The sequence below is a fragment of the Melozone crissalis genome, unplaced genomic scaffold, assembly GCF_028551555.1.
Source record: "Melozone crissalis strain CALT ecotype California unplaced genomic scaffold, PUWL_Pcris_2 ptg000023l_1, whole genome shotgun sequence".
In the NCBI taxonomy this organism is placed as follows: Eukaryota; Metazoa; Chordata; class Aves; order Passeriformes; family Passerellidae; genus Melozone; species Melozone crissalis.
Genome location: NW_026535801.1, coordinates 19,649,142 through 19,702,905, shown reverse-complemented (window position 1 = coordinate 19,702,905; position 53,764 = coordinate 19,649,142). Strand labels below are relative to the sequence as shown.

Here is a 53,764-nt window from a genome sequence, read left to right as displayed (position 1 = left end):
GCCAGCCCCAGACACCAACAACTATTTGTCTTTGTTGGATGCTTGCTGGGTAAAATGAACACAGAGGGAAGATGAAGATGGATGTCTCAAGTCATAAAGCCTGCAACGAAGAAGATTCTTATTCTTTGTAATACTTTCCATCCCCTCAGGTGCCCTTCTGCTCAAGACTTTCTTCTGAAGATTCTGCTGAGGGACTGGGAAGCCACTGCTGATGGAAGCTTCAGCAGAGTGGTGGGAACCTTGGGAAACTGCTCCCCAAAGCTGGGCAGGCAAGTTATGATGATGTTGTGGCAACAAGTCCACGGCTAAACGGGGCCAGGAGCTTCCTTGGCAAGGAGATGGATGTTCCCCATAGTGAACATCCAAAGCAAGGGACTTCCCAAGGCAGAAGGGTTGTCACACATCACATCCTGACTGTACCAGCAAAGGACAACACTGCTAGAGGCTCACGGCTGTACATGCACACAGGCACAGTTTTGTTCTGCACATGGAGTTATGGTTCATGTCCCTTGGGCTGCTTCACTTCATGGCGTAGCCCTAAAAATTCCCAGGACTGAAGTACTCGTGTGAAAGTAGCTGCAACCAAAATGTGTGGTTTGCAGTTCTTCATTAAAGTAATGACACCAAACAAGTGTTTATACTGCAGGCTGATCATTCATTAAAAACCAGGAAATAATATTTCTGCCACCTTTTTTTTTTTTTTTGGAAGGTGTTACTTAAAGCAGAATAAAGCAAAATCTGGTAAAATTAATGAAAATTTGAATAAATCCAATTTGTTTTGCAAGTTGAATTTTAAAGGCAAGTACACCACTAACCAGCTCTTTTCTGCAGCTCTTTTAAAGGTCCATTTTTATGAACTACTCTGTTACTACTCTTTCATTTGTTTTTTTTTAATACTGCAAGTGAGCATAGACATACAGCTGGAATAACTCATTTTTCTCAGAACATGTTTCACATACAAACTTTAGAAAACAGCTGTATTTTCAGTTGCCTCCAAATTTGTCGCATGTCTATGGGGTTGCTTGTTTGTCAGCCTTTTATTTTCCTAATGATTTTGACATTTGTGCCAGGCACTTCAGGCCAGAGGAATGCTTTCTGTACTGCTGGCACACTCCTGCACTACCAGCATGGAAAGAAAGATTCTCATTGATTTCAGTGGTGCTGGATCAGACCATTAGAGCACACTAAGTCTTTTACAATGAATGTTTTTGTGACATATATTTTCCTGAATAAATAAATATGTGTCCTGGCCTTGTAGCAGTGCACAGTTCTGTATCCATCAAAATGACACAGACCAAATTCACAGAGATTTACTCTGAAATTAAGATGAAAGCTTATGACTCTCTTATGGCAGTCTGAATTTGGTGGTATGAACACAACTATATTCTGTCTTAAGAACCAGTACTTTGTATTAATTGTGATTTCTGCTCACATTACAGGGCCAGTTTAATAGGATCTTTCTCTTCACAAACAGTTCTAGCTGTATGAGGATTAGATATTGCTCCTTTGCACTATTCTGTCAGCAAGCTACCCAAAGGAAGGAGCTAATGCAAGTCACGTGCCAATTCTTAAATAATTAAATAAAAAATGCCTGTGATATCCGTGAGACAAATAAATGATAGATAAGGTCTAAGATTCACTCATTTAAACTTAATCCCAAGAGTTGTGTCTCACACATGCTCAATTCGATGCCTAGCAGTTGAAAACAAGTTTCAGATTTGGCAGCTAGTTGTAAAAGCACAAGCTGCAGTTTTCACTGCAGTCGGAACAAAATGTTCCAGACTGGACTCAATAGATACCCACCACCATATAATTTTTCACAGATTATGAAACTACTATTTCCTGGCCTTAGTTTTCCTCAGCCATCATCAGAAACCACAGAAAGACCATTCTCTCTCAGTCATATATTAATTTTTGCCTACTGACTGCTGCTCAAAGGGCCCCAGGCTACAAAGCGATATGAACAAAGTAATTTTTTATGTGTTCCCATTTTGCCTCAGAACAAAAATATTGATTTGGAAGGCTTCCAAGAGGAAAAAAAAAAATTGTAAAATTACTGTTCCTAAGTGGTATATGTGAATGTAGAGATTTAATATCTTTTGGATAGGTAAATGATAAGAGAAGAACGCACCTCTTTGAAAACCAAGTTTAGGCAAGAACCCAGGCTTGCCTGGGTATCTGTCTCCCCAAGAGGACCAGATTTAGTATGTTACTGCTTGGAATTACAGCACAGGGAGCACCTTGCTGAGGGTCAAACCAATGACTCTGTTTTATGCTATGAGCTGTATATCCAGGTTTATTTTGACCATGCAAGTAGCCAGCAGTAAGCTAGAAAAGAAAAAATGCAACCCAACCCCCACATTTTAATCTCCTTTTGAAAGTGTCCCTCTCCATTATTTATTGGTACAACCTGGAACTGTGGTTTATGCAAATAATGGTACAGATTGCTAGCAGAGGAGAACAGACTACAATTTCTTATAAGAAAAATCTTTGCAGACAAAATTACAAATTGCAAACACCTCCTTGGAGTTGCAAGAACTTGTATCTAGCAGCTAAGAAATCGTGATTTGTCCTGCACCACTCTGCTAGCCTAAGTGCCAGGGAGCCCCCAAGAACACTTGCAAATCCCTGACAAGTGAAGAGAAATAGGTATGGGGAGAAACCCCAGATGAACATGGCTGTTACCAGTTTGTCATTAAGAGGTGACTGAAGTTTAGGGGACACACATTCTGTTCTATTTGCAATATATGGCTACGTACAGCTATGTGTTTATGTGATTCACTCAATCTCAATCATGGTTTTTTATAATTTTTCCTAATGTCAGTGAACTAAGGAGTCTTTGGCAAAGGAAAGTCACCCTGATAAAGAAAGATGAACCAAATGACAAATCATTCTTCTCCCTATCATAACAATATCTGTTATTCACATGTCTACTTAACCACATCTCTAAAATGCCCCCATATAATTCTGGGAAATATATAGAGAAAAGATGCTTCACAGAGCCAATGCCTTACTGTAGTTCAGCTTTATCTGGAAGTCTTTTGCTGTTCTTGATCATCAGCCAAGTGAACAAAGTAACCCTCAGCTGTAAATCTTCCTTGGTTGTTTAAGCCCATTTACTCTTACATAGAGTGTTAAAATCTCTGCTGGAGATACAGTCCTGAGAACTTTTTGTAAAGTGGACAAGGCTTCCTTTATACTGAAAAAATTTAGACCACTGGTCCACAAAAAAGCTTTTCATAAACAATTTTGATACTCTTGTGTTTTGTTTCTTTAAAAGACAACAGCCACTGGTGATTAGCAGATTGAAAACCACTAGTTTAAGCAAACAAACAAACACAGGAACAAATCCAGTCACTTTCTTTTCCACTAGCCTAGCAGACTTCCCACCACCTGGAAAATAGATCTTTTTTACTACGCTTCACCAGAAAGCACAGTATTGCAAATAATAGCTCAAAAAATTTCATTTTGTTCTGAAAAATGTGGCATTTTAAACCAGGATGGTGTACATGCCTTATGGAAGTGTTTAACAGGTCTAACTCAATCAGTCTGGCCTATGGCCCTGACCTTAGAGCGAGAACCCTACACTGCCAGCACGGGGGACACACTAACCTGGGTGCTTGAGCCCTTACACAGGGAACAAAGACCTCAGCAATGCATCAATCCATGCTGCTGTGGGTGAGCATAAAATGCCACCCATGTGTGAATTCAGAGGATCAGGAGACCTGCTTCTGTGGGGCAAAAAGAACCATTCTTTCTGCCCATACAGGCAATGGAAAACACCTGTAACCCAGTAATATGATTTTGGTGACATTAGCATAGCAGGAGGATCTGAGAGCTAAGGCTTTCCTGCCATTACTCTTCAACTTAATGGCTGTGCTACACTAAATCTACATTCCTAATGCCTCTTTTTATGTTCCTTTAACAAGTAAGCTAGATGAAACACTATAAAGTTTAGAGTGGTATTTGAAAACAGATAAAAATATCGCTAAATTTTTTAATGACTACTCAGATCCGATTTTGCCCAGTTACTGTTCAGATAATGGAGACAGTTTCTAATCCTAGCAACCTCTAGTATTTGATCCACATCTTAAGCATAGATATTGGAATAATTATTTTTAATACACAGACATTTATAGATTTATAAATTACCCAATTTATGTGGAGTGACATTTTCTTCAACATCCAAGCGTATCAGATCCAATGATAATTATCAAACAGTGTTAAAAGCCTATCAATAAAATAATCTATCTTTCCCTTTAGAAATCCAACTGAGTAAATGTGTAGTAGGCATATGACATCAATGAGCTATCAACTCCATTTTCTCAGGCTGGAGAGACCAGCCCCCAACAGTGCATGTAACAGGGTGACTTCTTCTAATAGGTCCAAGATTTTGTAAAATTTTGTAATTGTAACCAGCACTGTGAGAAATGTGACTAATTTCAATGTGACCAGGAAGAAAGTTCAAAAAAATAGGACAGGACTGGCTGAACACTCTTAATGTCACGTCTCACTTAAGAAATGGACCACCTGGTGCTTCTGGTTGCTTTTCAAATGTAGCACTAAATCAAATAGATTTGTTAATCTGATTTGGGACTTTACATGTGCCAATTGTTACAGCAAGAGTTATACAAGAAAATGGCTCTCACAAATCTGGTGTAAGGATAAATTTGAAAGAAAAAAATAAAGATGCACCCAAACAAGAATAAAACCTTTACATCCTGTCTGCAGGTGGTCAGTGCCATTCATCTGTGATGCTGTTGCGTCCATCACCAGTGATCTAAGGCCTGCAACAGAGCTCACCCATCCCAGAGGCAGATGGCCATGCATTGGAAGAACCAAGAATTGGAAGAACATGGCTTTGGCCTGTTTTTCTGAAGAAAAATGTCCTAAATTTGAATTTCATTGTATTCAATAAAAAGATGATGGTGTGATGGCATACCTAGATGTTGTTGGCATCAGTCACATCCAGACAGAGACACCCAGATCTGTGGTCACTGCCAACCTGCAGTTTGTGTCCTGAAGTCTTCATCAGCTGCAGCCTGAGCCTCACCAGTGGCCATATGATGTACCAGCAGTGTCACCAATTGCTCACATTTGCTGCATTTGTCACTTTCAGGGCTTGTTCTGCATCGGTCCTCTTTGCATCCAGCTCTGCTGAAAGTTCAGGCAGACCAGCCATCTGACTCATCACTGCAAGTCTTCTACACCAGCATTAATTTAACTAAACACATTTAGTTCCAAACATCTGACTAAGAGGGTTTCAGATCCTGGCAACATTACTCTTGTAACTTTTGCCAGCCTCCAGGGAGCTGAGAGGAAGTAAGGGATTTGGAACATCATGCATACACATGGCTGTTAGCTGGACTAGGCTGGAATTTAGCTGGATTAAGTTGAAATTTAGCTTGCCTGTGCTCCCTGCACACTTATATAAACTGAATATGGCTCATATGGCTCAAAATATTTCTCAGCCAGGCATTCCTTTTCCATGTCCCAGTGCTCAAAGAGATAAAAAGTGCATCTTATTTGCAAAATGTTCTGAAATCATTGGTGCACAACTTTTTATTTCTGCTTGCTCTGTCTCTACAAAGACCAAAGAAAACACCTGGTGCTTTTCTCACATCCTTCTCCTGGTGCCAGGAAATCTGATCTGCCACATCTCCTCACAAATCTCAGGAGGTGCCCAGCCACACCAACTCATACCTACAACCAGAAAGACCGTGTGTTTTTAATGTATATACATCCAAGTTATTTCAGTCAGCATATTTTTTTTTTCCTTACCACAGTTGTACCCTGGGGAGAAACTATGTCAAGTATGAACTTCTACAGCTGTAATGAAGATATGGCAAAGCTTTTCTTGTTCCTTTTATGGAACAAGACAATGATTTTAGATGGAATAGACTCAACTTCTGAAGTTTCTGCTATGTTGAATCTACTGAATCAGTTCTCAGCCTCCCTTAAAAATATAGAATGGCACTCTGATGATGAGGCTATGTGTCTAAACTGGAGGTGTTGGAAAAAACCCCCAACAAACCCCACTAGAGAAAACTTCTTATTTATGAGATACATGGGGGAAATGATTCAGAAAATAAATTCACTTCCCTCTAAGCTTTTTAAAAGAGGAGATTTCACACCTAGAGGTAAAGTTTTACAAAAGATCATTCAGCTCTGCAGCATTTAGCTGTAAAAATGGAAAAGCCCCTATAAACAATGGGTTGGTTCTACAAGGACTAAGTAATCAGGCAGAAGCAGTCACAACTCTTTTGCTGAAGTGAAATGAACAGCATGAAAAGCCAAGTCCTAAGCCCCATCCTGGCTCAGCAAAGACAGCATTCACGCAAGGTCAGCAAGGCTCATGTCCCTGCTCCTGCATGTTGGTCTCCCTAAGGCACTCCCCAGGGCTGTGGAGGTTCAATGGGATGGCTTGGATCTGATGAATTCTCTACCAAACTTTCTTCTCAGGTGTTCTAAGAGCTCCACACATAGGACTGATGAAGGGTTTTGTAGGTGGGTCTTGCTCCCTCTCCCTTTCTTAGATCATTCAAAGGGTTTTGGTTTTATTCTGGTGTGGAATAGCAACACATTTTTAATCTCAAAAATCTTTTGGGACAACGCAACCATTTAGTGCCCAGCTCTACAATAATTCACAGCACATCCCTCTTACAGTGTGTTGCAGATAACCATTTCACTACAGCTGTCTCTTCCCTCCATGCAGGGTAGGCAGTTTTGATCATTTCTACAGGAAGAAGAAGAAAGTACTTTCTTTCTATGCTGGCCTCTAGAAGAGGATTTAGACCCTCTCACAAGGAGCTTTGATGAATTAATAAAACTCCTCAGTATTTACCATGCTTGTCCAGAAACTGAATTCAATTGCAGCTCCTTAATTTTCCAGATAACATCTATAGAGTTTGAGAAGACTTGCCTAACCAGTGCCTACAGTCAAACTGTGAATCATTATTCTTATTTTCATTAACAAGATGGATTTGGATTTTGCTACAGTATGAGCTACACAAATATCAGGATGAACCTTTACAGACATTGCTACTGCAAGCTGGAATCATGACTGCTGCTTTGACATTTTTACCATTTTGACAATGCAGTCCAGATCCACGCTTTAAAAAAAAAAGACTTCTTGGTGTCTGGTCAACTAGGGATTAAAGAAAAGATAGCCAAGTATGGAAGCAGCCTGTTAACAGAGGTTGGATCCAAAGAAACCAAAGGCAGAGTTTGGCAGGAGGAGTAGTGGACTGTGCAGTAGCACACGTAGGGAAACCAGGACAAATCTGTTGTCTCCCTTCTGGAAGCTCCTGCTTGCAGATCTCTGTAAGATCTGCAGATCTCAGATGTCTGATCTGAGATTTTATTTAAAAGTCAAATCCTGATCCCATAAAGCATAAGCTGTGTGAAACCTGTTGCTCTAAATGCACCACTGGCATGTGGAAATAAGCTCCATGGGCAGCTGAGACACTGCCATGGTCCTGAGCCCCAGCTGGGACAGCTCCCCTCCAGGGACCCAGTGGATCTGTTCAAAGCTCAGTCCAGGCCATCGCCCTCTTTGCCTAGCCGTGGCTCCTCCTTGTTTAGACTCTGACCTGTGAGCTGGTGTCCCTGTCCCTGTGGAAGTGCCTGATGCCCTGGGCTGAGAGCACTGGGGTGGGCTGTAGAGGCTGTGCCCTGCCCACCTGCAGAGCTTCTCTGGGAAGCTCAGGTAAAGCCGGGAACATCAAGGTCTGACTTCAAGATCTTAACTATTTCAGAGCACAGATTCCTCAGCAGCTGCTGGGAATGACAGGGATATGCAAGAGCCTGGGGGCTGGTAACACCTTCAGTGAATAAAATAGGGAAGTTTGGGGTTTCTGCACAGCTGCTTTGATGTCCGCTCAGTGCAGCTAGAGGGATGACAGATGTGCTAAAGTAGGCCTGGCACCCCTGAAAATCTCATCCTGCGGAATAAAAGAATGCAGAAAAGGAGGTGAGAAAAGGTGAAGAAAATTATTAAACAAATGGCATTCATACAGTTTGTGATTCCCTGTTTGCTTTCAGAAATGCTATTCTTGCATCCCTTAAAACTCTAATAAATCCTTTCTATCTTCATGTAGGTTGCTGGAAAAGGCATCAGCATTATTTTGTTTGTCAATTAAGAATGCAGTATCTTCCTTAAGTGTGAAGTGATTAATGTTAGTACTCTGACTATTGCATTTTTATAGACACATGTTCCTAGAAGTCATATCTTATCTTGTTTACGCAACAATTAAACTCTTCTGAGCCTATCTGATTATGAAAATAAGAGAACACTGTCAGCAGCATGCAATTAATTTTATTAGTATGAAAATCAATTGTAAGGTACACCTGAACTTTCACAAACCCAACTTTATTTCTTACCCCATCAGGGACACTGCCACAAAACATTTACACCAACTTCCCAAGGAAGTGCATTGGAGCTACAGAATTGAGTTTGGCCTCAATTTTGAATTCAGGTTGCATATAATGGTATCTCCTTAGTAAACTCACAGGACTGTGTGTGTAACTGAAAAATTTGCAACTTGGCTCATGCTTGAGTAGTTTTGGCACCATTCCTCATATGGAACAGTGGATTGCATTAAATGGCTGAGAGGCAAACACTTGCCTTAATGGTACACCAAATGCCCTGTTAGATCCATTTGATCATGCCAGTCCACCTTCATCTGTTTCTGTTGGTCTGTGTACCTTGCCAGACTGTTTAGTGTACAGAGAACCTCTGGCATGGAGTCATGCTACAAACACCCTCCTGCTGCTGCCTGGCACTGGATGTGTTGGCAGGGAAGGACTCACTCAAGTCTTCCTTCATTGTAGAGATTTCCAGCAGCCATAATAGCTCTTTAAAGGCACTGACAGGCACCATAATGCTGAGCAGCCCCCAGGATGCCCTAAGCTACACCAGAGGGGCTGCCTGACTGTGGGCCAGGCAAGGCGAAGGCATTTCAGTGCTGTTTTTTTCCCCCCATGTCTCTCTACTTCTTGGCCTTTTCTCAAAACTCCAGCTGTACCACACAAGTAGTCTTCAGACACTTCACCCATGCAAAAAATTTCTGCACAGTTCTCTTTGACAGATCCATTGCTAATTGAATCTGTGACTGTCAGCATTCCTCCCGTGTCTTGGAAAGGCCTGGCTCGTTAGAGGCCTGCTCTGTGGAAATGCAGAGCAGTGTTTTGGGCACACATCCCCAGCTGTGCACTGAGAAAGTGCTCTGATGAGGCCTGCTGAGCAGCACGTGGCCCAGACTTGCTGTCTTGGGAAGAAGAAAGGTTATACTGCAACACAGATCAACTCTGCAGTGTCCTCTACCACCTCAACAGTTCTCTGAAGAGGAATATTTGCAATCAGTGTTGGGCTGATACAATACTCTTGTATCCACCTTAAACTGGACTTAGCCCATAATGTGCTTCATGAACTTGAGAACAGCATGTGACACCTAGCAGCATTCTCAGTTTGGGAGAAACTAATTTAAATGCCTTCATTTTCTGGTGATTTGTTTAATCTTATCTACTGTCATCCATATGGCTAGCTAGACTGTAATTTGAATGGCCAAAAATAGTGTTATAAAGCAAGCAGCTTGAGAAAATGCACAAAACCAAAAGTCTTTTGTTGTCATCTATGTCACAATTCCTTTTGTAAAATATTCCTAACAATCGTATCTGCAAAGGACTCATTCTGCAGATAAAGGTATTGTTATTGTTAGCCATACATTTTGTAAAATATTAACAGAGAAAAAGAGATGTGAAAAACTGCCAAAATAATATTAAGGGAACTAATAAGAACAGTTGCTTTTTCCTAGGCAGAATATTAATCCTATTCAAGTTCCACACTATTTAAAATGCCATGTATGTATGTATATATGTCCTAGACCTGTTTCACCTGCAGCTCAGTGGAGAGATGAGAAAATGGAACTCCATTTTTGGTGTGCCTGTGTAAGCATTTCTCATTGAGGGACTTTCTGAAATGTGAAGCACAGGGGACAGTGTGGTTCTGCTTTTAGGTTCCCTTGAAAACCCAGCTGGAAGCTCATCCTTCTCTGCACTGAAATCACAGGGACCAGCACCTTGAGATCTGCTGTGAAGCCTTTGAAATCCATGGAAACTAGGGAGCTTTCCATGGCGTGGAGCAAGAATTACCACAATGAAATTTGTTAATGGTGAGGCCATCTGAAGAAACAACTCACATGCAGATCCTGCAGGAAGCCAGGCTTCATCATGAGACTGATGCATTTCCCTGAAAAGCTGGAGGAGAGAGGCATGCTGAATAAAGTAGAAAGTGGGGATGCAGTCAGTTCCATTGCTCCCATCTGTTGTCCCTGGAGATCTCCCTGGAGGATTTCATACAAGGTGCTCTGCTGAAACAGTCCTTTCATTTGAGCAGGGAGGAGGACTGGGAATGCAGAAACAAAACTACTGCCCCAGTCTCCTGTCCCAGAGACAGAAGCCTGACCGTCTGTGTTCTTCTGCCACTTGTTGGAGGCATGGCCTCAGCACCACTCAGTTTTCCTCTGTTTTGGCTAATTGTTTGGATTTGGCAGCAGATTGCTGTTGATATTTATTTGTTCATACTTGCTAGATTATGTCCTGATTTTTGTACCCTGATTTATTTTGCAACATCTGCCTTCATTTCTGCAGATGGCATCTTTGTATCAAACGGAGCTCTTCAAAGAAACATTATTTTTTAAGTGGCTGCTAAGATATGGATTTGGCCTAGCCTATCCTTAGTTCAAGCTCGGCTTTTTGCCCCATGGCTTGTGTTTTTAGCCTTCTAAGTAGTTCTGATAATGAAAAGACTCAAACAGCACAAACCAGCTTAATTTAGACTCTTGCAATATCTTAATGCAAAGCCACTCAGCTTCTCAAGACTGCTTGGAGTTTCTGTAATTCCAATCCTATTCAACCTACAGCTGTAATTAGAAATGAAGCTTTCATCATCATTTAAAAATAATCAGTTCTCTTAAACTTCACTGTTCAAAGTCCTCAGTTCATTGTTCCAATGTATCTACTGGCTCTTCTGCTTTTACTGCTGCTCTAATAGCATGCTTCCACTATCATGTGAAGAATATATTAAACATATTCATGTGTAGAATGATTCAATTGTAAAATGTCACCAGGGGAGTTTCACATACTTTACAAACATTAATACATGCTTCTGTCTCATGTCCTTTATACATAAAATATTTAAAATTTTACAAGACTGTAATGTTGTGCTATCTGTCCTTCACAGTAGAGTAAGTCATACTTGATAAAATGAGATATTCTAATTCTTAATAAAGTGTGGCTAAAGGAATGAGGATCAAGAGGGACTGCAAGACAATGAAACAAGTAATTCACATATCCTTTATCTTCTCTGCAATCAACATACTGAGTATGTAATTTTATAGCATTTTCCAACACTTAGGTAGTCTTTATATTATAGAATTAAAACCAATAAATTTATGGTTGCTTAAAGGCAAGGTATACTTTCCAAAAAGCAGAGTTTGTCTTCTGCAATTAAGACTCCCAGCCTTAAGACGAAGAAAAGGGAGCTGTACCCTTTATTTCTAACCTACTGTCCCCGAGACGTTTCGGGAAGCATTTGGGGTTCCGTTCCCTTGTGCCCCATGTCCAAGCTAGGGGGGCAGAGGCTGAGCAGGCAGTGCCCCGCCGGGAGCGTCCGGACTTTGCCCTCGGGCAGGGATAACGGAGGGCAGTGACTGTGGCTGCCAGCCCGGGGTGCTCGGGAAACGGAGGGCAGTGACTGTGGCTGCCAGCCCAGGGTGCTCGGGAATTCCCCCGGGAGCATCCCCGGCGCTCCCGCCCTGCCGGCCGGGCCGGCGCTGCGCCCCGCGGGCGGGGGAGCCGCGGGCCCCGCCCCGGCCCCGGATGCAGTCGCTGCCCCGCCGGCGGCGCGGCGCCCAGTTCCTGTGCGTGCCCTCGGCCCGCCCGCGCAGCGCCCTCCCTCCGCGACATGTCGCTGGTGGCCGAGGCCTTCGTGACTCAGCTGGCCGGTGAGGGGCGGGGGCGGGCGGGACGCCGGGGCCGCGCTCCGAGCCGCGGGGTGAGGGCGGCGGCGGCGGCGGCACCGGGCTCCCGCGGCCTCGGTGCCGGGGTGACCCCTGGGATGGGGCCGCGGGGAGGGGGCTGTGGCGGGCGGGGGGCGGTCGTACCGAACGGTGCCGTACCGAGCGGTGCCGCAAGGAGCCCGGCCCGGAGCACGGGGCCAGGTCCCGCTGCACGGCTCCTCTGTGAGCACGGCCGTGCGCGGCCGCCAGATCCCCTCCTCTATGGGCTCCCTAACCTGGCTGTGCCGGCGCGCTTCGTCACTTTCATTTAATAACTTCTTTGAAACTGATTCATTTTCGTCAGTGGTCCAGCACACCATGTTTATAATTGCGGCAGCTGGCGCTGAGCCGCGCTGCGTGGGAGGGCTCGGTGCGGCGCCGTGCCCCGCGGTGCGGGCTGTGCCCCGGTGTCCCCGGTGTCCCAGTGCCCGGTGTCCCCTGTGCGGGGAGGCTCGGGCGTGTGGCGGGACCTTTGCTGCCTGTCGGTGCTCCCGGGAGCCGCTGCAGCTGCGCCGTCTGCGCCGGACGTGACCTTGAGCTAAAACCGAAAGTGTGTGTCACTGTGGAGCTGTTTAGCAAGAAATTATAATAATGTGCTCTCAAGGAAAAATCCAAAACCTGAACCGTAGATAATGCCTGGCTAGGAAGTTCAAAAGCCAGTTAGAGTGTTGCGTGCTTAAAATAAGTACCTTGATCAGTTTCTCCTTTCTTCTTATTCCCTGATTTGGAATTTTTGCTGCTGTGCAAACTGCCAGACAATAAATACTGCAAGGGAGCAGTGTGTTGATTAATACTGACCTGTTGAGGAGGATGCTGGAGTTTTGTCTCAGGAGCTGGGTCTTCTGCCACTTGCTAGAGGCCTCCACATAATAATCTGAGTTGGATTCCCTATTATGAGTGTACCCTGACTTGTAGGTCATGTGAGGGTGGTCTTCAGTCTGGGTCTGTAGAGGCGCCCATAGACAAGCCTGAAAGTTGTGCTGGCCTCTTGAGTTGGCACTTGCTAATACTCACATGTTAGCACAAGCCATGCTTATGTTGAGGGCCAGAGCTCTGGATTCTTGGGATGTGAAGAATAGGGTATTTACTTGCTTTTAGGATATTTTTTTTATATTGTGAAATACAGGGATAATGGCTTACATGACTGAATCTTGATTCTCCTGTCTCCTCAGTAACCTTTATGAGTATTCTAGAGTGAATACTCTAGAATATATGAATATATGAATACTCTAGTAAATGACAGCTTGCTAATACTTATTTCTTCTGGAATTATAAACACAAACTCAAGACTATACTGTATGTAGGCATCTTACTGTTCTGTTATTCAAAAAGCTGTTGTTTCACAGTTTCAAAAGCAGTTATCTGCCTTAAAAATAAAAGATACATTTGCCAGTGGGTTGTGACCTTTGCATCTTGTCTGTATTAGGCACCGGGTCCAGACTGAAAGTAAATAATGGCAACATTCCTCATATTTGCAATTCATTGCTCAATTTGTTCATATGAAAGAATTTTCAAATTTAAAGAGGGTTAACTAGGATCTTGGCCAATGCCCACCACACAGCTGGATTTCCTGAGATGTTAACAGAGACATAGGGAGTATTTAGTTCTGGTACTAAGAAGATATCCCCCAGATCTAGGAATATTTGTGAGGAATAAAAATGGTGTGCCTGCAAGGAAAGAATACTGCTTAACAATGACACTTATTTTAATGGCATCTTATCCCATATCTGTGGCTGTGAATGATTGAGAATTTTTTCCATATTCCTAAAAATGAGATTTCATTGGCGTTTCATTGGGTTCCTGTTCATGAAGATGTGCCTTTGTCACAGCAGGTGCAATGAGCTGCTGCTGCTCTTAACATATAACAGCTATAATGCATGGGTCCTTACGTACAAGTATTTTAGATAATCAGCTCAGCATAATTTGTGTTCTAGAAATGTTTAAAAGCTTAGGAGGAGGTTTTAGTGGAGAAGAGGATCATAACTTTCTTTTACACAGCAACTTTTTGTGTATGTATTTGGATTTTGGTTTTAAGTATTACCTGTCTTCACTTTGCGTGTGCCTTGTGCATTCACTTCACCATCTCATCACAACCTGAAATGCAGGAAACACCATCTGAATGTAAGAAAACCTTCTTTCAGTGTGAGGATGATTTAGCATTGGAGCAGATTGCTCAGTGCAGTTGTGGAGTCTCCATCCCTGGAGGAGAGTGGAGGTGGGCAGCCTGCTGTGGCTTCCCATGGGCATCCCAGAAGTGCCTTCCAGCCTCAGGGGTTCTGTGCCCATCAGTTCTCAGTGCTTGCAGTGCTGCAGTAATTCTGCATCCTCTCTGAGCAACAAGCATTCACCTGACCATGCTGGGCACAGCCTCCTGCTCTGGTGTGTTAATGATTAAACACAAGGCAATGGCTGAATCACCTGTGTGGAGTGTCATGCTTGCATTAGTGGCATTCAACATTTGCTCGTTCAGAAATACAAAGAGGTTGATATTATGTCTCAAGGAATAATAAACAAGTGTTTCCATAGCCTCATGAGTTGTAAGCATTCATGAAAAAGAGGCATCACAGTTTAAATCATCCATTTCTAAACGGTAGAAAATATTAATTGAATAATATGGTAGAGAATTTATTTAGAGTAGCTCAGCATCAATCACATATTAACAGGATAGGAAATGAATGTTTATGCTGTAAGAAGAATTAGAGTGCCAGCTTTCAAGTGGTCTACAACATTAATCTAACTCTAGTAGTTTTGAAAAGCTGACTGCTCAAATAATCTCTAAATGATTGTTGAGCATACATTTAATTGATCACTGAATTACTCAATATGCTATATTTTTTTCCCCCAAAATACATTAGTTTTAGGTCAGCGATCAAAAGAGAGAAAATAATAATTGTTGCTTGTCCTTTGATCTCTGGAAAATGACTTCTGTTTATTGCTGTTATGTCCAAGGGTCTTAGGCTGGTTTTAATACTAAGGGAAATGAATGCAGTGTGAAAAGCAGGTGCCCTTCTGCCTTAAGGTATTTTATGTTCATAGTGAGTCTGCCTCCAGTGTGGCCTGCCAGAGTACAAATAAATCTTTGACATGCATGTTTTATGTATTGAGACAAGCTTCAATCTGAGTGAGAAAAATTCATTGGGAGCAAAACCTGACCATCTGAATTGTTCCCATTCATGAATACATGATATTCAAACTGAGTATGCATTTTGTGCATCAAAATGTGCATGGGTAAGTGATAGCACTTCCTCCATGTGTGAGGTGAAAAAAATAGTTATTCTTGCTTAAAATAGGTTGTTGTCAGCAGAGATTGTTTAAGCCTGCTGCAGAGGATCTTGTAATGAAAAATTCGAGTTTATTTGAAAATACCAAATTTGTCAGGCTACATGATTTTATCTTCCTGAGTCTTTTACATGTGTGCTTTTCATTTGGTAATCAAGCTGAAAGAAATCCCTTTTAACTCCTGTTCAGTTTCAATAAGCAAGTTTCTTATGTCTCTCCTGCCAATTTATGCTCAGACATGTTTCATGTCTTGGTTTCCACCAATCCTTTGAGTGGATTGCTTATCCAATCTATTTTTTTAGGTCAGGGAAAACATTACTTTCACCATTATTGTAGTATAGTACATATTTCATTTTGAAATATTGTTATTTCTTGTTTTTAAGCAGCAGCATAATTACAGTTTATAATAGAGCATGCTTCTATAATTGTTTCTGTCTCCATTAAGACTAAGCAGTCTTTCTCTAATCAGCATTTTATTGTTACATGTTTTCTGTTAAAGCAATGTCTTCTTTTCTCATTCCAGAAATGAGATTGCTCTAGAAATAATGGTAACAAAATCAGTAAACCAAATTTAGCACCTATTTTGATATTGTCCAGTTTGAATTGGAAAGTTTCCTTGGCTGACGAAACCATGGCAAGTGGTTTGGATGGGAGTGCTGTTTTGGAGCCTCAGCTCAAGAGGTCATAGGGAAAAAAAAGCAAATAATGGGAGCAACTTTGGAGAGGAATCAGATTTTTCTTCTCTTTCTCACTCCTTTTTTCTCTCTGGTCCTTGAGTGCTCTGTTCTCTGACTGTCCTCAGGCATTAACCTGGTCTGTTCCTGTAGGTTTGGACCTACAGGACCTTGTTTTTTCAAAACAAGAATAAATGAAAGAGCTTGGTTGCTGTTCTTTGCTCTAGTTGAGCAGGCATCACATGTTGTACGCTGCTGGGCATTTTCAGCTGTCTCTTTTGAAAGGGAGTGAGAAACTGCAGCTACATGCAAGCCATGGTGAGGACAGAAAAAGTACACACCATGCTCTCAATTTTTTATTATTATTACTTTGGCATTCTGGTCTTTAGTTATTAAGAAGATGACATAGATATCACATGAACATGGATGTTTTAACACAAACCATAAGAAGTTATATGTAGTAATAAAACCCATGAAATGCTCAGGAAGTATTGGAAACATCAAAGGAAAAAATTCCAATGATGCTGCAGAGAATGCAGGACAAGTCTCATTGGGGAGGATGGGAGCTCAGCTGAAAAAAATTGCTTTGTGCATACTGAATTAGGAAGTAAAAATGCTGAGAGGTGGGAATTTTTAACAGTTTTGCCTTCTAGCTGTGGTATAATGACAGTGAAGCCAATGTAATGTTTGCATTCCTAGCAAGAACTTCCAAAGCTCAACTGCATGCGTGGTTTTTTTGGCATTTGAATGCTCTATTGGAGGAACTCTGGATGCATTGGAGTGTTCTCACTGAAAGCCTTGGAAAAGAAATGAGGGAGACTGTGAGGGTATGATTAAGGGAGCAGGATAATGTTTTCAGGTTCTGAAGCAGGGAGTGTGCAGTGTTTCCCAGAGGTGAGGGAGAGTGTGAGAGGTGCTGTGGCAAATGCCACTGTCTGCTGTGGCTGGTTTAAAGGCCCAGAGCCCTAAGGCAGCATCTTCCCCTTGCTGGCAGCAGCACCAGGCTGGCTGCAGAGTGCCGGCTGTCTGCACTTGTACCCTGCAGAGCCCTCCTGCCTGCAGAGCTCAGCTCCTCTGGCACCTCTGCAGGACTGGTGCTGCTGTGCTCAGGGCTACGGGAATGAGACAGTGGAGGGGAGCCTTAATGAAAGGCCAGAGGGGCCAGGGCTGGGTGAGCTGGAATTGTGTGGGAAGCAGCTTTTGGAGCAGCTATGGATGCTGAGGTCCTGTCTGGTGGGACAGATGTTTGTGGACCAGAGCAGGGGTGCTGTGAACGAGGGAGGTGGGAGCTCCTTGGGACACTGCAGAAGCCGTGGTCAGACTGCCTGCTTTAGGGGAGGAAGAGTTCAGAGTACCACAGAAAAGAGGGGTCACAACCTAGGAGGGCTTTCAAAGGACTGATTAAAAAATGTACATATCTACAAATGTAGATATCATGGCTAAGAAATGTTCCAGTCCAATGAGGCATTAATAAGTATCAAAGCTCCGCTGTCCTGCTCTTCACAGCTCCTGTGCTTGAAGTTTGACTTCTTGGGTCAGGACCAAAGAGGAGCAAGGGAGTTAAGTAGCACAAAGGGAAGGGATTGATTTAGAGATCTATAAAAAGCTAATTTTAAGAATTACAGAGCTTCTTTGAGATGGAGCACTTATGCTGAATATCAGAAATAAGTAAAATAACTCCAGCTTGTCAGGACTTTATAAATAAATCTTTTGTGATCATTTAGCTGGCACGCTGTCTGATTTTTCTGAAGAAATCCAGATGTTGATTTAGGAACAACTTTTATTTATGGACTTGGTTTTGTTGAGATCTTTTTGGCCTCGTCTCCTGACAGGATCTCCCTCCTGTGGCCTGCCCGAGCAGCAAGAGTGCAAAGCACCCTGGAGGATTGAACCACAGATGTGTACACTCCTGAAAGTCAGCTCAAAGACAGTAACAGAGTTGCACTAATGCTTAAATACATGCAATTAATAGCTTTCTTGGAGTCTGAAGAAGCAGATTATGTCATGTTAAATGGCTGCTGTAGTAATGTCTAATGCTGACTCTCATAGTGGTACAACTACAGGAAACTCAAGTTTGAGAATTGCTGCTGAGATGGAGTCTTTACATTGAATATCTGCTCAATCAATAATTACTGGACAGTCATGTTTTATCTGAATTGTAATATCTCTGCAGAGGAGGCCAGGGACAGATTTGAGCAAATGATGTAATTATTTGATACATGATTTAATGCAAAGTGTTTAACTAGTGTGAAAGTTGGATTTCATTTGGCAAGGCGCTATGAAACATGCTTTGGTCCTTTTTCAGCAGAGCCAGGGAGTTGCTGATGCTTTCGTTTTTTCTTGGCCCTTGTTAGTTTACAGGATCAGGCAATTACATGAAATTGATGTGTACTCAGTGTGGGTGGGTTGAACTGGTAGGTCTTAAGGAAGCTTATTCACAACTTTCTTGTACTTCCTTTATTGATCACTCTTAATGTATGAGATGTAGACATTTAACTGCTTTGGTTCCAAAGTGGCTGCAGCTTCACTGTATTGGTCAAAATGTACCCCTCCACTTATTTCCTGAATACTAGAAACACATCAGTTCCTGGAATTTTCTTTTTAAACAATGTGTTGTTGCATGAAAACACAGATTTATGTTAAAAGAGTATGAACTGTTTCTTTGATGCATTTTAAAATCAAATGTCTTATAAATCTTCCTTGTTTCTGCAGTCTGGGGAATAGCTTTCCATGTGTTTTTCGTTTGGTTACTAAATTTAGAACATTGTGGTCCCTTCCAACTCAGAATATTCTGCAATTCTTTGGTATTGAGCAGCAGTCCCCACCATGTCACCAGTCTTTGGAAACCAAAAAGGGTAACTTTTCCTGCTGATTGTTGTGATGTTTGCTTCATGACATTTAGAGACTTGTAAATAACAATGTTGGATATAGATGTTGCCCAGATGTAAGAATGAATTTCTTTTTAGTGTTTACTCTTGTGAAAAAGCAGTTTTTAGAATCCTCATTATATTTTAATCAAATCTGTACCTAGGGAGAGGCTAAAGGAAGCTGTGTGAAAATAGTGTGTAAGTTAATCTCTCCAGCTGTAATACTGCAATACAGTGATTCAGATTAATGCCAAGTATTTTTGTTTGCTAGTTTTTAATAGAAGGTATCTTGCCTCTTGGCTCTTACAGCAGGCCTTTAATGCCAAGTGACTGGTAAATACAGATGTTTTAGTGTATTTTTTTTTAATGTAAGTTTAGTATCAAAGTGTTTAAGAAAAATGTAACAAAAAGGAAAATGATCCATGCAAATGTGGTGATTTTAGAGAAGGAGTAGTCTTTATTTTATATGATCCATAACAACTTCATAATATTTCATAAGTTGCTGTGTTAAAGAAGGTCAGATATTCCCCGGCCAGGTCCCAGCCTTGCCTGCACAAGAGCACACAGTGAGCTGTGTGGAAGAGACTGTTAGTCAGCTGAATACTGCATTGACAGAAACAGAAGGTGTCTTAGCATAAACTGAGAATCATGGCAAACTGAGAATATAGTAAACTTTAGTTTGGCGGAGATTTGGGGCAGTAATTATCTTGATTTACTGGTTATTAGCCTTGATTCCTATTAGGCATAGGCTGCTTTTATAACAGAAAAATATTCCTATCTGCATTGCCTTCCAAAAATATTCTTGTTCCAACAGAATTCTATGGTATTGCTGAGAGCTGGGAACAGACTAATTTCAAGTTGAGTATTTTCCTAAAAACTTTTAACTTGTTGATGACTTCATTTCTCATTCAGGAGGGAACATCTTGATGCCTGGATCTAGAGCTCTCTGGCTTTTGTCTGTGGCTGGTGTTCAAGAATGCCACAGTTTGCCAGCAAGCTAAACTAGAGGCAGACTACAGGGCAAATCACACTGCCTGCCCTGCTGCTGAAGCTGGCTATTCTTACTAGACCACTGAAGTGGCTAAATTGTTGTTTAGCATATTCCACAATTTAACATGCAAAGTATTTTGTCTTCTCATTTTCACAGTCAGAGTCTTATTTTTTAAGTAAGAGGATTAAAGGCATAACTGTAAACCATTAATTTCATTACATCTCTTTCATCATCATGGAGCTGCTGGGGGAAGGTGGATAAAAATGTTTATTTCCCCCATACATCCTGGCATCACTGACACAGGATAAAGAGTTTCCCAGTAATTCAGAGTGTAGAAGTTGGAATCAAGTTTTGTGCACTCATAAATAGATTCTGACCAAGGAGTTGGTGGGGCTGAGGCGTTGTAGAGCATCTTAGTGGTATGGTGCTTCCTCTTGAGCAGACTTCACTGGGGGAATGTTAGTGCAGCCTCTCATTCTTTGAATTGAGGTTCACCAGTGGGCAAGTGTAGTATGTCCTGTTTGAGAGCTTTAGTTGGAGCTGTGTAGGCTTCAGGTGAGCTCCTGATTGATCCCCTGCTGGTAGTGGGGTTCTGTGCTCTTGAGTCTTCTTACAGCATATTTGTGTTCTTTTCTTTTACTGTCCCAAAAGTATTTGGGTAGGTGAAGTCCTGTTATTGAAATGTCAGTCTGAAACATCTGGGAACATTGAAATCAAGTTGTTATTTGAATGTCTCTCAAATTGTTATTTGAATATCTTAGTGTTGCTCAAGTAAAGCATTTCACACAATATGAAAATCTGAAAAGTGCACCTAATGCAATACACCTTCAGTGGCAAAGAATTTGATGTAACTGTCGTGATTCATTCTGTGCTTTGGAAGTTTTTTTTTTAAGAGCAAAAATTATGTTTTTTCTAAGTCATTCTCTGATAGGACAGGTGAGGAGTTAGGAATCTGTTTCAGTAGTTACAAACCTGAGTACTTAAAACTCTACTGGGAATGTGCAACGCACCAGTTCACAGAATTTTCTTCTAATTTGACAACTAAGAACCCTGTTATCACTTTGAAATCTTCAGCATTTTGTATGCTAAACTGTTAATAAGTAAAACACTTAGACTAACAAATACATTTAGCTTAGTGAAATTTTCATGCATTTTTAGTCATCCACAAAACCGAAGAAGATTTGCTGTAGGTTTGCTTGCTGTTTGACTTCCCCATTTGTAGGGGTGCTGTGTCTGCTGAGTTCTCAGCACCCAGGATTACAAGGCTTATGTAGTGATGTTTTCTGTGTCCACATCTTTTTAATTCTTATTTCCCTGTTACTTTTGAACTCAAGCCCTTTTCAGACATTGTTAATGGAGGGGAGGTAGAGGGGGGGAATAATCCCACAGATTGTTTCCCATAGGCTGTTTCCTATAACTGACATTATTGTTTTAATCAACAAGCAGTGTGGTAGAGAAGTAGGGAAAGACAATAGTATGAGATTTGATTGTCCTGAACAGCAGACAATCCACATGAAAGACTAAATATTTGAATTTGTTAATCATGGGAAAAGTTTCAGTAGGGTGGGAAAACAGTTTTTACTAAAGACTGCAAGCCTGCGAGACAGACCCATTGAAAACCACACAATAGTAATTCCTCTGATTATAGAGGCAGAAGGAAGAATGAAATAGTTCCTTATTTCTAAGAAATGTAGAGAAGCTATTCCTGTAAGGCATGCTTCCAGGCAGTTATTTCATCCTGTGAGCAAGTAATGATAAAAATGTCTGTTGCGTAGGATCTAACACATAAATGTGGTTCTGTGTTGAAAGCTTCTGAAGCTGAATTGACATCGCATTTGTTAATTTTCTCTTTATATACCGAGTGCCACAGTAGCCGTGGTTAGCAGGGAAATGAACATCTACAGACCAGAAGATTATAGTTGCCGAAGGATAAACTGGATTTGACTTCATTAGTGCACAAATGATAAGTTTGTGAGGAGTTATTATAGCATTAATCAACTTGATGGATTGGAAATATGACAGAACTGAAGCAGCGTGTAATATTAGTGCCTATTATTCTACAAATTATGTCTTCACCTACATTCATAAGGCAAGAGTCATTGCTGCACATTAAAGATGTTGCACACTTTCTCCTCTTGCGGGGACATGTGACAAGCCTTCAGTGATCCCTGCTCCTCTCTTCCCCAGCGGGGCTCTGGTGTCCCTTGGTGTCTGCACCTTGGAACTAACCAGAGGCAGCATGGGAGCTCCTGCTTGAGTTTAGCTTGTACCTGATGAGCCTGCACCCCTCACGTAGCAGTGTGTATTTAAACTTCCTGCTTCTTCAGAAAGAAATGTTTCATATTCTAGACATCTTGGAAGAGGGAGAATGAGGAGAAATTGTAAGGTATGGGACAGATAGCGAATGGGTATTTAATTATTTGATTTCCAGCGTATTGCACAGGTATTTGTACCTCTGGTGTTGTGGAACGTGATCTGCATGCAATTCTGAATGCATAGGGCAGAATTTGTTTATTTTCTAGGATTTATGTAATAACATGTGAATCTTAATGAGAAACTGATCATTTTAAAATCCAGTCTGTATAGAAATAGTGAAATCAGTTACCTTTGATCTGCTTTGCATGCAAAGAACTGAAGGCTTTGGTTCAAGGCTTGTGAGCATGTGTCTACCTCATCCAAACACGGTCAGAATTGTGGCCTCACTCTGGAGACTGTCAGGTGCCAAGTCCAGGGTGTATTATTCATTTTCTTACAACAGCTGAAATTTGGAGTCCCAGGTGTACTCATAATGGAGGCTGAGATTTTCATTTGGCTGTTTGTCCTTGTTTCATTTACTCATCAGAAACATATTAGTACACAACTATGTGTAAGTGAATGCAAAGGCGTTAAACTTTCCTTGTCCTTTCCTTCCCTCAAGTTGGATGCTCTTGTGTACTGGGGCTGTGGGATAAAGACTTTGTATCATCACTAACAAAATTAGGGTCAGCAGATATGGTTCATGAAAATAAGTAAGTGATCAGTAGGTTGTGGAAGTAAGATTTATACTGAAAAGGGCAAAAGATATACAGACAATCTTGTACTTGTATTTTAGTTTATAGCATGGATATGGCATGCCTTAGCAGCAGTGTGGTTTTGGATTCAGTGTGCCAAGAAGCTGGTGGGGGGGATGTGTGTGTGTGTGTGTGTATTATATCTCTGTATCTCCATGGATGCATATAGCTGACTGCCAAAATCAGACTGGAATTAGAATCTGAATTTCTTGGAATGCACCTAGCTCTTTTGTTTGATTTTTGTGGTCCAGAAATATTTCACCCATGTGTAAAAAATAGGCAACTTCCAGTTTAGGCTGGAATCCAAGAAGTAGTTATAAATCTGACATTTCAGTCAGAAGAGGATCAGGCAAAAAGTTTCAGTAGGAATGGGCCCATGCAATTGAAGCTCTCTGTACCCTTTTGGGCATGTAAAAAGGATGTTTTCACTGTTTGGCTGGAGCATTTACAAGATCATTGTAACTTTGTCTGTTAGTTACTTCTGTAAGTATCTGAGTCCAGAACTGCTAATTTTGCTAAAATATAGTAATAACAGTCTTATTTTCCTCCTTCCATTTGCTCCTGCAAGACTTCAGTGGACATGAAGAAATGTATATTAGATAAATTATTTTAAATTTTTAAGACACTGTCTTGGTTTCTTTTTATTTGAAGATGTAGATGTACTTCCACGTCAAGAATTTTTACTTCAGGGCAAAACTTTAATGGTGGGGTGTAAAACCAATAACTGCTACAATAAAACATAAAACATTTTTCCATGACACTTAAATGTGATTAGTTGCTTTCTCATGCCCATACTAGTATCACTGATAGGCTCTGTGCCTTAATGTTAGAGGCAGTGACCTTCACAAAACTGTGTACAGTGTTTTGAGCTTTACATTCTGTGTGACTCCCATAAAAGTTGATACTTCACGAGTATCCAAAAGGAATGATAGTTAGAAAATTGTGCACTTTTTCAGTTTGAATTCTAAAGGCAAAGATTCAAAGCCTTACTTAAGCTGGTGACATATTTATGCTTGATCCACGCATAGCTATTTATATACACTATTGCTTTAAAAAATAATTTGCATGATTAGAGCATAAATTTTATTTACAAATGGCTATTTTGGGTAGAATGCAAGGTTTGAACTGATATTTAAAACCAGTATTTTTAATTAGACATTAACAAGGAATGTAATGAATACAAAAAATCTTATGAACTGTTACCTTAATGCTACCATTAAAAGTACATTGATACTGATTATTATTTTTGTCTTCCCTTATATTCATATGGTGTGATTGATTACATGCAGTGGTTCTCAACTGGAGGATGTGATTGTCTTTTATTTCCTTGCCTCATTTTTTTAACAACTGCTCAACTGTTTTGAACTGGTGATTCAGTTTCTTGAATGCATATTGACATTCCCATTTTAGGGTTGAGCAGTACATAGCTTAAAGCTATAGGCAGCTCTGGTCATCCTGCTCTGGTGGGCAGAGTTTTGAGATGCCTGGGCTCCAGGTTCTGTGGGTATTACATAGGATCATGAGGACGCAACTTTAAAAGGCAGAAAGCTTTTTTCCATTTCCCTAAAGCATTCTTCACACATTGGAGGTTTGTGCTTCTTTCCTCTGTGTCTTGTTCTGTTCTCTCCAGAATTCTTCATTTAGTACCTTAATAAATAGTTGCTCTTGGGAGTGGCCAGGATTAGGATGGGAAGTGGCCAGGATTAGGAAGGGAAAATAGCTGCATCAGTTGCTTCAGAATTACAAGGCCGTTCTGTAATGTAGCTGGAATTTTACTCTTGCTGCAACATTCCATTCTGGGACTTCCTTCTCCATGATGTCCCCCTGTGAGCAGGAGAGGAGTACAGCAGGAGACCTTGTCAGTGGGACATTTTTAGGGCAGGCTAAATGTTGCATCATCATCTTTGCACTCTAAATTCTTGCTCTGGGTAACTCTCATGTTCAGTTAGCATTTATAAGCACATTGGTATTCAGCTTGCTTAATTAATATCTTCTCTTTCCGCAGCCGCAGAGCCTTGGCCTGAAAATGCTGCGTTGTATCAGCAACTGAAGGGTAGGTACACTGGTTTGGGCAATTAATAATTACCTTATTTTTAGAAAACGCATTAAATATGCACTAAGATAATTAACTGCAAGGAAGCACAGAAACTGTTAAAGTAGTCCTTTGTGTTTTTTTGTTTGGTCAGAGGTTTTAGTTATGCTTGCATCTGCCAATATAAACCAGCTATTCATGGCCTATAAGGTCCTTGGTTTATTATTGACTCATTATATTGGCTGCTGTAGCCAGTGTAAAATGATGTGGTTGCAGGCACAGTTGGCAGATTTACTGCACCAATAGCTGAGGCAGCAGATTTTTGAAGTCTTGTGGTAAAGTGGGCTCTCAGTAAAAAGGAACTGTTAAAATGTATAGGCTAGGATGGTTCACTCTCCCTTTAGCAGCTCTTCATATATCATCAGATCACATTATGGCCCCCATTTGGGGCTCAGCAGCCTGCTACAGTTGTCAGAAGACTGCAAAGTAATGAAGACTAATAGGTAGCAGCTCTAGTCTTCTAAGCATGGAATTTTTATTGCAGTGAACTTGTCATCTTTCTTTTGTGTGACAGACCTAGACACAGTGTGCAATATTAGCTGCAAGCTGCTTTTATAGGTTTCTGAATACTTCTACTTTTTAGCCAGAGGAGATATGAAGATGCGATTTTATTTAACTTTGATTAGAAGGAGAGTAATTGGCATAAAAGTCAGGCATTTGCTTTTTCTCTTGTAGTGTTTTTTATTTTTTTTATTGAACATTGGTGATAATATATGATAAGTGCAATTGCATTTGTGGGAGAAAAATTCCTGGGTTTTTTTCCCGTTTTTTAATATTTATATTATAGATTTTCTAGTCCAGCTGCATAATAATTATATATGTGCTCCTTGTTTTATGCATAAGAAATGTAACCCAGCATCGTTTACAGTTACAGGTCAGTAGCTAAATGGGTGCTGTGTTTTTGTAATTGTGTGGTTTATTTTTTCTTCTTTTTTTTTTTTTTCAACAGAGGACCAAATTTTGCTTTCTGATAATGCATCTTCCCTTGCTGTTCAGGTAAAATATCATATTTTCTAAACTAAAGATGTTAAAGAAATTGTATTTTTAAAATTATTTTTTAGGTAACGTAACGATATTTATTTAAAAGATTAATTTAAGAATTATTTCTGCCAAAATGAATGACTTACTTCCTGCTTATGATTTGCTTTATGTTGTCATTGAAGTGCCAGAGCCTAGAGGATTTGAGGATTTTGAAAGTCCTATGTAGAGTTCTGCTCCTTGTATTCCTGTTTATATTGGTCTATGTACAGTATCTGCTTGTCTACTCACTCTGGGAACTGCACGGTTCATACCTTTTGTCACTTGCTGTGCATGTTTGTCTTGTAGCATCTTTCATGATGTTTGCCAGTCATTTAATTCTCATAGCTAATACTATGCCCAAATATGCCCAAACTGAGGGCATATTTGCTTCATGCTGTGAGCATCACGTCTTTCTGTGTCTCTGGTAGGTTTTTTTTCAATTTCATCATGTGTGGAGCTCCAATGTGGTTTTTAGAAATAGTCCATATAATTGACAAACTTGCACCTCTAATTGACTTAATAGCACCTCTGTGGCTGTGAAGTCCATGTAATCTCCATTAACCTGTTAGGTTCAGTAACCCCAAATCTCAAGGGGACGTTTTCCCCGTTAGGAGCAAAGGCCTGGCTGTCAGAGTGGTGGGGAGCAGGATGTCTGTAAGGTTCTTGTCCTTCAGAGCAGTTTTGTGGCTGCTTTGTTAGCAGGGAGTTGCACTGTTCTCCTGTGCCTTGCTTTTTGTGTGTGGTCTAGCTCAGAGAAGCTTCAGCACGCAGTCTTTGAGGGCTGTCCAAAGAGGTCACATTTCATTACCAAAAATGGGACACGTGGAGATGGTAACTGATATTACTGGGGAAAAGGTTAGGATCACTTGATCATGGTAACTACTTCCAGGATCTCTTAACTTTTCCTTCCAGTCTGGCACTCTAGGAGATAGCTCTAAGAGTAAATTCGATCACAGGAAGAAGATAGCTTTATCCTTTGCTGGAAAGAGGAATCACCTCTGATACACCTAATAAATGGGGCAGCGTTTATTGGTTTGAGTAGCATGTTTTATATTGATCTCAGTGTTCCTTTTTACCCCAACAACTGTATTTTGGGGGTTCTCATGAATTTCCTTCCCATCTAGCAATACATGTATATGTGGCTTGTATTTAAAACACAACCCCCCCTCACCAACAAAATAACCCTAAAATTTCCTTTTCTAATGCATCATTTTTCTTTACTATTCCTAATACATTGTTATCCTACACATGTCACTTAGATGATAAATTAACTATAATATATTAAAAATCCTTGTTTTTCTTCAATATTCTCTAGCTGGACAGCTGATAGTAGCCATGACTATAAATACGGCTCTGGTGGATATCTGATCTTAAACTTTATAGAATAATTCTGTATTGAGGAATTGTATCAATTGTATCAATACACAGAAGAATCTGTGTAACATGGTTGTGACAGGGAGAGGATAACTATTCTTGGTGTCTTTGATCCATTTTGAAATAATACTGCAATGTATAGTGATCAGAGAGGTTTAAATACATCAGTGTCTTTTGCATAAGGAATTTGCTTTTTATTTTGTTGAGAGATTGTTTGTCTGTTTATTCGTTGTTTTTTTTTTTTTTTTTTTTTTTTAAGGAGGTGGTGGGAGTTGGGGGATGTGTGTCTTTCTCAAAGGAAAATTTGGGAATGAGAGATAGGAGAAGAAATAGGAGCTGGTACCTGGGAATTCTTTCCTACTACTGTAATTCTTTTTCCCCCTGTTACTGATTAGGGATGCATCAATATCACCAGAGGAGATACATAGCTTGTTTGAGGTGAAAACATCAGAAATTTGAGTCGAAAGCATGTGGAGTCAGCCATCACCAAATCTTTAAGAAACATGGTTTAACAGCAAGACTCTGAATGTGCTGTAGCCAGTCTTTCAGGTATTTTGTAAAATCTCCTTATAGCACCTCTTTGTAAAGCTGCTCTCAGGTCTCAGAGGGACATACATGCTGATACCTACACATAAAATAACACATGCAGTCCAGTGCCATAGTAAGTAACAGTTAGAGTAAAACTTGACTGTTTCACAGTTGCCATCCCTGCAACACAGATGGCATTGCAGGTACTGCTGGTTGAGGGAGCAGAGCAAGCTGCTCTCACTGCAGATGTAATTAATGAGTAGAGAGGGCTGCAGGTTGAATATAGGAAGTTGGTTGAGTCTTGCTGTTTTAATAATGCCTGGACTTAAAACTTCTCATTGGGCAATAAAATCTGGACTCTTAATAACCACATGTCAGATGAGAGAAAGGATGACAGTCTTCTGGGAATTTTTGCTGAGTAACTGTGCTGGTGCTTATAGTAGTTAAAAACCAACCAAACAAAAATTGTTCTCATCTTGTGGAACTTCTCTGTGGATTCTGGTAGGGTTGTTTATTTTTTTTTGTTTGTTTTTCAATTCCTCTTCTGCTCATTGTTTCTTTTGGAATCAGACTAATTTAGCAATTTCTTTGGCTTTTACTGGTTTCAGGTTCTTTGTATTTTCTGAAAATACAACATAACCTCAAGTATGTTATTGCTTCAAGTAGCAAGTGCATTATCTCTGGTACGTCTTGGTGTTTGCACTTCTTGCTTGTGCAAACTTGTTAACTTGAAGCAGTGTGTTATACAGCCAAGTTCACTTGATCTTAGGCTGCAAAGCCTTGGTATTGAATGAAATTTTATTTTCAATGCAAATTAATTAAAATCAAGGGAAAATACTAATCAGTAATGATTATCCAGCTATTGAAAGGAGATTGTAACAGAATGAAGGCTCTGTTCTTGTGGACACTCAGCCCTCTTCCTATCAGTGTTAATAAAAACACACCTCCTGGGTAACATGACACATGGTTAAAATCATTCTCCATGTGCAGCTACCATTATACAGCATTCCTGCTTATCTGGCTTATCACTGTGAAAAAAAAGCCACCAAAGCCAATACATAAATACATCTCAATAACAAAACAATGCTACGAATTTAAGGAGGGAAAAATGGAGTTTGAAGTAGATTAATACTGAATCACCATAGGAGAGTGTACTTCAGTCTGAAGCAGAGGGTCTGTCCAGGCTCTGCCTCCTTATTGATGCCTGGTGCAGGTAAAGCCTTTTTATTTAGAGCCTGGCCAAGTAGGAGGGAGGGGGTTAATACAGCTGCACTCTGCCAGGCCTCTTGCCTCAAATGGCAGCTCAAAACATCTTCTGCACTGTTCCAACTTGTCAGGAAGAGGAATGTGGATGATGAGACTGCCTCTTTTATTACAGGTTCTTCTGGAATCTTTATGCAGTTAGTCTCATAGTCTTGCTCAAAAGGCTGTCTAAAATGTTCAGAATTCTGGAAATTCTGACAGCTGTCCTGAGGTTAGAGAGCCTGCAGCTCATTTTGTTAAGATATATATTAATTGCTTGTGCAGTCAATGTCCTTGTAAGTGGTCTTAACATATTCCAGAGAAGGGCTTTTAAAATCATCTGTTCTTAGGCCTGAATGACAGAAGAAAGTTTGGGCAATTTAAAATTGTGTTACATAGACCAATTGCTTATTTACTTGAACAAGTAATCAAATAAATGTGTAAATCATACATGATTAATTGCCCTTGACAGACTTGTGATTTTTTTTTCTCTGTGTGTGTGTGTATGAATTGTGGTTTAGTTTTTCTCTAGACAAAACATTAGCAGAAATTTGAACTTGTTGCTGAGTCTTAAACAAAAGCTTGGTACTGAAATGAAAATCTGCCAGTCCCTTTTTTTTAAAGAGAATAAAAGCTGAAATTCTTTGTGATGAGGAATGCAGTATCAACATAATCAATCTAGCAGCATTGTGTTGTTGCTGAAAACATTCTTAAATCCCAAGCTATACAGGTACTGTTTGTGAGTGAAACATCTTTCATATAGTTCTAAGATGAAATTACCTCTGAATGAATAGAATCTTCATTTATCTTCAAAACCCCTGTGCTACCAGTGAATCCACTCTTTCTACATTCTACAACAAGAATTACATTACACCATTAGAGGCAGTGCCATGATGCAGTATAAAATAGATTGTTTTGGAGAATGAACGTGGCTTTGCTATAAATTACATTCACAGGTACAGAGGAATTTGTTATTTTGTTTAAAATAGTCACAAATATAATTAAGATCTTAATTTATGTTAAACTACACATGTGGCCATTACCATAACTGGATTAGGAATTTAATCTGTCACTCAAGCAATGATACTGAACAGTTTTCATTTATAACCTTAGACACACTATTTCAGTTACAGGGACTGCAGCTGTTTGATATGAAAACTGAATTATTCTGTAGATTTTTTCATAGGTTTTAATTTTAAAATGTGTTCCTGCAGTAAATTAGAGAATAACTCTTTAGTTGTCATCACGTACTGTCCATTGTATGCTCATGAAATAACATAAAATGAAAACAGAAAATGCATTTCACTCTTTCTTCCTAACAGTATGTTGTGTTAGTGCCTTTAGAAGGGCTGCTGAGTAAGAGATGGCTTGGAATGGCTCGTTCTTTATTAAAAACTAATCATGAATATATCTTCTTCAAATGGAGCCTGGACTGTGCCATCTGAAAGTAGTGTTCCTCATGTGGCGACGTAAATTGTGAACTATTTGAGTCTTGGCATAAGTAATTTCATTCTTGCCTCTGATCTCAGAAAGTGCAATCTGGATATGATTTACGTCAAGTTGTAACTCATTTTTAATGAGTGTATGTGTTTGCTCATCTGTGTTTTTCTGGGAGGAAGCTGTAGGGGAAGAGGAGGGCATTGTGGTGGAGCTGTGGCAGGGGGATTGGCTGCCCAGTGCATCGTGTGTCCGGCTGACGGTGTCCTTAGCTGGCAGGGCAGAGAGGAAGGGAGAGCAAGAGTGAAAATCACTCCTAAACCAATAACTCTGGTAATAAATAAAAAAAGCTCCTCTTTCCCTTCTCCTGTGCCTTCCCATTGTATTTCATGTACAGTCTCTTCCCGTACTTGTCATCAGAGGAGGACACAATGGCACCCCTTTCTTGCATTGTTCTGGGGGTGGCAGCAGCAGAGATGAGAATGTCAGTCCTGTGAGAAGAGGAGGGTGAGGAGGCAGGAGGAAGGGAAGGGTGGGCTGAGTTGTCCTGTGTCTGGCTGTGGTTTCTGGGCTCTGGGCTTTTGAATTATGCCAAATCAGCGCAAAGGTGATTGCTCTGATTGTTTTTCTAGATAATTGAAATCAAACATCCTACTTATGTTTTGAATTTTAAATTGGGTGGGCTATAAGAAGCAAGCCTTACATGGATTGTGTCCTTTAAGCAGTGCTGTTGTAAATATACTCCATAATTCTGGCAGGAGGTGTCACCTGCCATGATTGAAATGAATGATAGGCATAAGATATTTGATTAATTTTGTAACAAGTGTCACCTCAAAGCTTCCTATCAGCCCTCTTCACATAGTTACCAATACCTCATTCTCTCACAGCAAAAATATGGACTTGGTTGTTCCACCTGATTTTGAAAACAGAGTGGCTCATGCTCCTCTCTGTGAGTGTAAGGCAGTACAATACAAACCACAGTCAGTGTGGATCAGTGTGCAGTGAGGCAGAAAAGGCACTGAGAGGCTTCCCCAGACTTTTCTTCAATTCATTGTCCACAACTCTTTGGGAGGGTAGGGGAGGACAGACATTATTCATCTGGTTGCTTCTGTTTGCCTTGCTCTCATCCCTTTCTCCTCCTCATGGATGTGCAGAAACCTTCCATGTCTGTCTACAGCAAAGTCTCCCATTAAAAACAAGGTGCACAGGGGCAGTAGCAGCACTGTAGACTCAATGGTTTCAGCCTGGAAAAAGAGAGGTATCATTGCTAAAAATGTTTTTTTTCATATTTCTTCCTTCACTTTCTAGGTGTTAGGTAATGCTACAGCTAGAGAGGCTGGAAGAGTGTGAGAGAGGAGATTGTCAGGAAAGAGGCAGAGAGCATGTGTGGGAGAGAAACTGACAGACCCTATTAAGCAAAATCTTTATTTTTTAATGCCTTTATCTGTTTCTTACATTAACCTCATCCAAAGAAAGGATACACTCTGTTCCTCTGGTGCTGGAGGAGATCCAGCTTGAGGCCTGTAGGGTCACCCTCTTTGTTCTTTGGTTGTACACTTTTTTTTTCAGAGGAGAAGACAGCTGGAAGTGTAATGCTGTTGGAACTACAGGCATCTTTGTGAGGTGGGACAGGCTGTGCTCAGTTAAATATCTTGTTTCTAGTTTTGCTGTTACTGTCTTCCTTGCCATTTTCTGGTGAATTTTCACGAGGGTGTCATTAACTAGATTGTGTGTTACTTGGAATTTAGTTGGCCCTTTTCAATCCTTTTTTAAGTTGATCAGCCAGATTTAGGATGTTAACAATAATCTCTGATGTACTAGAATGAGCCTGGGCCCTTAGTCTTTCAGATTGCTCAACTTTTGATGCCTTGTCTTTGAAGGGGTGTTGATATCTTCATAAATCTTCATAAATCTCAGCAAAACTGCACTGAAGTGGTTTCAGCCTTCAGTCTCTTGCCCAAAAGCACTCAGAGGAGCTGAGCACACTCCCATTTGCTCACAGAAAAAGATTTCTCTCACAAGAAAAGCAAGGGTAACTTTCCTGCTCAGACTGTGTATGTGAGGTACCCAAAGGGAAACAAGATGTTCTGAGCTGAAGTAATCAGTGTTCCATGGCATCTTTTATCAGAGTTGGAAGCCATGGTGGTCTCATACCATCTGCACACCAAATGTGCTGGTTCTTGACATTCTGTGTGAGTGGTCAAAAAGGGAACAAATCCTCCCTTGATCACTGGGCTAAAGCGTGTAATGAGATAAAGACTCAGAGAAATTGCTGCTTTGTTCTGTGTTCTCTCTCTAAGATTTCTTTGATCTGTTCCAGTTTCAATTATTTTGGTAATAGTTCATGCCACTTACTGTCTAATATCAGTTATTGTCTAATATCTAGCATACCTAGTTGAATGCATCAGAAAAAATTTTCTGGCAGTGAATATTTATAGGAATGCATTGGTCATGATCCTTGTCTTTTTTTTTTTTCTAAAAGAAACGATAATTTCCATAAATATGGAATGCATTCACTGTGCTTGAAAAGTCAAAACCATCTGACTTGTTAATACTAATAATTTCCAAAGCCTGTCAGTTACATCAGTGAAAGAATGTAAGTACTCATAGTAATGCAAATTACAAGGCTTGTTTCTTAGACTGAGCCCTCCTAATTTGGGATAATACTGCTGTCTTTTACTGATTCACATGAATATTTTAGTTGACATGAAGGGTGTCCAGTGGACCATTAGTTTAAGCTGAAGCAAGAAGTAGATACTGGCCTACTTCTCTAGTTAATGTTTAGTTAAGCAGTGTAGATTCAATAAGGATTAAAATTGTCTTATACTGTGGACCTTTCCTTTATTTTGCTGCAGAACATTTTGTAAGGAGCACTTAAAGTTGAGCAGGTCATGCTTTGGATACAAGTCACAGCTCATAATAAACAGATATACTGGTCTTTTTATTCCCTGGGCTTCTGTCTTTTAAAACATGTAATAGCAGAGTTTAAAAAAATTTTTTCTTGGGTTGATTGTATTTTATATTTAGATTATACTGTTAATATTACAGAGTATATTACATACTTAGGTTTATTTCATCACTCATCTTAAAGCCAATCCTAAATACAGACAAAGACTGAAGTGGAACAGGTCTTGGCATGGGGATGCTGAAGGGGGTCCTGGAAGAAGCCCTGTAAGGCTGCTGAAAGCTGCTGAAGGGGCAGCTCCAGTGGTCGGTGCTTCAGAACCTCGCAGGAAGACTGATCTGGTAAATTCAGCACTGGATGGGTTTATCCAGTTTTGAGCATGAATCATTCTTTTCAGTGTCAGTACTAATGAAGCATTCATCAGAACTGAAGATGACTATTCCAAGAAAGTTTTCTCAGGTTTTTGATGTGGTGTTTACTTTAGGGTCCTCTTACATTTCTTTTTAATTTTGATTTTTTTAACTGAGGGTAGACGAAATGATTTCTGATATTACTAGAATCTGTGCTCTATTATGAAGAGTAGCAAATCTTAAGGTTAGGGTTTAGGTTGCTTTCATGTGTGTGATTAGACTCTGAGCAGCTAAAGCTGTGAGAATGTGGTTTACTGCCAGATCCTGCCCTCTGAAGAGCAAGGAGGAGGCTTGTGCAGAAAATGCTGTGTTACAGCACTCTTTTTCTTCATGGTGGGAGCCTGGTTGCTCTAGGCCTTTTTTACCTCAAGTCACGTTGTATAAATAGTTAATAGAATAATTTTGGAATCTGGACTTGTGACCTGTCTAGTTGCAGAGACAAAATGAATGATAGGACTGAGCTGAGCTGTGAGAGTCTCTAGCAAGTAAGAGATTCCTTATTTGCTGTGTTCTGTCCAAACTGCAAATATTTGTCTTGACATTTTGGTATTTCAGCAGAAACAGTCTGTGGATTTTGTGGTAGTGGCAGGTGCTGACAGAAATTGTTACCCTCCTGAGAAAGCTTTGAATCCAAGAACACAGATAGAAGGAAATGGTAAATCGATCACTTATGCTCTCCATGAATCTCATAAATTAAAAATAATACTTTCTCCCCAACCAGACTTGTGCTTTGACAGTATCACAGAGCAAAATTGTTATTATAATGTGGAAAGGTGCCCTATGTGTTTGCCATGTTGCATAACATTACCTTGATGAGTCAGCTTTAGCCAGGAGAAATGAATATTGTGGTTTTTAAAAGGGGCAAAATGTCACTCAGTTTTGTAGAGCCACAGCACTAATTGTGTCTGTCAGATACTGCTTCTTTGCCCATCTTAAAAAAACAATAAAAATAGATGAATCTGCATTGGAAGAATTCCAGTCGGTGTTTGAATGATAAACAGTTATCTAAAGAAGTCAAAATCCCTTTGTTTTTCTTTTACTTACCCTTCTCTCTTCCTAAGAACAATATGCAAGGAACTGTACTTCCTAAGAGTGTGCTGGGAGCCAGCTAACACAGGCAAATGCATGGAGAGCACCACATTTGTTTGCCACTGGTGTATGAATGCTTTTCAAATGCGACTCTTTGTTTCCAGGCCTTCTTGCAAATGTGCAATCTGCCAATCCGGGTGATTTGCAGGGCAAACGCCGAGTACATGTCCCCATCTGGTAAGTGTGGCCTTCATTTAGATTACTGTGTTACACCTCCATTTTGATACCATGGCAACTAGGCCTTGTCTTGTTGATAACAGGCAGTGCTGCTGTGTGTGGGTTGCCTTTCCCCCTCCTCTCCAGAGCAGTTTCTCCTCTGCAAGCAATCAAAACAGTGAAATGCAAAGTAACATTGGTACCATGTGTAACAGTACCTGTGTAAAGTGTTCACACAGCTCAGTGCCTGGTGGAAACCTTCTCTCAAATGCCATAAAGCAGAAAGACAAATGTGTCCAAAAATGGCTTTATTCTGCATCCAGGGAATATTCCAGGAAATGCTGTTATATTTTCCTGTTGCTGGAATGAAACAATGCTGGAGAAAGGTTCTCTTTTGTTTCTCTGTGTGGGAGTTGATTGCCAGGATGCAGGAGACCAAAGGGTGCATTTTCACTGTAAATGGTGACAGGTGATTTTAAATCTTCCTCAGATCCATGAGACTGTCTGGAAAAAATTCAAACCCACCACCAAAAAGTGAAGTATTAGAAGGGTACACAGCCTGTTTTTGTTGGAAGTGACTGCCTAAAAATGCCCAGAGACCAGCTTCAGAAAATTGCCTAAAAATCAGAAAGAATTACAGAACACAAGGTGCCAAGATCCTCGTGCTCTGTCCCAGATTTTTGTTGTGTGAGGAGCTCCATATTTACTGATTACCTGGCTCTGGCTGATGACTGCCATATGGAAGTGCCTGTCACTATATGTCTGCCAGCTATATGGGTTCTACTGCTGGCACTGATATTTTTGGTTAAAGCAGTGAAATGAGACGATTTAAAAAATACCCAAAACCAAGAGTTGACTGGGAGGAGGGAAACCCCTGCAAAAGCAAAATATGCAAGTATATGAATTATTTGTTAGCAAATAGAGATTTGAAATGCTGAATCCAGGCACACAGGGGCATCTTGCATGTGCAGGAGTAGGACTGGTGACACTTATATGCTATGGCTTCTCTGGCATTCACACCTCACGTCCACACTTACTGGCATCTAATGTTGTAATTTAGGTCTGAACACTTCCTTCTCCTAAAAACAAGGAGCACAAGAGGGAAAATGATACTGCTTCAATTTTAAATGTAGGCAGAAATACATGTATTCTTTTTGCCCTTACTCCTGGAGTCCTTTACTGTTTTTACTCACTTTTACTCACTTACCTTGTTTCCTTTCTCTATATTGGTTTAATGGTAATTCAGAGAAGGTTTACATTTGTTCCCTTCTCTCGCCCCACCATCCTCTGTCTCATTACTCCAACACATTTCTCCTTTTACAGGCAAAGTACCCTTTATTCATGTGGGAAATCAAGTAGTATCTGAACTTGGACCCATAGTCCAGTTTGTAAAAGCCAAGGTAATAGTTCATTGTTTTCATTAATTATGAATGTTAATCCTGCTGAGCATTGCACTGATTTAGTGTGCTTTTCTGGAATCTTACTAAATTAGTTAAAACAATATAGGAATCTAGTACTGTTTTAAAAGACAGATATTATGGAACAGGAGTTTGTGAGGTGAAAATGTTTTTCTTTGTAATTTCCTCAAATTCTCCCAGTAAATTCTATGCAGAATAGCTGCATTCCAGTGCCAGTTTCTGAGACTGTTTTCCTGCATGCTTTGTCTCTGGGTCTCAGAGGTCTTAAGCCTAGAATTGACTGTTTTAAATCCTGAAATGTCAAATACTATTCAACTTTGCCTTTATTCTCCCAGCCCTCCCCTCTATTTTAAAAAATGCCATATTTTCACTGAGAAGTTGAATCTGTATCATGGATGTAAATTTGTTTACTTTGTGCTATAAGGATACACTAACCAGGAGGTTGTGTGCTCAAAGTGTGCTCATCTATAACTGATAATAGTCTAAATTTCCTGTAGATTAGCTTAGATTCCTTATGGATTAGATTAGTTACATAATGATGATTTGGTTCTAATTGTAAAGGGTACTGTATGTAAAAATTTCGCATGTAATTTTTTATTGAACTATGCAAGAGAATAGGATCTGAACCAAAGCTCATTGATGTTTAAGGTCCTTGGGTCATATGTTGCTGAATATTCCAATACCCATTCTTACATGTGTCTTTTTTCTTTCCCCATTAGGGCCATTCTCTCAGTGATGGGTTGGATGAAGTCCAGAAAGCTGAGATGAAAGCCTACATGGAATTGGTCAATAATATGCTCTTGACAGCAGAGGTACAGCAAACCCTAGTAACTCCACACACTGTAGGCAAGAAAGCTTTAGAATTTTTCCCTGTAGTGGAAATAGTGCTGTTCCTAGATTAGGTCATCAGCTTTTGAGGTGAAATGACAGGAATAAATTCTCCTACACTGTGGATTGCTTGCTGGCCTGGGGCTGGGTGTGGTGTGGGCAACAGGAACAGGCTTTTGATGTCAGCCAAGTTTTGGTGCTGGTAAAGTAAGGACTAGCAGGTGGGCTTTTGCCTTCCAGTTTTAATTTCTGTTGTACATCAAAGGTCTGTGAGAATAAATGAAATGGAAATTTTAATCTAATTTAGAAAAGAAAATTCTGCTAGTGAAAAATGATTCTCTGTATTCTCCTTTATTAGGAAGTTTTAAGTGTTCTTTCTTTTCCTAGCTCTATCTCCAGTGGTGTGATGATGTTACAGTAGAGGAGGTGAGTGGTTCCGCAGCATTCATCTTAATTAAAATTTAATGAGAAAACACTTTTGCTCACAACTGCAAGTCCCTACTCATAAATGAAACATGGGGGTTTATACCATTAATGATAAAGTCTTTTCACTTTAATTTCACTTGCATACACATTTTAGAGAAGCTGTGTTACTAGAGGGAGCTGACTGCAGAATAGATACAGGTTTTGTTCATCTTTCTGAAATAATAATTTTAAAAAGTTATGCTGCAAACAGTGGATTCTGTGCAAATAGTTACAGCATACACACAGCTGCTTTTCTCTTCTGCAGCTCCTTTTCTGAGAGAAATGTTTAAATATCAGCTGTTTTGTTCAAGAGGTATCTGTATTTCTTGCATTATAACACAGTACCTTTCTATTTTTCAACACAGATTACTCACCCAAGGTATGGCTCTCCTTACCCCTGGCCTCTGAACCGCATTTTGTCCTATCAGAAGCAGTGGGAGGTTAGGAGGAAGATGAAAGCCATCGGATGGGCTGGAAAGACACTTGAACAGGTGAGTATGAAAAATCAACCTTATTTCTTTAATATCTTTCTTTTTTTTTTTTTATAGGCATTGGAGAGTAGTATGTTCCTGAAACAGATGTAGTGAAATGCATATTCTGTACTTTAAACATTATCAGGAGTCAGGTATTTGCCTCCAGCAGCAGTAAATTTTAAGTTATGTGCAACCTGATGGGGTCCAACGAAGGATGTTTTGCCACAACTGTACACAGCTCTGTCAGTGTTAGTTTAGGCCATAGTCCTGAAAATAGGTTGTGAGTTCTGTGCCCTGCTTCCTGTATGATGCTGGTAGGCACTCTTTGTGGGATTGTGGCAAGCTATGGGGTTTAAGTCAGTACCTTTCATTAAGCTTAGTTGTAAATGTTATGGGAAGCACTTAATCAGAGTTGCCTTACCTCAAATGTTAGATTAAGTAACACTTTGCTACCTGGCTGCTGTGTAGGTTTGACTGACTTTACAGCTTTTGATATTCCAACATGTTACATTCCTTGTTCCCACTGTCAGTGCAAATAGAATAAGGAGGTCATTTCTTGCAATGGTGTTACTTCCTGACAATATGGATTTTTCTTTCTTTCTTGTGTATTTCGATAGGTGCTTGAAGATGTAGATCAGTGCTGTCATGCTCTCTCCCAGAGATTAGGAACACAACCATATTTCTTCAATAAGCAGTAAGTTACTCTTCATTGAAAAACTGCACCCAGCAATATGAGATATAGGTATATACCCACATACATACAAATGTATTTATATGAAACTCCTATTTTATTTTAATGCTGTGTGAGTCATTGCAAAAATACAAATGTGTGACTGGAATCTAAACATGAAATTTCAGGAATAATTATTTAAAGGTTTTAAAGGGAAAGCCTCTGTAAGTTTGTTGTATTTATGATTTCATTTTACTTCTGCTTGTCTTACAGATTCTACCACAACTTATGTAGGCTACAAATGTACATTTTTATATAGTTAGTTTCTTAATAAAAATGATACATTTAAAGCATTACTTGTATTTCTTGGGTAACATTCTGTGCTAGAGGAGTGAATGTATGTTGTGTCAACCTGATCAGGGCAGCTTAACAGGAGAAGCAGTTCTGTATGAACTAAATTAGCATGAGGGTGTCTGAGTTCTAAGAACTGGGGGAGAAGCTAGCTGATCCACAAAGAACTAAATGTAAAGTGAAAAAAAAAAAATTCACATTGCCAGGAGAGAAAAAAGAAATTACCTGACCTCCTTGGAATGTCCTTTGTTCTCACCAGTTTCTTTCAATTGCAATATGCTCTTTTAATTTTTTTTCTCTCTAATAATTCACAATTTTGGAAATGTTACAGACTTAAATAACATCACATTAGCTCCCTTTTGTCCCCTGTGCATGGATCAGCCTAGAAATGCTCAGGTCTGGATTTCAGTTTACTGCATTTGAACTGGGAGATGTCTTCAAATGGCAGCATTTGGTTATTTCTCTGCATTGTGGCTTTGCCCCTTAATCTATTTCAAGTTGAGACTAGCTGGGTAGTCTTAATTCAGAGGATACAGAAGTATTCCTTACAGAAGATGACTTTAAGGTGCATCTTCTCCTTTGATTATTAAACATAGTATCTCTTAACTTTTCTTTCTGTATTTCTAAAGAATACTAACTTGGGGAATTTGTGTTGATTGGTTGTTAATCATACTTTTTTGGTAGTTTCAACCTTTAAATTTTTTAGCTGTCTGAAATATTACTAAGAAAATACATCTTCTTGGTCCAGTAGTTTTCAGTCTGTGACTTCTGCGAGTCTTTAGGAGGTAAAAAAGAAAAGCAGCCTGTTTCTGACAGATTAGTTTGTTATGCAGGGGTCCACATCTCCACTGGAGAGTGCTTAGTGATCCACAAATAAAAAAGCAAAAATTTTACCAGTTAGGAAAGCTTTGTGCTGCATACATTTAACATTAGTAGAGGGGGACTCTGAAGTCATTAATAGATTTGAAAAAAAAAAATTATTTTTACATGGACTACTTACATACATGCACTACTTAAAGGTCCAAGGTGACAATTCAGAAGGGTCATCATACCTAAAACATTCTCAAAATACCTGTTTTCTTCTGTGTAATCCCCTTTCAGAAAAGGGATGTTTCCAGCTGCTACCAACCCTTTTTTGTTGGTTCAGTAGTTCCAAACTGTTGCAGAGCACAAAAAAAAAGAATGGGAGTCATAAGCTTCCACTTGTCTCTTTTTTTTTTCCTCTTGTGAGATAATAGTTGGATTTTTTAACACCCATCTGTAGAAGAAAAAGAAGAGCCACAAACCACCTGATAAGCATTTGCCCTTGTTACAGGACTAAAAGGTGGAGCAGGGTTTGAAACTAGATCAGTAAGTCTCTCTGATCTAAGAGATGTTATTTCCACATTTCCAAGCTCCCTAAAGCAAGGAAAATGCCATCCTGAGAACAAGCAGAGTTCTTAATATACCCTTTAGACAGATTTCATACATTTGGTTTAGCCTTGCTTGATTTCATCCCAGTTCTAGGCTGTATGGCTAGCTACATGTTCCTCAGAACAGCATGGTTTTTCTTCATCAGGACTTGTCTTCCAAAATACCTGTTCTTTTTTTCTTCTTCTTTTTTTTCTTTTTTTTTGTTTTTTCCAGACCAACTGAATTAGATGCTCTGGTGTTTGGACATCTGTTCACAATCCTTACTACTCAGCTAATCACTGATGAACTCTCTGAAAAAGTGAAGAACTACAGTAACCTCACAGCGTTTTGTCGGCGAATAGAGCAGCAGTACTTTGAGGGTCAGGAGAGAGACAGCGCTGCAATTGCAGCCCGATCTTCCAAGAGGTCCCTGCTCAGATAAACATGGTGCTTGAGGTGGATCATGTTGCAGTTTTGGGTTTATCATTGCTCTATAAATGGATTTTGAGAATGGAAATGTGTGTTAGCTTTTTGAAGCTGCCAAGTCATTCTGGAGCAAGGAAAAATGTTCAATACAGTTTTTGTGTTGTAGAATACACTGTGCACATTTAAGCTAAGTGTCTGTATGGGTGTTTCCATTTTAAAAGCCTATGTGCCACTTACTGTAAAATCACCTTGGAAAAATATTGTATCTGTTTCAAAAAATAAAACACTGAAAGTTGATCTCTCATCTTTCTAAATGCCTCTTTTACTAAATTTAATTTCTGTGTAGTTCATGAGTGGGATCCTTTTGACAGGACACTTGGAAGAAAGTTGTGAACTAGTTACAATTACTAGGCTGGGAATGAAAGTATGCATTAGAGATCTTAATGTTTGTCTGCCTCAGCTAAAATGTATTCAGAAACTGGCTGAAAAAAATGTCTTGGAGCTCTGTAGCACACAATTAATGTGATCTTATTCAGTTACTATTTTTGTGTCAAAGTACCTTCTGGCTGTCAGTCCTTCATCTTGTATGTGTCTTGCCTCTGCTTTTATCTTTCATTCACCTTTGGTTTTTTGATTATAATTTTTTTTTATCGTGTAGTTTCCCAGTTTTAATCCTCAGCTTGTCCTGCAATGTATTTAAGAAAATAATTTGCTAGGCAAGTGTCTGCCTCACTGTTTCCACTTCCAGTATGCTGACATTGCTCTGAACTTCGATCTATCTACCAGATGTAGTTCTCATAGAAAAAGGAGTCACTGTGAGCCTGTGGCTGGCATGTCTTGGTCCTTCTGCCTCCACATTATTCATGGTACATGTAGCCACAATGATACAGGAGTAAACAAAGAAATATCACTGTGGTGCTCCAAAAACCCTGGCAACCTGGAACTTTTCAAGGGAGAGTTCTTGTGTGCAGGCAAACACTGATCTGACTGGTATTATTTCGAGTGCATTAAATGGTGCTGCTCTGTTCTGCTGTGTCAGTTGACTTGATGCTTTTCCAAAAGCACCACCAGGAACATGCTGGTGGCTGAAACAAACCTTGTGCATTCAGGAAGTCATGGCCACAACTGGAAACCAGCTCAGGCTGTTTGGCTTGTTGGAACCATTGTGTTCTTACTTTGAAAAATGTTCATTTGACTATATGCTTCAGTGTAAGAACACTTAATGGCTTGAACTGGTTATAAATGGTTATACAATGGTCATGAGGTTTTGGCTGCCATTTCCTTCTCTCTTAAACTGAGCAGAAAGCAGCTGCATGCCTTGGACTGGCTTCATCTCCCATGTCAGGCTCCTGAACCACTCCTGCTTACTCACTGCTTTTGTGGGGATCACTCTTGCCAGCTGGATTGGAAAACAGAGCTGAATTCTTACTGCCTGCTTTTTGATATAACAGTCCAAAGTCCTACTGCAGCCAAACCCACTAAGTATCAGTGTCTTGGTCTTTCATCCAACCACTCTTGCCAGGAGAGGCAGATTGCCCTTGTCCTGCATTTCAGTCTTAGAATTTCACACGTCTCTGTGTTGAATACCTTGTGAAACTGAACCCCATCAGCTGTTGATTGCTTAGTGACCATTTCCACTATCAAACCAGTTGGTAGCTGAGAACCCAGATACTTCTTTCAAACTGGCTTTTTTTTTAAATTTGGAGAGAATATTGTGATATATGCTACTTTGAGCAGACTAAAGTTAGCATGCTGTGGTGATGAGGAAATCCTGTGTGAAAACTCAAGTATCTTATTCCAGAGTAATGAAATGGGTCTTTTACCCTCTCGCTATTTGCAGAGCACCATTCATGAGGAAAGATTTTAAGCTAGCTTCTGTTGTTTTCACAATTCTGCTACCAGTAGACTGAACTACAGGACTAATTTACTTAATGGATTTTTAAACCTGCCTATTAATTTTTATTGGTCTTAAAAAGTGCAGGTGGACGTGTTCCTCCTCTTTCAAGGCTTCAGTGGCCATTAGCCACCTTGTAGCTGAATTTCAGCAATTGCTTTGAAACAGCATTGAATGAAACTTTTTGTATTCTGGCAAGGTGAGGCAGAACAAGCTCTAGTAATACAACACCTTGAATGCTGAACAGCAAGTTATTGCAGATTTTGTGCAGCAGCATACAGCGAGCTTTATAACTTCAGAGTAGTAAAAAACCCCCACAGAGCGATATGCATTAACCTGCTTTGAATGTCTCATCTAGAAAATAAATGCTGTGGAAGTGGTTGGGCAAAAGATACTAATCTCTTGCAAACAAAGTTTGTGTAAATCCACCTGAGCTACTCAGACTCCACTTAAGGATACAGAGACAGGCAAATCACATCGAGTTTTCAATATTGAAGAGAGAGGACAAGCAGAGACTGAGCTCTCAAGTTACACTGAAGTTTCTGAAAGTTTAACCACCCCTCATTCCTCGTGTGTGACTTTGATAATTTCATTTAAATGGAAAAGAGCATTCTTTACTTCCTTGACTGAAGAGGATTTTTTTCTGTACGGCATATTTGCTACAGAGCTGGTTTGTAGTTCAGGCTGCATCTCATTCTAGGTGATATCTAAACTTAGAAGGAAAATCTTGGCTTTGCTCCCCGTGTGGAAAATAGCTATTAAAATCCTAGCCAAATGACAGACTTTGTACCTCATAAATACAAGAAACCATTATGCTTTTTAAAGTGACATTGGTAGCATGACTGGTGCTGTGGAGCAGACTGGGCTGAGCTCCAAGGACCAAGGCTTGCTTGGCAAGCTGTGCTTTAACTCAGTGAAGCTGCAGTCCTACAAAGGACGCTTAAGCGGATTGCTCCTGAAATGCTGGGCACAGCTCAGGAAAGGGAATGAAGTTTTAACAACACCAGCAATAAAACAAAGGCAGAAAAAGCCCCAAGCCAACCCAAGCCAAATAGCCTTCATGAACTCAGGAATTAGCCCTTCTGTGGGCACACAGTTTGGCAGGAAACCAAACCAACCCAAACCCCATAGCCTTTCTCACAAGGGGATTGAGCAAGGGCACAGAGCTGCCTTCTCCCAGGCGTAGCAGCAAGGGCTTTCTGCTGGTGTGAGTGGCCCTCTGGTAGACAAGGCTGTGCATCTGCAGTCTGTGAGAATTTTACTCTGGAGTTGTGGGTGTTTCTGGGAGATGTCCCATGACTAAAGCACAGCTGCTGCACCAGACAGGAATTAGGCCAGGAAGGCCTATGGTTTGTCCCGCATAGCAGGACACTGGGGATAATGGTTTTCTTTCCTAGCTTTTCAGGCTCAAAATTACATAGTTCTTACAGGCGATTTTGAGTGAAGAGAGATAGCTGGAACTTCTAAAGTTTCCCCAAATTAAGACAAAATTTATGTTTCCAACAGAAAAAAATGTCAGAAGCAACTGTACCATGGATTATCATTCACCTTCTAAAAATGCCTCACGACGAAGTGCAGGAGCTAACCAGAACAGCACACAAAGTTACAAAAGCTCTCAGAGCTACAAGTGAATAGACATAATTGAGTCTGAGTACAAATCACCTGACCATTGTGGTTTGCTTTCCTAGTCTTTTCCTTCTACAAGTAATTGGCTTCAGAGGCAAGGCTTAAGTTGGAAAGTAGCAGATCCTTTCCTCACCTGATGGAGCTGAAACAATTGGGGAAGTCCTGGTGAAAACAGGACTGCTTCTCCATTCCCTAGATGCTTCTTTGGGATTGTGGAGTGGGCTAATCTTGCTCAGCACATACGCTCCTCAGCACAGTTACCTGCTCATGTTCTTGTTGGATTTTGGTGTCTGCTCCTATCAAAAATATGCAGGGTGCCAGTTCCAGGTGTGAAGGTCTCAGTGGCCTGACCAGCACAGCACTGTACACACAGCTAGACTGTGGATCCTGTGTGCCCTGTGCCACTCTTAGGTACAGCACAGGAAAAGGAGCAACCACCCTGCTCCACCCCGGGCTGTAGCAAACCAGCTGGTGATTTGAAGGTGGCCAGACAGCCACAGGCTGATTTATAGTATTGGAGCATTGTTTCCAGCTGACAGTCCTCCCTGACATTCTGGTTTTCCTGTTCCTCTCTGAAGCAAGTTCTCCTTGACTGGGCAGCCTCTTGATGCTGCCTTTTATTATGTGATGAGATTTCAAGGGAGACATGTGAGAGGGTTTTGGTGGGAGCAGTTTTTGCTAGGACCTATCACTTTTCACATATCAGTTATAAAAATTTTAGTACTGAGTGGTGTTAATGAGACATTAAACTGCTGTTTTCTCTGCCTTTTGTTTTATTTCTCCTTTTCCTCCCCAGGGAAAGGAAAACAACCTGGCAATCTCCTGCCTCTCCAATGTACTTAAAGCTCAGTGTTGTGGAAAAAAAGAGGCTAGCATAGCCTTACACATGGAGAATGCTGCTGAGCTGCACTTAATGATGCCTCTTAGGATCAGCTGTGCTGCTAAAAAACACTTCATTTCCTGTGGCTTTCTTTCTTTATAAGCAGAGTGCAGCTCCAATGGCTCTCACAACAATTAGCACCCACTTGTTTTGCAGGTTTGAAGTTTTTGCATTAGTCAGGTTGAGAAATTCATGGTATTAATCATGACTGAAGTTGTTATTTATCACCTGCTGGGTGAGAAATAATAATTTTGGCACTACTGGGGCAGCAGGCCAGAAGTACCAAATTAAGTAAAACATCTAAACACCAGCAAGGATCATTTCTCTGATTAATGAATTGTTACAAAGAAAAACTGCTACTCGTTATCTGATCTTAGGATAAAAGTAGGAGTAGGAAGTAGAAAGCATTAGCAAAGTCAGGCTCCAGCCTGATGCAGTTTGAAACTTCCTGGCTGATCTACTCTGTCATTCACTGAATAACACATGCTTCACAGGTTTGTGATACTTGGCTTACATCCCCCGTGCCAACTTTGTAAAAAACCAGCGTTTGGCAGGGAGCTTCAGGCCTGTTGTGTAACTGCCTCGAAAGAAATGAAAGACTTAAAGCTTCTAGGGCTTGTCTAGGCTGGAAGGTTTTGCCACAGGAGCAGCTACCAGCCTGGCAAAATACCCTTGTGTGAAGGCAATAAGAGGCGTGCAGGAAACGATTGGCGACATCAATGGAGTGAAGTTCACACCCTGGATCCACACTAGGGCCCTTAGGCACCCTTGGAATTGAAGGGGCCCACAAGTGACAGCTGCCTGGTCAGGTGTGTTTCACATGCACCTTACCTACAGAAAGGGCTGGCCTGCACACAAGTGGTTGCAATGGCACGAGGTCTGTGAGTGCTGCTACAGCCCCAAGCCACCAAATGACTGTGACACCACATCCCCTCCCTGACAGGCCATTGTGGGCAGCTGAGGAGCTGCTGTGTGCCCACAGAGGTGCTAATTCCTGAGTTCACAAATGAGATGTAAAAATGGAGTGTTAGCCTTGACTATGGTCAAAGAACTCAGCCTAGGGGAGATGCCTCACCTCTGAAAACAGTGATTGTTGAATCTTAGCTTGTTGAGACTTACAAGAAAAAACTTAAACAGTGAGAGCTTTAGAGACCTCTTTTCCTCCAAGTAATTCATTATCTAGGAAGAAAGGACAGGCTTTTTCCATAGAGAGTATCAACCATTCCCATCTATTGCTCCAGACCTCGAATATGGTGCTAGTTGAGAAAAAGAACTTCATACTGTTGACACAGATGGACTGCCATCCATGCCACACATGACATCTCTGGCAGCCAAAGTAACTCCTGTCTACAAGCCAGTGTGCTCAGAAGCTGACTTGAAACAATGAGCTGACATGAGAGGTCAACATGAACTCACCCCTCTCCTGACAGTAGCTGTGGGTTGATAGTGCTGGGTTGACAGTAACCCAGTTTGTCAATAAAGATGTTTTTTTGTAAGTGTTGTGTCATGTATGTTTTCTCATCCAGATTTTTTTTATACGTGGAAGTTTATTCTGCACTTAAGAAGAAAATGAAAGACCTTAGGAATATAGGGCATAATGATCACCTTCCCTTCAATCACTGCTCAAATCATCAGTCTTTCAGGGTTTATGTTCTCTGTTCACATAGAAAGACTTGAAACAAGAATGAAAAGGATGATGATGCATAGAAAATATAAATGGCAGCAAATGGCTTGCTGCAAACAAAAGACCATCTTCTGAGGCTAAGCAGGAATCACCAGAATGTGTTTGAATGAACCTTGTTGTAGGTACCGTGGGCAGGAACCACTGAAGTGCAGCCATGACAAATTCTGTAGACCAATCATCACCCGGCTGCTCTGGCCAAGCTGTGGCATCACCCAGTCCCCAGAGCATCTATCTCTTCCAAGGCTGCCTTCTCTCAGCATGGATTTACATTTTCTGTCACTTCTTCCTGCCAAGACTTTGTCAACAGCAAGCCCACCTCCCCAGTCATACATCTCAGGTTGCCCCTGCCATACTCTCATGGCTGGTGACATCTCTTTCAACTTTTGGCTACAAAGTACAGCTTTGTCCAGGTTTCTTGACTTTGAAGGCATCTGTTTCTGGTTATAACATTCTCTCACTGCTGCGATCAACATTTTTTTCACCAACACACAGGATTATTACATGAGATTATCTTGTGGAAATTATCCTTCATCTTTCAGTTGTTATCACTTGGACTGTTAGATAAGAGCTAGCCACTTTCATTTCTTGTCAAGACACTGCAAACTTTTCTTTAGGTTCACTGCTGTTTCTAACTTAATTCCTGTAAATTCCTCCCTTAAGTTCCTCTGCAGTTTTTACAGGCTCCTTCCCTCACAAGTGTGTAGCACCTTGATCTACGATGCCTCCTAGCAAAGAAGTGTATAACTGAGATTACTGGCTATCACCACGATCTCTTTCATTTGCAGCTTTAAGTCTGTGTTGTGGCATGTTTAAGGAACCAGTTGATGAAGATCAGTAGTTTGGGGGCATTATGGGAAGGGTAAGTTTTTAACTACTTAAGTAAACTTTCCAGCATGTTTTATTGTAGGTTATGACATTTTGCAAAAGACAGGTAGGTTTCTGCATGCGTGTGTAAAGACCATGACTTGTGTATTACATGCAAATGCTAGTGCAAAGGTCTGGCTGTTGTGCCAAAGCACATTTGAGGCAAAGCCCAAAGGCACTGCTGTGCAAAAAGCTGCCTGTCATCTGATGGAAATGCTTGTGACACACTCAGGACAGCTCCTGCAGACCTGTTTCTATGGAGGCACTTTGATTTGGTTCAGTGCATCTTCCTGGGGCCCATCCTGCTGCCCCTTCTCACTGATATCTTTTGTGATTCCCCTGCCCCTTCTGGTGCTTCAGGGTTTTCCTGCACTGAGAAAAGGAAGGGTCTCACTCCTGGGAAAGGTTTTCACACCTGTGGACTCTATTCCTCCCTCTGCTTTGAAAGAAATTTCTGGTGCCAGTAAAATCCCTTTAGTGTGAGTAGAGAAACAAGCATGCTTTCAAGGATTTATTTAGGCAAAGACAGTCATCCTACAATCTTGCATCCTTCTGCTCTGTGCATCTATAGGGAGTCCAAAAGCTGCTGCCACAGGAAACGCATTTTGTTTCAAAAAAATTAAAATGCCCAAAATTTGCTTTCTAACTTAGTACTCAGAAACAATTGCAATAACAAGATAATTGGTGTTAACTGGGATTTTTTAAAGCTTGACAAAATTCAACATTGAAAGAATGGGAAGTGAGATTAAAACTCATATAGATAATGCAGTTCTCTCAAATTTCATTGGCATTTATGTCTCATAACACTAAAAAATTATCAATGTAGTCATAAACTCTGATTTAATGAGAAGCAGGCTGAGAAAAGCTCGGAAGGGCAAGCAGAAGATTCTTCACTCCTGAGGGAGTTTAAAGAACAAAATGCTTTGCACTTTAAACTCCGTCAGTCTGGGAAATGAGGCTTCCAAAAGAGGCAAAACTAGTAGCAGCAAGAGAATGGAGCTCCCTTCCAGTCCTTAGCTCAGGGTTTGTCAGTGCATCGTCCTTCTCACCGCAGTGATTTGGAGCCATCTCTTGCACTGAAGCCAACAGAAACTCTGTGATGCATCTTATTTGAAATGTCACTGATCTGCAGTCAAACGAGTGATTTCCAGCTGAGGATTATGAAATACTTGGTGAATTTAACCAACTGGATGAGTCACACAGAAAAACCTGCCTGACATAAGAGTAAGTCAAGCCACAGCAGTTGCAAGTAATTTGTCCCAAATGTGAGCAGGGCAAAATCTAGAGCGGGAGGCTGAGGGCTCGTTTCCCAGCTCCACGCTCCAACCACCACACTGCATTCTTTGCTGCTTTTTTAACCACAACAGCCTCTGAAAATCACTCTTCAAAGGCATTTCTTGGTGGTAATAAATGAACCATCAAAACCTAAACAAAGAACCCGGCAGTTGAGATGATGCAACTTAACAAACAGAAATGACTAAGATTGCCTTGTCCTCTGCTTATTCCCCAAGAATAAAGCCCAGGTCATATATATTAGCCCTCCCCCTTCCCCTCTCCTTCACAGCCCCTTGGGAGTCACCCAGGAGACACCGCCACTTTCTTCTGCTTCCCTATCTTTAAAATATATTCATTCCAGTTTTCAAATTGCTATTTTGTAGTGCTAAATCTCTACCCACACTAATTTCTCCAGGTCAGAATCTGACCCTGATTTGAACAAAATCTGGAGTCAAATATTCACACCAGAATGCTTTTGCCTTGCTGCATGTCAGATGCCATCTCCCTGCAAATGTTTCACACACCTTGGAGTGCAGCTTGTGGAACTGATGAGGTGAAGAGCACTGCAGAGCAGCTCTGTGCTGGTAATCACAGGACTGAAGAAACACATACATCATCTGCCACATAGGTTGGCATTTCAAGTAAAAAACCTTCACAATGTGTAAGATGTTGGACAAATGATGGCCATATGCATGTTTGTCTCTGTGCAGATGTCTTTGCATTCTCAGCTACGAAAGAGCTGAGGTAGGCTTTTTTTTGCAGACAGTTTAATATTAGTGACACAGTTTATGTCCTCTGCAAAAACAATAATGGAGGATAAGGTGACATAAATTATTTGCAAATCGTTTGACATATGCAGGGCATTGTCCTTGCAATAATCACCATCAGTCTGTCAGTTTAAGATATGAACCGTGCCACTGCCATTTTATATCATTGTGTTAAGCTTTCACATGTTGTAATTTTACAGATTTGTTCTTTGGAGAACGCTGCAACACAAATCAAATTGTATTATGTTCAGTTATGTGCTGTGTGGAGCACCTCCCTGCAATTAGGGGCGGGGGAGATGAGGAGCAAGCAAACAGTCCTAGATAAGAGGCAGCTCCTCAAAAGTTGGATATTTCTTAGATACCATTACTCAACTTTCACAGTCATTATTCAGAGCAAGAAGAATTATTTAAATTCATGCTAACATCAGTTGCTGGCTGCATGAACAAAGTGAGCACTGGAAAGCACCATACTGACAGATTAATTTAAAACACCCTTGTCTGTTTTGTTTTGCTATAACAGTCAGGCACAACATTTGATTCTTATGAATAATGTGGGCTTTTCTAAAGTAAATAAAATGATTTCAACTCACAAAAGATCCCTTCGAGACGCGGTAGGTACCGGTAGTATTAACTCTGCTTTCCACAGACGTGCAGAATGGGTCTGGAATAGCAATGACCTCAGCATTGTCTCTCTTATTCCTGGCAAATTAATTCCTGCAGTATAGTTTAAAAAAAGACCTAAAGCTGACCACTTATTTTTAGTCTTCTGTTTTTTAAATTTGAACTGCAGATTACAGTGGGAGATCACAAGTGTATTCTAAACATATTCAGTGCCAGACACCTTTGATTAACCATTTGAGAACTGTAAGTGTGCTTAATTGGTAAAGGACTCTGTGGGAAATACTGTAATATACATTCTGGAGTATCACATTTCAGTGATATTTTTTACTATATTTTGAATGGAGAAATGTGATTTGTTTTCCCCTGGGAAAATTCCCCACATTCAGTTGTCAGCAGAACAGAATCTTTCTGCTTCCAGTGAGCCCTTAAAGCAGAAAGATTTATTGCACTTACACCCTTGAAAGAACATATCTTTTTCTTTGAAGGCAGCCATTATCACCATCCCATTTTATATCTTTTCTGATAAGTGCAGGCAGTAAAGCAGATAAACTCCTTGCATACCAATTAAAGACACATGCACACTAAGACACTGTATACTATCAGAGATGCTCAGAGTAATATTCTTCCTAGCACAGTAGATATATCTAAGGAGTTTGACTTTTATTATTCTCAGCTTTGCACCTCTGACATTTCTAAAACCATGGAGGAAATTAATGAATTCTCACTCAAGGCTCCATTGTCTAATCTTGCACCAGTGCTCATGAATTATGGAAAATGACATATCAACTGATGACGTACAACAGGCTATTTTAAACCCACCCTTTTTAACAGAACCTGGACCATGAAAGGTTCATCACTGAATTTCATGCAGTCACCTGGCAAAACTTTGGCCTCATGTTAATTGATACCTTAATTGATACCTTGCCTCACTTCCTAGCATCCAAAACACTTTGTTATATGCAAAAACATGAAAACAAGACCACTGAACCTCAGAAAATCTCTTTTTTCCCCCACCCCTAACACTCAGGTAGGATGCTGAACCTGCAGCCCTAACTCTTGGCAACCTGCCTTGGAGTCTTCTTTTTTGAAATCCCCACAGGGAAACAAGGGCTCAATAATATTTTAAAGTTCTTAAGCACAACCTCCTCCACCTACCTTTGTACCTGCTGCTTCTTCAAGTGCCTTTCCCCAGGCAGAGAAGGGCCTCTGCTCCCTCTGAGCAGCGGCACTCAGGGATTGGTGTGAGGACACTCTGCCCCCAGCTGAGACCACTGAACACCAAGCTGGCACAGGGGGCAGCTGCCAGGCCAGGGCTGGCTGGTAGTGTGGCACTTGGCAGTCAGAAGCCACCCTGTCTGTCCCTGATGCCCTTGGCTAGGACGTGTCCCACAGCTTTCTGCCCCAGCTGGGGTGGGAGCCCCTCTGCTGGGCTTCTTTCCAAGTAACTGAAAGCCCCCAGACATTTCCACAGGCAGACAATGCCAGCAGTGCCAGTCCGCCTGAGGAGTGCTTTGGGCAGTCCTGGAAATCCAGCAGTGCAAGGCTGGAAATCCATCCAGCAAGGGATGCCCCACGCCCCTCCACAGCTGGGGCTGCTCTGAGCTCCAGGCTGCCCCCCAAGCACCACACAACCAAGGAGCCCCACACACTCAGCTTCCTTCTCCTGCTTCAATTCCTTCTTCTACTTCAATTTAAAACTATATATTTACTCAGGACAGTTTTGCTGGATAGAAAATGATCTGTCTGCCTTATTACCTGTGAACTTATTTTTACCTCTCAAGAATCTCACCCAGGGTTTTCCCTGAAGAACAGTGTCTCAGCACAATGACTTCCTTGTGCACAGGGGCTAGACACCAGTTTTCTGTCAGGGTTCCCTTTAGATAAGCAACTATGGAAGGCAATACATCTCATTCAAAAGATCTGAAAGAGGTGAAGATACAGAAAGCACTAATCAGTAATTAATACAAATAAAAGAAACAATCTTTCATGTATGGGGTAATAATAACACTTTGGAGTTTGTTCTAATCCATCTTTTTGTCAAATGAAGCACCAGGGAATTTGTCTGCAACAATCAGTATTTTCAGAGTTTCTGCTTTGATTTGCAATAGGGGGTTTAAGTCCTGTGTTAACACAGGGCTCAGAATAAATAATCAAAGAGAATAGTTTTAAAATCAATAATAAAGGCTTTAATATGCAGAGGAGTTCTGCTATACTTTTATACCCTGCTTACAAGTCAATTTTCCAAATTAAGAAGCCCTCTTTCCACTTTATATAGAAATTGCCAAAGCATGACAAAATCCCATTGCACAAACCCCGACAATGCCCTTTCCTCCATATTAAACCACTGAGAACACTGGAATAAGGGACTTCTACTCTTTCTCTCCAGAGAAACAGTGTCTAACAGAACATCAGAGAGTCTTGAAATTCTTTAAATAGCCCTGTACTCGTTATATTTAATGACAATTACACAAGTGACTTTGTGACTGCAAACATGATTCATGACTCTGCAGCAGAAGTAATACCTCTAATAGACTATGCATTGAGCTAACCCAAAATAGCTGCTGAAGAACAGCTTTTCCTGAACTACTCCATGGATAGATTTTAAAATTATTATAATAATATTACATAAAAAGAACAGATTATCCTGCTGTGTAATTATTTAGCAATACTCTTAAATCTTCATGTAAACGAAATTTCAAATGTGGACAGCCATAAGCAATTAGGAGGTTTTAGGAATGACTTGTCTGAGACTTGCCAGAAGTTATAAAGCCCTATCTTAAATGAAACAATTTGCATTCAATATTTGGTCACTCTTCAGCTCCATTATTGCAATCACTCTTCAAGTTAAAAAACAAGAAAAAGACAAAGAGAAAAAGAGAAATTTAAAAGCAGTTTTTCCTACTGGGTAACGTGAGTTGAAATCAGGTATTTTCAATCCTACTAGACCTGAGGACACA

The 53,764-nt window shown here is 40.6% G+C and overlaps 1 protein-coding gene across 1 annotated transcript; it reads left to right on the top strand.

The window, feature by feature from the left end:
• Positions 1 to 11,880: 11,880 nt before the first annotated feature.
• MTX2 (metaxin 2) lies at positions 11,881 to 41,493 on the top strand. The gene is given in 11 exon segments (XM_054278424.1): positions 11,881 to 11,949; positions 11,951 to 12,005; positions 24,926 to 24,973; positions 25,962 to 26,008; positions 35,122 to 35,194; positions 36,497 to 36,573; positions 37,311 to 37,403; positions 37,807 to 37,845; positions 38,250 to 38,375; positions 38,975 to 39,051; positions 41,005 to 41,493. Coding segments are annotated over 11 exon segments (912 nt in total). The 3' UTR covers positions 41,213 to 41,493.
• Positions 41,494 to 53,764: the final 12,271 nt, after the last annotated feature.